The 71,815-nt window shown below is 36.9% G+C and overlaps 1 protein-coding gene and 1 long non-coding RNA gene across 2 annotated transcripts; both read left to right on the top strand.

Annotated features, from left to right (window-relative positions):
- Positions 1 to 30,310: 30,310 nt before the first annotated feature.
- Positions 30,311 to 48,035, top strand: LOC124170244. Its single transcript, XM_046548967.1, has 6 exons — positions 30,311 to 30,712; positions 30,828 to 30,965; positions 33,402 to 33,569; positions 43,690 to 43,809; positions 45,281 to 45,409; positions 47,132 to 48,035. Exons 1-6 carry the CDS (start codon positions 30,545 to 30,547, stop codon positions 47,372 to 47,374), a joined length of 966 nt encoding a protein of 321 aa, XP_046404923.1. The 5' UTR covers positions 30,311 to 30,544; the 3' UTR covers positions 47,375 to 48,035.
- Positions 48,036 to 49,518: 1,483 nt separating this feature from the next.
- Positions 49,519 to 55,928, top strand: LOC124170268. Its single transcript, XR_006867403.1, has 2 exons — positions 49,519 to 49,582; positions 55,772 to 55,928. It is a non-coding gene; the product is annotated as an uncharacterized LOC124170268 (long non-coding RNA).
- The last annotated feature ends 15,887 nt before the right edge of the window (positions 55,929 to 71,815 follow it).

The raw sequence follows: 71,815 nt of genomic DNA, 5'->3' as shown, positions 1-71,815 counted from the left end.
TAGCTTCCTTGACGAATCTACCTCTCCATCGTCATCACTCTGGTTTTCCATGGTGGCCTTGCGTCACTTTTCCTCTTCCTTTGTGGTCCTTCTAAGGACCAATTCTCTCCGATAGCCATTTTTCTGCAGTGCCGTAGTGAGGTGCTTTATCTCCGTGGAGAGGGAGTTATCATCGGAGATATTATACGCTCTGTTAATCAAAGTGAGGCCTTCTGACTGGGATGATGGTGAGATACTGCATTTAGATATCGGTCGGTGTGCGTGAGCTTTCTGTGGACAGCATGGCTGAGTCCCCCGTTGTCTTTTTTGGTCACGAGAACATCCATAAAATTTAATGACTGCTCCTTTTCCATGTCCATAGTAAATTGGATTCCATGATGTTGTGAGTCCAGGTGTAGAAGGAACAATTGTAATTCATGTACACCATGGGGCCAGATGACGAACGTGTCGTCCACATATCTCAGCCACAACTTCGGCTTCTTTTCGCAGGATTCGAGTGCCTCCTTTTCCAATTCCTCCATGAAGAGATTAGCCACTACTGGTGATAGTGGTTAACCAATCGTCGCGACCGCCACCTGTTCGTAGTAGTAACCGTTCCATAGAAAAATCGAGTTCCTTAGGCAGTGTTTGACGAGTTCCGGGATGTACTTTGGAATACCATCGGATGTGAGCGATCTTACAACTTCAACTGCATCTGGAATCGGAATGTTGGTGAAAAGCGAAACCACGTCAAAGCTCACTGAAATATCGCATTTTTTGATGGAGACATTTTTTATGATGTCTATGAAGTAAGCAGAGTTCTTTACATAAGATGAAGTTTTCCAACATGTGGCTGGAGGGATTGAGCCAGGTATTTCGCAAGATGGTACTTTGGTGCGTCGATTTGGCTGACTTTAGGTCTGAGCGGCACTCCTTGCTCGTGTATCTTGGGGAGTGCGCATAACCTCGGTGGCATAGTGGCACGCGGCAAAAGTCCTCGTTGTTCTTCAGTTGTAATTGAAGACTTCTTTATAATGGCCTTGGTGCTGTGTTCCGTTTTGGCCGTCGGATCGGTCTTCCGTTTTTTGTAGGTGGCATATTTGAGAATGTCACATATCTTCTGCTTGTACTTCTCCTTTGTAATCAGGACTCTAGCGTTGCCTTTGTCCGCCGGGAAAATGGGAATATTCTTATTTTCACGTAGCCTCTTTAAGACATTCCTCTCCTCGGCAGTAGTGTTCGGCTTTGGTGGCTTGGCGGCGCGAAGGACGCAAGCAACGTGTTCTCTGATCTCGTCTGCATCCGTTTTAGGAAGCCTCCGGACGACCGCGACGGTGAAAAGAACAAACAATTTCAGCTCTCTGCCATCGCCGAGCATGCATGGTCGGAACCTGGCCACGACATCAAATTTGAGGAAAAGAAACCTTTAGTTAAGGAGTGCCGATACTTCCCAAGACAAATCAGGGAAGCAATAGAAATTCAAAAAACACCATCGAATTTCAATAGGGAAGACGGATACTTCCTTCACAGCGCCTGGAAAAGAGTCATCAAAGAGGGAGCTAATCAGAGAGAAGCGCCCAGTCAGACAGCCAATCACAGTGCAGCTCTCATCCAGCCTACAGTATATAAGCGAGGCAGAAACCAACAGCTGACTCCTTCGACCTGAAGACGCTGCCTGAAGGATAGCCTGCGAAACTGTTGTCTACAAACAAACTGACGCGGAAGGAAACCCTGGTGAAATACAGAGATCAAACCATTGCCACGAAAACCTACGTTCTAACAAATATATCAGTTTCGAGTAGATCATGGTGTTATAATGTGGTGTTACGCTGTGTGGTAACACCAAATTGTAACACCACGCCTCGTTGTATATTGTGTTCAACAAACATGCCGAGTACTCGCAACAATTTGATAGATTCATTCTGCTACATATGTGGGGCATTGATTTTCAAGGGACAAAGTAGGCCATTGTCACCGTTCCTGAAGACAGCCTACCATCTGTACCTCAGGTGTAAAATCGGTGACCAGGAACACCTTTGGGTGAAACAAATATTTCAGTTTCCAGTTGATCTTGGTGTTGGAAGGTGGTGTTAACGAACGTGCCGAAAACTTGCAACAATTCGACAGGTTCATTCTGCTACATTTGGGGAAGTGATTTTTAAGGGAAAAAGTAGGCCATTGACACCGTTCCTGAAGACAGCCTACCATCTGTACTTCGGGTGTAGAATTAGCGACCAGAATCACGTTTGGGCTCCAAAACAAAGTTTTTGCGCTCGTGCGCGCGTTCTCTCACAGGATGGTTGAAAGGTACACATACATCGATGCCGTTCGTTGCACCTATGGTTTGGCGCGAGCCCCGTGATCATGATTCAGACTGTTACTTCTGCCTGACTAATATAAAAGGTTTCTCTGAAAACATGAATCATAAAATACTGTATCCTAACTTGGATTCCGCGAGGAGACCTATGAAACATGATTTTTGTCTCCCTGTACCCGTACCACCAGACTCATACACCCTGCGAAGTGTTTCATCCGAAGAAGAGCCAGCTGCCTGTGAGGATGTCGTACAATCTATGAGTGCACAGTCAGACCCCAATTACGCTCGAGCGCCGGGCATTAATGAACCACATGTGATAAGTCAGGAAGAGCTGAATGATCTGATCAGAGTCTTAGACCTTCCCAAGTTACTTCAACAATAGAATCTACTAAATAAAAATGTAAATATATCGACGTACAGGAAAAGGGAGGTGAGACTAGTTCCTAATTATACAAAGGATGGTGATTTGTTGTATTGCAGTGACATTCCATCGCTTATGGGACAACTGAATTTGAACTACAACACAGAAGATTGGAGGCTATTCGTAGATTCCTCTAGGATAAGTCTCAATGAAGTGTTACCACACAATGGCAATGAAAAGCCATCCATCCCTATCGCTCATGCCATACATATGAAAGAAACATACGAGAACATGAAAAACCTATTACCGGCAATAAAGTACGAACAGTTCCAGTGGTCTGTATGCGCTGACCTTAAGGTTATTGCCCTCTGCACCGATTTACAAGGAGGTTACACAAAGCAGTGCTGTTTCCTGTGTCACTGGGTTAGTCGAGCCAAAGATCAGTACACCATCACAAAATGGCCGCCAAGGAAGTAACTGATCCCCAGGGAGATTAACGAGGCTAATGAACGTCTTGTGGATCTGGAGAAAATATTCTTACCACCCCTTCATATCAAATTAGGGCTCACGAAGATCTTCGTTAAGGCCCTGAACTGGGATTGTGAAGCATTTAATCATCTCAGAAAACTATTTCCAAGACTCAGTGAGGCCAAGGTGAAAGAAGGTATTTTTACGGGACCTCAAATCAGAGACGTATTTAAGGGTACCACATTTGCTTCTAAGCTTCATGAAAAAGAAAGTGAGGCTTGGGAGGCCTTTCAAGAACTATGTAGTAACTTTAGGGAATCATAAGTCACCTGATAACAAAAACATTGGTGGACAGGTTAATTACTTCATTTCGTCAGATGGGATGTAATATGTCCCTGAAGTTACACTTACTGCATAGCCACCTGGACTTCTTCCCTGAAATGTACAGCTTGGAGATCTCTGACAAACACGAAGAAATGCTTCACCAGCAAAAAGCTACCTTGGAGAGGCGCTACAGTGGTAAATAAAGTGTGATATATGTTGGCAGACTTTAGTTGGAATATAACACATGAGACACCCTGTAGTAATTGACAGAGGAGTAGAAACACCAAGTGACACGTAAGTTTTAAACTTTAAATTTTTATGTAATTTAATTTGCATAATTTATATTGATTTCTAATGATAACGTGAAAATTATAGTGCATGGAGAATAGCATATTTGGGTGGATATTGAAACACCCCCCCCCCCCCTCCTCCATGCAAACTGGTATGTCATGTAGAAAAACAGGTTACGGATTCAAACTCAGGAGCTTGAAACCTATAGTTATCACCCATTTTGTTCGTGGGAGCGAAGAAAAGTTTCATTTTGTCAAACAGTGTAATCAATCATAGTGCTCGAAAAAGAACTCTTATTTATCAATAAAAAGTAGAATTAGTCACAATTAAAAGATCAATACTTCTATGTGAACAAATATTTGTCTAATGCCTCATTGTGACTGAGATTAAGATGTAATTTGAATTGCTTCAAGATATTGTTGCCCATTGTATTGTTTACTTTGACTAATATTCTACGACAGCAAAGAGTGTTTGTATTTGGTGAATTTTATCCACTAGATATTTTTACCACTCTCAAAATTCTTATTAGTCTTTAAAAATATAGATGTATGATTCAATTTTGGGAAAATCACACACAAGAGTACAGAAAAATAAAAGCATGCTTGCCTGAGACATGGATGAGATGTGGTTACTCAATTGACTATAGTGCATCATATTGTTAGTTCATCCTACTGCAATACCTAGACTTACTACCAACCTTGGATTTCCATAGTAGCCTTTTCAAAGTCTTCCGCCTTTTGCAGGTGATAATCATAGTCCCTGCTTTTTTGACCTTTACCCTACCATTCCTTCATCTACCAAGGTTCCTATGCAGATCCAAGGGGTTGTAATTCCATATGTTGGTACAGTAGTTTCTTATTCTGTAGTGATACAGGCAATAAATATCTAAGGAGTATAAAGAAGCATTCATTGCAGGCAAACAATAATTGCTAGTTTTACTTATACCACTGCCTATCTGACCTAAAGTACAGATGATATAGAACCCCTCCTAACGTACAAGAACTAAACCCTGAAACGATCGTGAACATACTATTATCAAAACATTCTCATTTTTGGTGCTTTTTTTAGTGGTGGATCGTGGGTAGTAACTGTATTAAATGTGTATTACTTTAAGCACACAAATACAACTTTTCAAGGCAATAATATTAATAATTTTACTAAGTTTTAAGGTTTACTAATGCATATGCCTCAAAATTGTATGCAACCAGCTCTACACTAACTGATCTCCATAAAAACTGATGTAATATCCACAAAATCAGTCCTCCTTATCTAGGTGTAAAAAATGATAATCAAGTCTCCTAGGAGCAGCAAATTCAGATGCTCCACAAAAAAATGACATCTTCTTGCTTTTTATTCTATCAGAGACACAGTAACTATTGATGCGTTATTGTCAATTTATAATAGTGAATTATACTTGAATGTGATGTCTAATATCCTTTACTGTAGCTCTAAAACCAATTACATAATAATCTTCAAAATTCATGGGAGGATTCTGTAGCTCATAGGTAAAATATCTACTTAAACAGCATGACTCTACTCTACTTCAAAAATTGACTATATTACCTCACACTTGTGTGTTTATGTATGCTGAAAATGTTTGCTCAAAAAAGAATATTTATAATTATGATGAATTTCTTCGTATAAATATTAATTCTTTCTTCATTTGTACTGTTTTTATATCTTACATACTCATTGACATGTCATATATTTGTCCACAAAAATCACTGGACCAATTTAAATATTATTATTATTATGATAATTACCTGAACAGAGGCATGGGGCACATGGTCATTTGTGGCCCCATCAGTGCAGTCATTATGCACATATCCTCCTCCATCATTACTGGTCTGATCTGCTTTTACACAAGGGGACCCACATGTTCCCATACCACTCTAATAGATAGAGAATTATCACTTCATTGATATGGGTTTACACCAATTGATACAAGAAGCAAAAGATCACAACCAAAATATCAAATGTATGCACAAATGAAAAATTCCCTGAATTGCTATTCTGACCTCAAAGAGGAAGGCAGGATAAATTTATTGACCAACAAAATATAGGCCACCAAGTTACTCTGCCTTTTCAATAAACCATAGGAAAATCTTCCAAAGAATGAACAAATTTATCAGCAATATTTTGAGACATGATGGTCTAGGACATCATTCATCAGTAAGCAAGAATTTTTGTCTACATTTCCAGACAAAAATGTTGATTTCATCCATTAAAGGTAACCATTACATTTTATTTCAATCAAAGTTGAATATACAACATGCTCCATCAAAATCAACTCATGGAAAATAATTGATGCCTCTCAACAACCAAGGTTGGCCAACAACCAATATCCTCTCCAAAGATGGTAACAGTTGCTCAGTGAGCAAAGGTGTGTGATCAGAGCAGCTGTATGCCCCCATTCTGTTAAGTGCAATGAACCATTCATTTTGAATGATTTCGTCAAGAACTACACATCTCATTGTTAGTCACAAAAACTTTTGGGCCTCTAGGCAAAAACTTTAGGAACTGTGTTTCCCTTGAAAAAGCGACCTGTGTTTCCTTGAAAAAGCGACCAAAATAGGTCAGGAAAAAAAGGAGCTAGCCAAAAATTTGCACGTCAACATAGCGGAGCTTTTCTTTAGCCAACATGATCAGTAACACTAACAGTTCTAATTAAGACTTAAAACACACCTCAAGTTTACTTATTCACATTTGATAAGGGAAGGGAGAAGGTATTGTTAATATGGTAAATGATATTGGATTATTCCATGGAGGACTAAATTTGTGTAGAAAAAAACTGTGCTTAACAACGCAAAACTTACCAAGCAGTCAGTTGCCAATGGGTCAAAAGCATTACTTGAAATTGCAGCTGGATCCGGTGTGTGCATGAAAGGATAATAACCTTCACTGAGAGGATCTTCTTTCTCATCTTTCACAGTTACCTAGAAGATAATGCTGGGTGCCAATCAATGGGGGCAAAATAAAAATGTAAATAATTATAAATAATAATAATAACACCTCCTGTTTCATCTGAGACCACTCAAACTGGCTGAAATCATGTTTGCACAAGATTTTAGTGACAACCTAAAATGAAATGGCTGACATGACCAGATTACTGACCACAACTTGGTGTGGAATGCTTCTCAATGTGCTAGCCAAAGAAGAAGTGGGTAAATTCGACACCTTCCAACTCAGAAGTTAAACGTTCGAATCCCAAATGGGTGGCCTTCAAGCATCCAGGCCTCGGAATATTTGCGTATCCTCAGCTTGAATGTAAAACAGGACTTCCAAGTCCTGAATTCTATCAATCAATAAAGATGAAGCTATTATCATCATTTGTTCATATTTATTTAGAATAAGGGCCATTTATTTCATCAAAATTGCAGGGCTATCTGACCCTTGGAACATCATCAGCCCCAGAATAAACTGTTGTTGCCCTGCATGTGCATAATCAAGCCTAAATATAGCCAAATTTTTAACTAAACAGCTCCTACGGCTTGCATGCCTTACACCCTAAAAAACACGGTGGCTAGTTGTCATCTACTTTTCTACGTTATTCTGCATATAGAGGGAGAAAATCTCACATAAATAGTTTTAAAATGTACAGGAACACAGCAGAATAGTAATAATACAACCACATCATATCCATCAAGTGAAATAAATAACAAATTGGTTGAAATAAAATAATAATACTAAGTGGCATGCATGCTCCTTGCTTATGCTAATATATAGCAATATTTATATGTTTAGCACTAGGTGTGCTTTTGAGAAACCAGCTGCTCCCTTACTTTAAATCATAGAAAACATATTTTCACAATACTAATAAACAATTAATTTATTGAACTACAGAAGGTAAAAGTAAAAAACCTTGAAAAATGACGAACCTTGTTTATGCAATGTAAGTTCTTACATCAATGATGATATTTGCCTTGTACCTATCACTAACATGTACAGACCAATTCTGAAGTTATTATAGACATTGTGGCTCTACTTTTGGCTGTATATAAAAGTATTTGTGGCGATTCATAATGAACCGACACAACTTGGCTGACAATAACAATTGTTTATTTAACTTGAGTCATTTCCCTGGCAATACACCTGAAAGTTATCAGACATCATTCCTTAGTTTTATAGTTAGGTCACATTATGCAACCAGAGCGGAAAATCGGCGCTGCTCCATCATTTAAGCCATTTCAGAAAACATGGCAAAGGAATCACCCCACCGATCTAGTAGGTAAAACTGAGGCCTTGTTATGAAATTACAGATGTGTATGGTCAACTTACTGCTTGGTCATGTGACCGAGGAAAGCAGGCCTAAAAGAGTTTTTTCATAATGCCACATGTTGGGCAAGAGCAAAGCGTTAATAGTTCTGTTTCTACTGTTAACCAAGCAATGTTCTGACATCTTTGTATACCTTAGTTGCAATGCAGTCACATCTAAGTCCACTTTTTTATTTGAAGGTAAATAGTTATAATGAAGATGATAACGAAAGTGGCCAATTACAATGGTGCATGCATGCAGCCGGCTTGAGTGGCCTCTGGTAAAAGAAAATTCTCTGAGGTACTTTCAGCAATTGCATCGGTCATAGGTGTTGAGTCGCTGCACTGTGGATGCTGTAGCAGGCTGTATGCATGTTACAAACATAATAATGGCTGCATGAATTCTCCAATGCAGTAGGAAGCATTCCTTTTTAAATACTGAGTCAGGTCACCTTTGAATTCATTCATTGATTCATATATCTGTATTAGTTTACTTATTACTTTATTATTTGTTCTTCTACTGCTCAGAATAACATCAACTGAGGGGCAAAGCAGACAGAAATTGAGTTGAGTCAACTACTTTTGGGATTCCCACCAGGTCATTTTATCCATGCTGGCCAACGTTTCAGGCTCCGAGTCGGGGCTTATCCTCAGGGCTGATGAATATTCTTAGTTCATAAACAAATAAAAAATATTTATCCCTGAGAATGAGCCCCAAGTTGTGGCTTGAAACATAGACTAATAGGGATAAATTATCCTGATTGGAGTGCTGAGAAGAGTTTGCCCACATTATCTGCTGGGAAAGCATGAAATAATATTTCCAAAAATGAAATTACTAACCTCAATTTAATCCGTGTAATAGACAATAATTTTGGAATACGTAATGAGAAAAAAATACACATTATGTGATCAACATGAATTTAAAGCAACACGATCTTCAACAGCAGTGAAAACTTCCAGTTCTAGACTAGATAGATCAACTGCAGTTAACCACTGAGGAGACCTGTCCATTCAGTCTACACCGTTCACTTCATTTACCCTGTGCAGCATGTCTCCTGTTAATTAAAATGAAAAAAACACACCCCAATTTTTATATTGATTTAGCCAAGTTCAGAACCTACTCTTTACAATGATAACAACAATGCCAAGCATTGGTGCATGAATCTCACGCTAAGTACCATCCGAAATTACTTAAAGCTTTATTTTTCAGTAAACTGGCTTTTTGTGGAGTTAGGTGATATTGAATGAGAGACAGAGATTAAAAACTAATCAGTGAACATAAGTACTAAAACAATAGTATGATGGAATGCATAAATAATAAGAATTTTTATAGAATGAAATAAGCAGCAAATTAAGTCATTTTACAGACTAAAAATTATGTTATTGCCTATTTATAGGGTTTTATTCTTGCCCTACACGAATTTCAAAACGTATTTCAGCTTTTTTTCAAATGATAGGTTTATTAAGGCTAAATATGTCTTTCTGGATGAAGGGGTGATGAGTGCTGAGCTATCAGTTTCTTCCCAAAATATGCAATAGGGTTTTTAAGATCACTAATTAGCATTTACATGGTTTCAATTGCATGGATTTTATCACCCTATATAAAATTTTAGATGAAATGTCTATTAATCGATCATTATCCCTTGAAACTTATATTTGTCTACCATCACTGGTCCCAGTAGCAAATTTAGTGAACCCATGTCACACCCTTTGCCTGAAGCGACAACATCTGTATTTTAACTAGGCATTCCTAAGTTTCTTGCTTTGTTAACCTGGACAGCTTTGTTTCCCAGAAACAAAACATCATCATTGCCATCAGAAAGTGATGATTGCAATGCAATAACTAAAAATTGTAACATCGACTTACCAAAGGCTACTGCCATGAGGGGAGTTGTAAGTACAAAGTAGGCATTGATAATGAGGACTTAGAGTAAATACCAGGGCAGGTAGCTAGCAAGGTCTTTCTTAGGCACACGTAACCATTACATGTATGTAGTTAGCTGAAAAATTTATACATCAGTGAGCCTAGGAAGAAAAGTTCACCATGCATTAAAATGACATAATATGTATCAAAATATTTTAAACTTTCTTCACCTATGAGAGGTCAAGGAAAGAGATACTCTTGAATGATTTATGGCATGCAAATATGTACACAGTAATTAAGTCTGATCACATGCCATTCACATCACAACTACCATGTTGTCATCGAGACACTAGACGTATGTTGGAATCAAGGCAGTGATGTCATATGCCTTGAACTTTAATTCTTACTCAAGTAATGAGAATGCATCTTGGATGCTACCAATGGAGAGTGTAAACTGCAAAATAGTCAAAGGGACAACATAAAGGAGACACTATTCCATCCTGTAGAAGCCTAATTTATATTTTCATTTGTAGTGCATTATTATTTGTTTCAAAAAATGACCAGAGAAAAACAATAGGTGCAGAGAGATTAGTGTTTTCCCATTATTTGCAATGGAGTTAAGTAAAATCCTCATTATCTGTGAATCCATTTTGAGATAGACAGAATTTCAAGAAGTCTTTCATGACATCATCTCCTTAAGACAGTTACGAAACAATTTCTAAACATAACTCTAGTAATTTTTTTCCTTCATAAGAGCAAATCAAGACATTCCATGGAGAAAAAATTCTTTTCATCAAATATTTGATTCTACTACTGGTATTCCTCGCCAAAAACTACAGATATGTTACAAAAAACGTCATGTTAAGGAAATTTAATGACAGGAGAGAAGCATATACCATTTCAGCAGTAAAAATTCCACATTCTGGATCATTGACTGATTTTTTTGTTGGTTGTTTTGTATCTATGGGTATCGATGTATCCAAGTGATTCAAGATTGCAAACTACAAAATCTTTGATAAGGCTGTTTTACACTCGGCATGGAATTGCTCAGAATGGCATTTATCTCTAAAAAGGAACTGAACAAATGTATGAATGGCATGAGAACAAGAGCTATTTTGCTATCTCACAGCCATGCATTCGCGCATGTATTCTAGCATTTCCATCCTATACAAGACACAATTTTGACTGCACCTTCCGTACACTCATCAGATTGTGCTACTGAAAAGGTAGTGCGAGCTCTACAGCTTCAATCCTGAAACATGAAAATAGTCTCTTATGGCCATAACCTAAGGATCAAGTTGCAGGTCAAAACAAATACTGTGTTGGTTTGCTGGAACGGAAGAATTCATAGTAGTGACCAACACGAGCCTCTAAACCGGAAACCCATTACATGCACTCAGCTCAGAGGAAGTGTTTGCGATGGATGAAGGTGCTTTGCTAGGGTTTCTTCGGTAGAGTCACATGCACTCACACAATGCAAAGGAAACTCTTTGTGAGAGTTGATGGGACGGTGCAACAGTTTCTTTGGTTGAGAGACACACACACTCACGCAACATAAAGGAAACGTGCTTCCTCATGTTTAAATTACTATTAAAGACTATTATTATACTTTATCTATCTATCTTTTATAGATTTAATTACTGAATGAATAAGTTGAATTTAGATCTTAATTATACTTCCCTTACTTATAACAAAGCTACACGAGTGTTCTAGCTTCTTCTTATGTTGAGGTCAAGCACGAAGATTGATTGAAGAAAAAGAGAGGAATCTTGAGATTCATCTATGCTATAGCAAAAACAACAGGCTAGAAATGAGAATTTAGATTGTCCACCATAACACTCCTCCATGGGATGTGTGACATTTCTCTCACAAGAATGGTGGTGTAGTAAAGCTGAGATTTACCTATACACTTTTGCTGAAACCAAATTAGGCAGGAAAATACTTGGTATAATCAGTTCACATAGTGGCCGTATTACAACATACATGAGGCATGGAAGAAAGAAAATACACAAATTTTTTCAACATATGTGTCTTTAAATGTGAATCTTTGATGTGGAATATGTTTTTGATTCATTTCTATTGTAATTGAACTCCTGTTTCTATGTACTCAAATACCACCCCAGGGAGAGAAGAGATATATCTCATATTTTGGCCACTATCTTAGGCAGAAGGGTATGAAATCATCAGCCTGATATTGGATGGGAGACTTAAGAAAAGCGGTAAAGAGGAGAAAAAATTGTTCTAGGACTCAAAACATTATAAGAGACAGAAGACAGCAATTAGAGATATATGGGACCAATTTCAACGGGCAAGAGAGCAATGCCTGAACAGCCAATGCACTGAATAGTGTACGGCATAGCGAAGAAGACAAATGAGAATCTAGGGAATTCTGACAAGTCCACTTCAATCATCTGGTGGACGAAACCTTACTAATTTAGGAGATTTTTATATTTTTAAATCTCATCGCTTAGTAAGGTAAAAAGTAAATACAGCTAACATGCTTTTTCAGCTCTAGATTTATGTGAAAAATTTCTTCGCCAAAGAAACCTCTATTGAGTTGAAATTTTATCAGAAAAAATTCTAAAACAACTAATTCATTAAACAAAATTTACTTACAAAGTGGAACACCAATCCATTCCCTGCACAGAGAATCACTAAAGAAGTTAAATTTCTAACAAAATTACTTATATGAATAAAATATTGCAGTTATAAAAAACAGACCTCAAAATTTATCATAATTATCAAAATACCCAGTGTAAATTTAGCACAAAAAATTTTTCCTCAACAACCCCAAAAATATGCAGAATATCAGATTCAGTGATCTTCTTAATTAGTATTCAAAGAAAAAACCTAGGGATTTAAAAAACCAAAATTTCAAACGCATAATGCAATTTTAACTAATATATTATTTAAAGCGACTTTATTTTTACGCAAAAACGAAATTATTTGTAATAGCTGAAGTGACATTGATTGTTCTAGCAAATATAATGTTCTCATATCAACATACATTTTTGCTAAAATAAAAATGTAAACATTACCCTGTAACAAAGTAACTGTCCAACAAACTAAACAAATTGCTACTCAAAAGATACATCACATCCATTTTCTCATTGTGTTTAATTTTATGTATATAGTTTAAAACGTTAGTAATGACATTTTTTGCAACTATCAAGTTCAAAGCTGAAACTTAATTTCAAATACTGGGCCACTTCTATATACATTGCACCTCTAATCTTTTCGCATAACAAGCCGTGAAAATCGAGAGAAGTTTTTGAACTGTCAGCTTGTATGTTTTATTAAAAATAAAAGAAACCTCAAGAATTCACATTTTGTGTGTGTGTAGTTGAGCCTATGATTGGACACTAATTTTCAGCTGAATTTAAGTTCACAATTACGATTAGCAGGAACCAGTAAGAGATTTTTTCGTTCGTTTTAACATGCTTCGGTTACCCAAGTGAGCACAAATATTTAAAGAGATGGTTTCATTGCGTTGCGGGTGCATAGCCTTTTATGAGTTGACGAATTTGATTGCCCCACTTTGTTAGCCATAATTATTTTACGAGCACATAGCTGAATCAGACAACAAAACGTCTTTACTTATCATCACCAAAAACACCAACTTCAAGGTAAAAATCACATTGCATGGAGATTGAGAAACAAAGCTTGCGGGACACTGGGCTAGTTTCACTACTCCGTCAACCATATACGACGGCCTTGAAAGTAGTCCAGTATGATCAATTAACAAAAATAATGATCTATTTATTTTTAATCTCCACTCAAAGCACTTTTTAAAATAAAGTTGGATTTACAACCTTCAAAAAGTCATATATCATTCTATTTCCTAAGTTGTGGCATCAAGTGAATAATAAATCACAATTTTGAGTTAATCCACAACTAATGATTCAACTTGATTTCTCACTGCTGTCGACACAAAACAAAGACTCTCACTTAACATTTTCCGAAACATGCCATGCACCAGTCTTCAAAACAGAATAAACGAAAGTACTCACCCTAAAGCAATTTCTCCCAGAAAGTTTTCTCAGCTTTGCGTCCGATTGTAAACAAGTCATTTTGAAAACACTGAATTCCGTGAGCTTTTTCAAACATAGTGGACACAGGGTGGTGGGCAGGCCATCTCCCACAGCAACCTAAGATAGAAATCAACACGCTATACATTGGAGAAGTGCGAAATGATGCTGATCACATGGAATAACTAAAGCAATATGACAAAGAAAAATAAATAACTTGTAGATATCGAACCACTTACTTCTAACCCGAGTAAACCATTTATAGCATTCTTCACAGTCATTCTGCAAGCTACGTTGGAAGTGAATATGTTGTAAAAATAACCATTATTCTTCATGCATAGTCTGCACAAGGTATGCTCAGAATTCCTTTCTGATGAAGTGCTGAAAATCCCGGCGGTACGATTCATGTTTCAACCTCAATCTCTCATTCAATCTTTAAATATGTTAAATCGTCGATGAAAGTATCAACACACGACAGAATGTGATCTTCAAATTCGTCACGGGAACTACGTACAATTCGATGATAAAGCCTATATTTAGAATGCTTACGGTGAAAGACAAGTTTAAATTTTAATATTTAAATAACTCAAAATCACCTGAACGAAAAAATACACAGCAAAATTGATATTATGGTGGGTACATTATCTTGACCCATGGAAGGTCATCCCACGCTCAGGGAAATAACGCCAATGTATTAGTTTGAATAAATGCTTTATATTAACGTTATCAATGCGATTTTGGTAATGAAACAAGGTAAAATGCCAGAATAACGTTTATTTTTTCATATAACCACATTAAATTATTCTTTTTTATTTATAATACAAGAAAATAAGACTTTATCATGTAAGTGTAGTCAAAGTTTTAGTAGGTCATTCATAAATACATTAAAGCCAGAATGCAAATGAAACGAGCTTAAAGGTGGAGATAAATGATCAATATTTATGAAACGTACCATTACAACCGCCATGCAGCAGAAATAAATTAACAATAACAAATTTAACACTAAGGCGCTATCCTAAAAGCAGTGCCATTGGGAAACGAAACTGAAGCAACTTAGGACATTGGGTTTTACAAAACAAAAACGCAAAGCACCAATGAAATTTTTCCTTAAAATAATACTCAATGTCATAATGTGAATAAAGAATCATTAAAAACATCGTAGTATAAACGCTAATCAAAAAGAAGCAATTATAAATACTTAGGCGCTATCGCAAAGTCTCCATGTGGAAAAAAGTGATTGCAGACCATATGTCAGTGGGTCATTCACTGTCAAACCAATGCCAATAATTAAGAAGAAGGCACTTAATAAGAAAGAAAAAAAATCAAAATTAACGAAACAGATATTCCCCATGGCTATAGAGTAAAAAAAGAAAAACCACAATTATTTAAAACATAGGGCGCTATCTCATAAAGGAACCGAAATAATCACATGTAGGGCTTAACATATGAACTGAAACATTCATAAAAATAAAAGCGAATTTTAATTCATTACTCATTCGAATTTCCACATACAAGGTGGAAATAAACTACAAACCGGAGCATTTTATATAATTGGATTTAACCCAAGAGGATAATAGATATAATAAAAATTGACCTCCCAACAAGTCGAAGTAAAATTTTCAATGGGTTATTTAAAAGAAATTTAAAGTCAATTCCCCGTCGTAGTACCTCTATATTACGAGGTAAAATATCAAATATTATGAAACGTCCATAGCCCACAAGGTTTGGCAATATATAGAGTAACTTGGTGCCATCAAATACTACGCCGCACACCAGAAATCACCCGCGCGAAGGTGGAATGACATGGACTTGGAATTCATTTTTTTCTTACCACTGTGATGAGCCCACACTTGAAATAACGCTTAAATCATTGAAAAACCATATTATACATCACGCTGGTAATTAAAAACACTCATTTAATTCATTGTCTTCTTTAAAAATTGGGCCTGGGCTGGCCCAACCCACACTCTCCGCAACCAAGTCGCGTCCAGAAGAAGTAAATATTTTATAACTTAGTAGTTTAACGAAAATATTAATAGAAATTTTCCATACGGGTAGGTACGATTAAATTACAAAGATAAACGGTTTTACTATTGGATTTCGTTCATATCCGACAGCATAGAAAATTAACTTACCAACAGAAAAATCGAGGTAAAGTTATCAATGGGTCATTTCAAACTAATTGAATGAAAATTTCTCATCAAAGCACTTACACATCACGAGATAAAACAACAAATATTATGAAACGTCTATGGCCCACACTGTTTTTTAGTATATAGGGTAACCTGGTGCCATCAAATACTACGCCGCACACCAGAAATCACCCGCACGAAGGTGGAATGACATGGACTTGGAATTCATTTTTTTCTTACCACTGTGATGAGCCCACACTTGAAATAACGCTTAGATCATTGGAAAAACATACAATATTTATCGCTGGAAATTAAAAAAACTCCAAAAATTCATTACCCTCTTTTAAAATTGGGCCTGGGCTGGCCCAACCCACACTCTCCGCAACCAACTCGCGTCCAGGAATAGAAAAACTTTATAACTTCGTTGTTTACCAAAGAAATTCAACGATTTTTTCTGCACACGTACGTGGAAATAAACTACAATGAAAACAGGTTTTACAATTGGATTTTGTCCATGTCCGACAGCGTAGAAAAATAACTAATCAACAGAAAAATCGAGGTAAAGTTATTAATAGGTCATTTAAAAATTACTTAAAGCAAATTTTTCATTCAAACTCCTATAAATCACGACATAAAACATGAAATATTATGAAACGTCCATAGCCCACAAGGTTTGGCAATATATAGAGTAAACTGGTGCCATCAAATACTACGCCGCACACCCGAAATCACCCGCACGAAGGTGGAATGACATGGACTTAATGACATGGTGGAATGACATGGACGAATGGTGCAATGACATGGACCAATATTAACAAAGTACTACACAAACATCCGTGCCCTGAATAGGAATCACCTACCCAGGCGGGATTCGAACCCACGACCTACGGTTTGGCAGGCGAGGCCCTTACCCCACCGCCACCGACCGATTGCTCCATCACTGTAACATCTATTGTGTGAAGGGTAACTCTACAGTGTGTTAGTGCAAGAGCTGCTAGTAGTGGTTCTTCTCTTTATTACTGACTGGAACATGAGTAATGTAGAATTCCACCTTGTAGGAACTTCTTGTTTCAGTGTTGCGTAGTTTCCTTGACCATGATTTTTTTTTTAATTTTATGTTGTCTGAAGAGCTCCTTTCAAAATATTCAACAACATTCTTCACTCTTGTTCGGAGGTCTCTAACCCCAGTAAGTGAATTCTGTACAATCAAATTGAATGTATGGGCCTATATTGAAAACACCGCTGAGTCAGAGGTGTTGCGTGGGTTACGCGGAATAATGTTATGACCACTGTGCTCCCGATAAATCTGTCTGTTTTTAGGGAAAGTTCCATTAGGGTGTAACGCTAATTTATAGAATCTAATTTAATAATGAATCACCAAGAAGGAAGGAAACATGTTCAGTCGTATTTATTAATTATTACCTTAAATTTTTTATATGAAGATATGCTTACTAGTAATTACATATATAATTATGTAAGTTCATGCGCACAGCCTTCAATGTTTTCAGTTAACTCTGGATTATTTCGCTTCATTGCAATCATTTGACTCACATTGTTCATTTAGTTCCCATTGTTCATTTAGTTCACGATGTTCATTTGGTTCTCAGCGCTCATTTGATTCGCAGTGTTCATTTGGTTCATGTGATTCTTTATGAACGACATGAAAGAACGATTCATTCACGTGAATAGAACCGAATGAATAGAATCACAGATATGAACCGAAAATCCCTTTGCAGTTGTTACGAAAAAATGTAGCTCTCGTACTAGTCTCTATTTCAAGATTTCATGTCTTGCGTGATGCTGTGAATTTAAATAATTTAAGTATTTATTTATTTAACGTGGTTGAGAAACAAACGAAGGAAATCATTAAGACTTTTCAAAAATTCGTCCGTTGGAACATTGTTCCCAGCGTCCCCTGCGTCACTGTCTGCCGTTCTCTTTATCGCTGGGTGGTTGGGGAGGACTCCTCCCCCAAATCCACCGGTTCCAAGCGTGGGAACCGCGCGTCACACAGATTCCCATGCAAGTTCTCTCTGCGTGAGCTCCTCCCCCCTTCCCTCCCGAATTCTTCCGACTGTGGTCCCTGCCTAAAAACATTTGACGAACGAAATAAAGAAGAGCGAGAAAGAATGTCTACCGTAAACATTTACGTTACGCTTTATTTTCACTGAAAGTATCCTCAACAGTTGCGTTTCCATTGAATCACAGGAAGGATTAATAAAAAAGAAAAAAACGTCAATAATTGTTGGTGCATAAATGCAGCAAGCATTTACAATTGTTGGCAGCATCGCCGCGCTCCGTTTCCCGTTGCTACGTAGAGTAATAATAGTCGTATGTTAGTGATACAGAAAGGAAGTATTTGCAATTTTTCTTTGACCAGAAAATACATGAATTTCTGTAGCATAAATTATATATGGACCTTAAGACAACACGCCGGAGTGTACAAATGCTGCGGAACCACGTTCCCGGGAAGTGGAAGCGGCCCGCTGCGGCCACATTTGGCAACATGGCATCAATAGAATTGATGAATATTCACAAATATCAGTATTTTTATAGATTACGGATCATAGAAAAATTACAAATGTAGAAAAAGTGCGTTTATTAGCTATATTTCTTATTTCAAGGAAAAATGGAGGACTACGTAATGTTTATGGGTTTTTACAGTCGGAAGAATTCCGGAGGGAAGGGGGGAGGAGCTCACGCAGAGAGAACTTGCATGGGAATCTGTGTGACGCGCGGTTCCCACGCTTGGAACAGGTGGTGGTGGGGGAAAAGTCCCCCCCAACCACCCAGCGATAAAGAGAACGGCAGCCAGTGACGCAGGGGACGCTGGGAACAATGTTCCAACGGACGAATTTTTGAAAAGTCTTAAGGGGGCGCCCTAGCGTTTGAATTTCCCAATTTAACGGCTCACGAAGGCCTCTAGCCGCAGCGCTGGAATATGGAGACCGAAGCCGAAGCGCCTCGAGGGAGAGAAAGGGGGGGGGGAAGGCAACTCCCCTCCCAACTTCACCCGGGACGACTCCGAGGAGAAATTTGATACTCAGGATAAAATTGATACGGGTCGTTGGAACAGGGTTCGCAGTCGGAGTTGATATGTGACACCTAAGTGGCGGCGAGCCAATTAAAAATATTAGAAGCCAATTTCTGGTTCCTCTCTCATGCGCTGAAAAAATAGGCCTGTGAATGCGAAGGTCCTTTTGAGGTAACACCTTTTCCGAAATTGTTGGCGATGATATCATCATTACGTAAACAGGCATGTCGTCAACATAACACCGGCGACCTCGGTGTCGGCTGGGTAATGTCCTCGCCTGCCAAACAAGAAATCGCGGGTTCGAGTCCCGCCTGGGTAGGATTCCCCTATCCAGGGCTTGGTTGTGTAAATAATTGTTAAACTTTTTGAATACTCAATACAAAATGGCTCGATTTGAGCTGTATTCGGTGGTTTTGGAATAAAACAAAATTGAAAAAATAAAATTTCAGCATTGAATTGCGGTTTATGATATTATTTTAACGGAATGTAGAGTCATTTTACGTAATGAAGACATCATCGCTCGCAGTATTCGAAACGGAAGGGAAAAACGGGTGGCAAACGAAAAATGGAGAGGTTTCTCATTTGATATATACTTACGTGAAATATATTCAACTAACATAATTAATTATTAATAAAATGTAACAATATATGTCTGCTAGCTTGCTTGAAAATCACACTTGGATGCGAAAAGCAATGGTTACTTAAGTTAGAGCAAGAAATATTTTTTTATTAACACCGATGAAAAGAAGCAATAAAACAGAAAAAACTCCGTGGGAGAGCCGAAACCTGCATTTCAAGACAAAAGTAGTACCTACTTAATTAATTGTTGAACTTTGTGTCATCATTTTTTCTGATATAGCACTCATCAGAAATCACCTCGCAAACATTTTATATTTTGAAAATGCAATGGAAAACATGAAATTGTATATGAACCATTATAAATTAACAAAAGTATTTAAATCATTAGAAAACATCGAGAATGAGTTCACCAGCTCCACAACTAGTTTTTGTTTGCATTCAAGGGAAAAGTTGACCCCGTGATCATCACTGAATTTCGGCATTGATGCGCGAGGCTGTGTGGTTCAGAAGCCCTTGAAGGTCCACTTTAAATTTTTTTCTTCCACTGATGTCCCCTCAGGGTATGAAGATTTTTTTCCTCTAGCCCTTTCATAACTAGGATAAAGCTGATACCCACGGATCTTGGCAGTCTTACGAATAATTTTGGATAGAAATTTTGTTAAATTGCCATCAATAATCAGCGAAATAGGCTTCTTCTGGCGTCAGTTCATTTTGAATTGTAGGTATTTTCCTCCATTTCTGTAATATCCGTTTCCCTCGAGTGGGGGTGGTCGTGATGATCATTTCCGTGATTATCTTCGCTGCCGCATCATTCCCTTGCGAGCGCAGTGTCACAGATGTGGCTAGCGATAGCTCAGCTGCTGTTGCTTTCTCAAACCAGTCACTTTTCTGCTCTTATTGTTAGACCTATCACTAGACCTCTTAAAGTCTTTCTTAGGCCTTTCTTTGCTGCTTTACCCAGAAAAACCAGGAATTAGATAGCAATAGTGACAAAATCGCCTAGGAGGAAAGTAAAGCCAATACGAATACGTTAAACAATAAAAGGTTACAAACTGTGCCAGGAGTTTCAAGGAGATTATTATGCATGTCAGGTGGGTATACCTTTCTCTAACCAACATCGACGCTTTATTTCAAACCTGTCGCTGGGTTCTCTTGCATTCGTCCCATTTCTGGAAATACGTATTGAAAAAGTATTTGTTCATGACATTCTGCATTACTTCCTTCGTCTTCACTTCCTGCTCCCAGTTAAACTTATTGAGAAGATATTGAACGGCAAATTTACGTTTTGAGGTCAACGCATTTTCCACTTCCATTAACAATAACGTCATGTATTTCTTTTCGTGTTACTTTCATTCGCTCAATTTTTCTTATCCGAAATATCAACAATCTGAATCATCAAAGATGAAAATCGGAATTAGAATATAATACCCTGCATGATACATCACACGAAATCAGTGAGATATTTATCTTGGAAAACATAGGAAACTTTTTATCGTTGCGAGATATCCTCCAGTAGTGGTAGTTCGTCCTCAATGCTGAAATCTCACGCTCTAGGGAAAATAGACCTTGGTTCCTCGCTCCCGTAGCACAAGCACTGAGATCCTTGGACACTTACTAGTAAAAGTTGACTAATTTACTCGGTAAAATCGTGAAAGGAATGTTTTTCAATCAATTGGGAAGAAGCATTTGTGGAAAACTCCGTGCGAGCCACCTCGTAGAAATCACCTGTATCGAAGATAAGCGATCCTCAAAATGGCAAAAACCCTTCATATAACGAGGCAATAAAGCAGTTAGCGGCATTTCTACAAACGGACAGCTACGCTTTTAGTAGAAAACTTTTTAAACGCTAGATAAAAATCGTAAGACTGAGGTTGGGTTTACGGTCACATTAGGGGTTACCGCGGTGGGCCCGCCGCCACTCTTGAGCCCTTTCCAATGTTTGAGCTGATGGGAGCTATGAAAGACCTAGGAGAATGAGGTTAGCAAAATACGGGTGCATTGCGGTAAGATATGGATTCTCCAAGAATAAGAAACAATTTCCTTGCAGCCGCGCCCTTTCCGAGACAAGCTTCTGACTTGCCAACGCAATCGTCTAGTCCGTAACATATATCTCATGATAAAATCGTAATTTGTACATTAAAAAATCAAAATATAACACATATGGAATTTATAATGTATGCAAGAGTAGAAAACTGTAATGTCGTCTCATCTTTAGCGAAATATCCTCAATTATAACTAATGCTGAACAAATTGCCGCATCTAATCACAGCGTCGGGTGGTTGGACACTCAGGCACATAACTTGATGGGAGAGGTGGGGTGGCAGGTTGATGCAAGATTTCTCTTTTGAGAATCAAAGTTGATAATTTTTTTTGTTATGCGGTATAAAATCTTATGCGTAGCAATGTGAAAAAAACATGTTATCAAGACGTGAAAAATAAAACATTTTCATCGTTTCACAAAAAGTAATAGAAACTAGCAATAGAAAAGAAATTTACACTTCTACGGAATCTAAACATATTCATTCTTCCTATGGCATCCTTAAAAATTACTCATTTTAAAACAAAACGCAACTGTAGACATATACTTCTGACAATTTTATCAAAAGATAAGAAAACATTATAGAGATCATTTTATGTTAATTTGACAGAAGTCTCTGTTTGTTGCACGTCTTCCTTTTCCAAGACTTCTATTCTTTTCGACGGCGTCGTTTCCCTTGCGGGTTGCTAGACACTTCCATCGCACCACAAAAAGAAATACGCAAAACGAAAGAACGACGATGCGACCTCAAAATCAAGCTGCTACGAAAACTTACGAATGATCAGCTGCAGGTGTTGCTGTTGAGGGGAGGGCCTGCGCGCCTCGGAAGGGAGGGCCAGGAGGGGAGGCAAAGAAGTGAAGGATGACTCGCGGAAGGAGGAAAGGTGTTTAGGATGACTCGAAACGACTGCGCGTTATCGAAAAACTGGCTGCAAGGTCTCACAATTTCCCAAATTGTAGCTTTGATTTACGACGTGTGGCATACGTCCAGCCTTTGCTTGTAGTTGAAGGATTATATTATGCTTTAGCTGGTTGGATTTTCTTTACGTGATTTTGCGCCGTGGTGATAGTCATTGAAAAAAATCGAAATTCGTGAAATTAAGCGTCAAGTATCTCCTGTAGGAAACCTGGTAAAAGACCCGTCTTTGTCTCAAGGCACAGATTTAAGCTTTAAAATATTCTGAGTCGAGAAACCGCTATGTACCTATAATGAGCGAAGTACAAACTGGTTAATAGAAAGGGTCTGCATCGTCTTCCGCAACCGTGCTAGGGCGCCCCCTTAATGATTTCCTTCGTTTGTTTCTCAACCACGTTAAGGGGGCGCCCTAGCGTTTGAATTTCCCAATTTAATGGCTCACGAAGGCCTCTAGCTGCAGCGCCGGGATATGGTGACGGAAGCCGAAGAGCCTCGAGAGAGAGAAAGGGGGGGAAAGGCAACTCCCCTCCCAACTTCACCCGCGACGACTCCGAGGAGAAATTTGATTCTAAGGATAAACTTGATACGGGTCGTTGGAACAGGGTTAGCAGTCGGAGTTGATATGTGACACCTAAGTGGGGGCGAGCCAATTAAAAATATTAGACGCCAACTTCTGGTTCCTCTCTCATGCGCTGAAAAATAGGCCTGTGAATGCAAAGGTCCTTTTGAGTTAACACCTTTTCCGAAATTGTTGGCGATGATATCTTCATTACGTAAACAAGCATGTCGTCAACATAACACCGCCGACCTCGGTGTCGGCTGAGTAATGTCCTCGCCTGCCAAACAAGAACTCGCGGGTTCGAGTCCCGGCTGGGTAGGTTTCCCCTATCCAGGGCTTGGTTGTTCGTGTAAATAATTGTTAAACTTTTTGAATAATCTATACAAAATGGCCCAATTTGAGCTGTATTACTTGGTTTTGGAATAAAACAAAATTAAAAAATAAAATTTCAGCAATTTTAACCAGTAACCAGCCAAATTTTAAAATTTGGCTGTTTGTATATTCTTTACGTGATTTTGCGCCGTGGTATTAGTAATTGAAAACAATCGAAATTCGTGAAATTAAACGTCAAGTATCTCCTGTAGGAAACCTGGTAAAAGACCCGTCTTTGTATCAAGGCACAGATTTAAGCTTTATAAATATTCTGAGTCAAGAAACCGCTATGTATCTATAATGAGCGAAGCACAAACTGGTTAATAAATAAAAAGGGTCTGCATCGTTTTCCGCGACCGTGCTAGGGCGCCCCCTGAAATAAATAAATGCTTAAATTATTTAAATTCGCAGTATCACGCAACACGTGAAATCTTGAAATAGAGACAAGTACGAGAGATAAATTTTGTCGTAACAACTGCATATAGTTACACATTATCTCAAAGGTGTAATTAAAATATCTAGTGTGCATGAAAGCTGAAAAAATAAAAAATAATAAAAAAATTATAAATGTTGCATATGACAGCAAATGTGAATACAAACTATATTGTAATGAACAAAGAATTTCTTCTCTAATGTAACTGACGTTATTAATATAAAAAAGTAAAACGAAGAAAAACTCATGGTCTTCCAGCAATAGAACATTGAATATTTATTCGTTTATTTTAACTTTTACCCCGAGAAAGATAGGCTAAATGTTACATTTCTTCGACGGCCGACAGGGGCTTCGGTAATATTTTTACAACATCTTCCCTAAGTATTTCGCTGGAATCCTCATTCCGTGGACAGGTGAAACTTATTTCAGTCCCAAAAAATGTCCTCAAAAAGCAAACCACGGCATCACCTTATTCATTAATCTCCAGAATTTTCCCTACATAGTGAGCAACTGACTTTTTGCTGCTGAATCTAGCCAGAACCCTATCTCAGCTTTGAATGTTAGTAACCGATTTTGTTAAGCTTTTTCCACTCATGCTATCTTGTTTCAGGCATTAATACCATGTCGTCTACATCCTCCTCGTCGAAGACATGATATCCAATGGCCTATCATAATCAATCAACAAACTGAAGTAAGCTATCTTTATCAGATAAACCTTCAAAATAAAAGTTGATGAGAGGACTAATTAAAAGACCTAGTTTTATAAACTTCGGTGTTTTGCAACATTTAAAAAGTTTAACGCAAGAACTGCTAGGCAGAAACGAAAAGTTTACCGCAAGAACTGTTAGACAGAAACTAAAAATTCAATCCATACTTCAACCTCGAAGCCTGGGGTAAGTGCGACCCCCTGTCAGGCTGGGCCTGTTGCCTGGGGTAAGTGCGACAGGGGGTCGCACTTACCCCAGGCAACGGGTTCGCACTTGCCCCGGAAAGTAGGAATGAATGGTTACGACGGGGAAAGTGCGACCCCCCATCTAAACTAAATATAATGACCCGAGTTCCTAAATTTAAAGTAAAGCAAGGAAAACCAATCCATGAAGAAGAGAAAACTAATATATATACTAAAATAATATAGTTCTTACCTAACACCTCCGATGCGTTGATTCAGAGGGAACTGCGTTATAGCCTCTCCTCACAACCAACTAAGACTACGAGATGAACGGACGCGTATATTTCCTAAGCATGTGGAACGAGAAATTAAGGGATAAGTATTACAAAGTCGTTGGACTCTGGTTTCACTGCTATGTGTAGAATATGTTGCACGATCGCCACCTGCTCCGAAAACGGAAATAAGATTTTCCTGAAGGGGGGTCGATCTTACCCCGCAGTCGCACTTACCCCACCTCACCTTACTTCTATTTATAAGTGCGAAAAACAAATGTCGAAATAAATAAATCAATTGCCTGCGATGGAACTTAAATGTGCGAACGATGAGATTACATTTTCACTGCTTCAATGAGGATCATCACTTGAACGCTTTCCTGTTTCCGTCAACATAATACATTTCATTTTCGCATTTAAATCATTTTCTTCTTTTCCAATTTTCGAGAAACTCATTACTGTTCTTAATTTCCAGCGTGTGGCAAAATATGTCTTTCCAATGGTCTAAGCGTTATTTCAAGGGTGGGCTCATCACAGTGGTAAGAAAAAAATGAAATCCAAGTCCATGTCATTCCACCTTCGTGCGGGTGATTTCGGGTGTGCGGCGTAGTATTTGATGGCACCAGGTTACTCTCTATACTAAAAAACAGTGTGCGCTATAAACGTTTCATAATAAATAATGTTCTATCTTGTCAATTATAGGAATTTGAATGAAAAATTCGCTTCTAGTAATTTTAAAATGACCTATTAATAACTTTACCTCGATTTTTCTATTGATTAGTTATTTTTCTACGCTGTCGGACATGGATAAAATCCAATTGTAAAACCTGTTTTCAATGTAGTTTATTTATTCCTACGTGTGCAGAAAAAATCGTTGAATTTCTTTGGTAAACAACGAAGTTATAAAGTTTTTCTATTCCTGGACGCGAGTTGGTTGCGTAAGGCGTGGGTAGAGCCAGCCCATGCCTAATTTTAAAAGAGGGAAATGAATTTTTTGAGTTTATTTAATTACCAGCGATATATATTATATGTTTTTCCAATGATCTAAGCGTTATTTCAAGTGTGGGCTCATCACAGTGGTAAGAAAAAAATGAATTCCAAGTCCATGTCATTCCACCTTCGTGCGGGTGATTTCGGGTGTGCGGCGTAGTATTTGATGGCACCAGTTTACTCTATATATTGCCAAACCTTATGGTCTATAGACGTTTCATAATATTTGATGTTTTATCTCGTGAATTATAGGAGTTTGAATGCAAAATTTGCTTGTACTAATTTTTAAATGACCTATTAATAACTTTACCTCGATTTTTCTGTTGATTAGTTATTTTTCTACGCTGTCGGACATGGATAAAATCCAATTGTAAAACCTGTTTTCAATGTAGTTTATTTATACCTACGTGTGCAGAAAAAATCGTTGAATTTCTTTGGTAAACAACGAAGTTATAAAGTTTTTCTATTCCTGGACGCGAGTTGGTTGCGTAAGGCGTGGGTAGGGCCAGCCCATGCCTAATTTTAAAAGAGGGAAATGAATTTTTTGAGTTTATTTAATTACCAGCGATAAATATTATATGTTTTTCCAATGATCTAAGCGTTATTTCAAGTGTGGGCTCATCACAGTGGTAAGAAAAAAATGAATTCCAAGTCCATGTCATTCCACCTTCGTGCGGGTGATTTCGGGTGTGCGGCGTAGTATTTGATGGCACCAGTTTACTCTATATATTGCCAAACCTTGTAGTCTATAGACGTTTCATAATATTTGATGTTTTATCTCGTGAATTATAGGAGTTTGAATGCAAAATTTGCTTGTACTAATTTTTAAATGACCTATTAATAACTTTACCTCGATTTTTCTGTTGATTAGTTATTTTTCTACGCTGTCGGACAGGGATAAAATCCAATTGTAAAACCTGTTTTCAATGTAGTTTATTTATACCTACGTGTGCAGAAAAAATCGTTGAATTTCTTTGGTAAACAACGAAGTTATAAAGTTTTTCTATTCCTGGACGCGAGTTGGTTGCGTAAGGCGTGGGTAGGGCCAGCCCATGCCTAATTTTAAAAGAGGGAAATGAATTTTTTGATTTAATTTAATTACCAGCGATAAATATGTATGTTTTTCCAATGATCTAAGCGTTATTTCAAGTGTGGGCTCATCACAGTGGTAAGAAAAAAATGAATTCCAAGTCCATGTCATTCCACCTTCGTGCGGGTGATTTCGGGTGTGCGGCGTAGTATTTGATGGCACCAGTTTACTCTATATATTGCCAAACCTTGTAGTCTATAGACGTTTCATAATATTTGATGTTTTATCTCGTGATTTATAGGAGTTTGAATGCAAAATTTGCTTGTACTAATTTTTAAATGACCTATTAATAACTTTACCTCGATTTTTCTGTTGATTAGTTATTTTTCTACGCTGTCGGACATGGATAAAATCCAATTGTAAAACCTGTTTTCAATGTAGTTTATTTCTACCTACGTGTGCAGAAAAAATCGTTGAATTTCTTTGGTAAACAACGAAGTTATAAAGTTTTTCTATTCCTGGACGCGAGTTGGTTGCGTAAGGCGTGGGTAGGGCCAGCCCATGCCTAATTTTAAAAGAGGGAAATGAATTTTTTGAGTTTTTTTAATTTCCAGCGATAAATATTGTATGTTTTTCCAATGATCTAAGCGTTATTTCAAGTGTGGGCTCATCACAGTGGTAAGAAAAAAATGAATTCCAAGTACATGTCATTCCACCTTCGTGCGGGTGATTTCGGGTGTGCGGCGTAGTATTTGATGGCACCAGTTTACTCTATATATTGCCAAACCTTGTGGGCTATGGACGTTTCATAATATTTGATGTTTTATCTCGTGAATTATAGGATTTGTATTGCAAAATTTGCTTGTAGTTATTTTTTAAATGACCTATTAATAACTTTACCTCGATTTTTCTGTTGATTAGTTATTTTTCTACGCTGTCGGACATGGATAAAATCCAATTGTAAAACCTGTTTTCAATGTAGTTTATTTATACCTACGTGTGCAGAAAAAATCGTTGAATTTCTTTGGTAAACAACGAAGTTATAAAGTTTTTCTATTCCTGGACGCGAGTTGGTTGCGTAAGGTGTGGGTAGGGCCAGCCCATGCCTAATTTTAAAAGAGGGTAATGAATTTTTTGAGTTTATTTAATTTCCAGCGATAAATATTGTATGTTTTTCCAATGATCTAAGCGTTATTTCAAGTGTGGGCTCATCCAAGTGGTAAGAAAAAAAAGAATTCCAAGTCCATGTCATTCCAACTTCGTGCGGGTGATTTCGGGTGTGCGGCGTAGAATTGATGGCACCATGTTGCTCTATATATTAAAAAACGGTGTGGGCAATGGACGTTTCATTATAAATGTTGTTTCATCTCGTGATATATAGGTTTGTGGATGAAAAATTCGCTGTCTTTTATTTTTAAATGACCTATTAAATACTTTACTCCGACTTGTTGTTACGTCAATTGTTATTATTTATATTGTCCTATTAGGTTAAATCCAATTTTATTAAATGCTCCGGTTTCACTTTATTTCCTTAAAGTATGTCGAAATTTGAATGCGTTTTGAAGAAAAATTCATTCTTTTATTTATGAATAGTTCAGTGCAAATCCCTTGCCTTGCATGTGATTAATTCGCTTTCGAAATGAGATAGCGCCCTATTTTTTAAATAACTATGGTTTTTCTATTCGTACTCTATGTGTATGGGGAATATCTGTTTCATTAATTTTCATTATTTTTCTTTCATATAAAATGCGTTGTTTTAGATTTTTCATATTGGTTTGACAGTGAATGACCCAGTAAAATATGGTCTGCAATGGCGTTTTCCCCGTCGCGAGATTCCGATAGCGCCCATGTATTTATAATGGCCTCTGTACATTTACATTGAATACTACAATGTTTTTAATGATTCATTTTGTAGATTAATTTATTGTTTATTATATTAATAAGAAACTTCATTGGTGTTTGGCGTTTATGTTTTGTAAAATCCAATGTCATATGTTGCATCAGTTATTCGTTTCCCAACGGCACTGCTTTTAGGATAGCGTCCTAGTAATAAATAATTAATTGTTAATTTATTTATGCTGCATGATAGTTGTAAATGGACGTTTCATAAATATTGATCATTTTTCTCTACCTTTAAGCTCGTTTCATTTGCATTCTGGCTTTAATGTATTTATGAATGACCCACTAAAACTTTTGCCTACACTTATATGATAAAGTCTTATTTTCGCGTATTATAAATAAAAAAGAATAATTTTTTTGTGGTTATATGAAAAAATAAACGTTATTTTGGCATTATACCTTGTTTCAAAAAAAAAATGTTATTAACAACGTTAATATAAAGAAATACTACTTGGCATACACATTGGCGTTATTTCCTCGAGCGTGGGATGACCTTACATGGGTTAAAATAATGTACGTTATTATGGTCGACCTTCTACTTCACTGCAATTATCTATGTCAATATAAGATCATGCAATAAAGATTAGTTTGCTTTCGCTGAATGTTAGTATTCATTTCTACCGCTAGAGACAGATATACATAGCAGGCCTCTAATCAAGGAGCGTTCCGGCAGAAGTGAATATTAAGTATGAGACTGAGTATGCCAATAAATAGAATATTGTTTGTATTTTTATATTCTTGGAACTTAAAGTGTTATTCTTCCTTTCCTCTTTATAAAATATTCCACTCAAAAACGTCACTTATAAAATTCAAATGAAAAAGTTGTTTTCTAAGGCTTTCTTTCAAAGTTAATTATGTGTCATTAACGTATTATTCTGAATAAATATCAATTGAAATATAATGTATCATTTACGGAGATAGTTTTCACCTTATCTACTCTTTGAAGACTTGTTTTAATGTTGCTTCATGGAAGACTTCTTTCGTGGTTGCTTTACCCATATGCCTCTAAAAATTCTACCATTGTATAGTCGTTTAATGTGTCTCATCAAAACTGTGAAACAATGCTCGGTCCCGATAGCATTAATATTGCTTGAATAGTCTTAAATGAAAAGTATCCTCCTTCTTCCATACTAATGCCGGTTAATTTCGGAACGCGCCTTGATTAGAGTCCTGCTATGTATATGTGCCTCTAGCGGCTAAAATGTAAACTAAAAATCTGTGAAAGCAAACAAATCTTTGCTTGCATGATCTTATAAATTCATTGTTACAGAGAAATGCAAGGTCAACCGTCTTATCCATTTTGCTGTGGTGTATTTTTCCGTTGAGGTGCTTATGAGTTATTTAAATTTTAAAATTCAAACTTGTCTTTTACCGTGAGCATTCTAAATATAGGTTATATCATCGAATTGTATGTAGTTCCCGTGACGAATCTGAAGATCTCATTCGGTCGTGTGTTGATACTTTCATCGACGATTTAACATATTTAAAGATTGAATGAGAGATTGAGGTTGAAACATGAATCGTACCGCCGGGATTTTCAGCACTTCATCAGAAAGGAATTCTGAGGATACCTTGTGCAGACTATGCATGAAGAATAATGATTATTTTTACAACATTTTCACTTCCAACGTAGCTTGCAGAATGACTGCGAAGAATGCTATAAATGGTTTACTCGGGTTAGAAGTAAGTGGTTCGATATCTACAACTTATTAATTTTTCTTTGTCATCTTGCTTCAGTTATTCACTTTCAGTAGTTTCAGCACTTCTTCAATGTATAGCGTGTTGATTTCTATCTTAGGTTGCTGTGGGAGATGGCCTGCCCACCACCCTGTGTGCACTATGTTTGCAAAACCTCACGGAATTCAGTATTTTCAAAATGACTTGTTTACAATCGGACGCAAAGCTGAGAAAACTTTCCGGGGTGAATTGCTTTAGGGTGAGTTCTTTCGTTTATTCTCATTTGAAGACTGGTGCATGGTATGTTTTGGTAAATGTCAAGCGAGAGTCTTTCGTTTGTGTCGACAGCTGTGAGAAATCCAGTTGAATCATTATTTGTGGATTAAACTTGTTTTAGCAGTTGTTTGATTGGATTTACTCAAAATTGTGATTGATTATTCACTTGATGCCATAACTTAGGAAAAAGAATGTTGTATGACTTCTTGAAGGTGGTAAAACCAACTTTATTTTAAAAAGTGCTATGAGTAGAGAGTAAATATAAATAGAGCATTATTTTTGTTAATTGATAATATTGGATAACTTTAAAGGCAGTCGTACATGGTTGACGGAATAGTGAAACTAGCCCAGTTTCCCGCAAGCTGTGTTTCTCAATCTCCGTGTCAAGTGCTTGTTACCTTGCAGTTGATGTTTCAATGGTGATACGCAAAGAGGTTTTGTTGTCTCATTCGAATATGTGTTTGTAAAACAATCATAGCTAACAAAGTGGGGCATTCAAGTTCGCCAACTCATAAAAGGCAATGAACCCACTACGCTATGAAACAATACCTTTTAATATATTTACTCACTTGGGTAGCCGAAGCATTTTAAAATTAACAAAAAATCTCTTACCATTTCCTGCTATTTGTAAGGGTGAACTGAAATGGATCTGTAAGTTGGTGTCCAATCACAGGCTCAACTGCACACGCACAAAATGTGAATTCTTGATGTTTTCTCTATTTTATAACAATATATACCTGCTGATGGTCAAAAACTTTTATCAATTTTCACGGCTTATAATGCGGAAAGAGGAGAGGTACAATGAATGCATAAGTGTTTAAAATTACGTTTGAGCTTTGGAGATGATTGTTGCGAGAATATCATTACAAACGTTGTAAACAATCGACGTAAAATAAAAAAACGATCAGAAGATAGATGTGACGTATCTTTTAAGTATCAATATGTTTAGTATGTTTATTAGTTACTTTGATACAATATTGTATGTACATTTTTATTTTTGCATAAATATTTTATTAATATGAGTATGTTGAGCTAGAACAATGTGTGCAATTTCAGCTATTACAACTAATATTCTTTATGAATAAAAATAAAGGTTGTTTGGATAGTCCATTAGTTAAAATTGTATTCTCTGTTTCAAATTTTCGTGTTATCAAATTCTTAAGTTCTATTTCTATGAATACCAACTACGACATGCACTGAATGTGATGTGCTCTATTTATTTGATTTTAAAGATGGCTTATTTGGTGAAATACCATATTTTATTAATTGATGTGGTTAACCTTTGTAACAGTCTTCCTAATCGTGGCTTGCAATATCATATCCTTCAATTTTAGGGGTTGTTCAGGAAAGTTTTTTTGTGTAAAATTGGCACTGAGTATTTTGATAATTATGATAAATTTTGCAGACAGTTTTTTTAACCCAAATATTTTTATAGATAGGTAATTTTGTTAGATTTTTACCTTTCCAGGAAAATGTTTTTGTAAGTGTTTCTTTGAACAGGGAATGGATTGTTATTCCACTTTGTAAGTAAATTTTGTTTAATGAATTATTATTATATTGTCAAAAATTAAGTCTTGAGCACAGAATGGAATGAATTTGATGTTATGTATTTTTTTTTCTTTTTTACTTTCAAATTTATGCAGATTACTTTGGCCAAGAACTTTTCACATATATCTAGAACTCAAATAGCATGTTAACTGTACATACTTTTATAAGGGATGTGATTTGAAAATTAAAAATCTCCTAAAGTATTAAACGTTTCATCCACCAGACTATTCATGTGGAGCTGTCAGAATTTCTTAGATTCCTCTTTATGTTCTTTGATGTGCCCTACACTATTCAGTACATTGGCTGTTCAGGCATTGCTCTCTTGCCCATTGAAATTGGTCCCAAGTATCTCTAGCTGCTGTCCCATCTTTGATGTTTTGTGACTTTGAACATTTTCTCCTCACCTTTAGCACTTTCCTATAACACTCCCATCCAGGATCACACAGATGATTTCATGCTTTTCCGCCTCAGAAAGGAGACAATATATGAGATGTATTTTTTCTTTCCTAGGGTTGGTATTTGAGTACATAGAAACAGGTGTTCAATTACATTTAAAATTAATCAAAAACATATACTACATGATAGATTCACGTTTTAGAACACTATCGTTGAAAACATTTTTTTTTCCTCTTCCCTTGCCCCAAGGATGTTGTAATACAGCCACTATGTGAACCGAGTATACCAAGTATCTTCCTGCCTAATTTGGTTTCAGTAGCTGTTTAGCTTTTGAGTTTAGGACTAAGAGAAACATGTCAATCTTTACCCAAATGCTTGGATATCACATTGATAATCCTATTTCATCAATATTATGAGTGTGCTTCATTTTTTGACATTGAAGGAGGTGAGTTTATCACAGTTACTTTCTCCACAGAGTATCCAAGGGGATGAGGCAACTGATGACAAACTGGGGACTCCTGCTGACACAAAAGACTTCATTCAAAATGAGATACAAGGCACCTCACATCTCACTCATTCAGTCCAAAGGACTGAAATATACATTCCCCTGCCAGACTCCCGTCAATTCAGAGATAATATGTTGGTAAGTTTTATTCTCATCCAAAGTGAAACACTTGTTACACGACCTTAATTTATTGATATTTACTATGTTGCTAGACAAAATTGCTTTAGCCCAGTGTAATTGAATGCATTTCTACGGGAAGTCACCCTTGCTTGTGTGACTAGGAAGACCAGATGCCACGAGGTGAAAAAAGGAGGACAGCACCCTTTTAGAAAGGGATGAGAGGAAAAGTAGGCTGCTTGGAAAATAACGTCAATTTTATAAGTTGGATCAATAAAATTAATTTGCTCTGTGAATTTATATATTTTTCTGTGGATCTAATTTTCTTTAGTATTTTATTTATTTGTATCATCTCGTTAGCTATTAACATGTTGCTCATTCGATGTGGATGTGATTTTCATGAAAGTCATTAGAATTGGTCAATTAAATAAGAAAGAAAATCAGAGGGAGTTTTCCATAACATACCTTCCGTTCAAACACTGCTTTTTACAAATGGTGCACACGGTTTATAAGAGGGATTCTTGTTGAAGGTCATACACATGGTGGAAGGACTTGGATTGGATATTAATGACGTATCAAGGCGGAGAGTGGACTCCTGGCCTGACTGGCAGAGCCTGTCAATTGATGTGCTCTGCACTGAATGCTTTTAAAATAAGATAAGAAGAAATATAGCGTCAATTTCATAATTTATATAAGTAAAAATTGATTAGATCTATGATGATATATATTTCGTGGACCTAATTTTCTCAAGCAATTTTTACATTTTTTACACCTAGAATGGTAGCTGTTAACAGATTTTCAATACACGCAATCAATATTTTCAATGCAAAGTACAATTTCTTCTCAAAAATGCACATGGATATTGGACAAACATCTGCACTGTACCCGCTGGCAGGTGTTCTATGAGTAAAAATATCTGCTGCCTCCTCCCGACATCAAGGTGCGAAAGGGTTAAAAAGAAAGGATGAATGGAGGTAAAGCAGGACACTTGACACATAGTTGCAGATTCACAATATAGAATAAAGAAATTATCAGCATTGTGATTTTGTGTTTTGTTTGTGTACATTACTTTTTCAAGCAATTTTTGTATTTTTAAATGTGTTTTGTTTTTAAATTTTTACTGAGGAAATGTTTATTTTGTTTCTCTCGGTGGTCCACATGGATGAAATCTGGGAAAATACCCTTTCTGCAGTTGTATTTTTCCATGGTAGGCTGAAGAAATATTTAGAAATTTTGAAAAGTTCTAAGTTTCTATTAGCAGATTAATATACTTAATATAACATAATTTTGGAGAAGGAGGACAAGTCCCCATTCTTAAAAGATCTGCCCAGGCACTGAACGTAATCTACAAAGGATGAAATGGCTAGACCAACCCGGATGTCTGGTCACCCTATATGAAGTCGTCATCAATACATTATTTCATTTCATTTATTTACAGAATAACTCATTAACGATATTCTTATGTATAACATCAGAGATGGTAGACCATTGAAAAGAGTAAACACACATTTAATGAAACCATTTAATTAAAAATATCTATAAAGAATTGTTCATTTATGACCAAAATATATAGGAAGATACAATATTATAAATGTTTAGTTATAAAAGTATTCTCGTGGTAGAATTTTTAACATTTAGGACACATCCAAATTAACATTGGGTCATTCCATTTTATTATTGTTTTATTGCAATATTGTTTAAACATTAGTATTAGCTCATATCTCCTCTAAATTGTGTTATTTCTATGTGCCTTGAAAAAGAGCCATTTTTTCCCGTGACCAACGATGAGTATTTTTTTTGCCAAAATTAACGTCGAACTCATGATTTTTTCATCAGGATCTTTATTCATACATTAATGATTACTTAAATGAACCATGAGTCTGTATTTGCATGGCCCTTTCCTGTGGATACTGACAAAAAAAAATGGTACAAGCGAGATTTTTTTGTAAACTTTATTGTTTTGCAGCTGACCCAGTCAGCACACGAGGTATTATATACATATTTTTTAAGTCAATCTTGGTAAACTATGTAAAGTATATTGAAATATGTAAAATTTACATATCATATACTCGGAAATATTTACATAGAAAATGTTGTTAACTTTTATTTTAGGTCAACATAAAATGCTGTCTTATTTAATATGTGATTGATTTAAACCTATTTTCTGGCCCATTTATCGATACATTTAATGTAAACTGAATGTAAATTATTTACATTCCATATACTTTTAGAATTGACGTAAAATATACATATATTTACGTCCAATATACATAAACCATTTTCATGGATTCATGCCAGATAGGTCATTTACTGGACTACCCACACAGCAGAGGATATTCCAGGAATATCCCATTTTGATCCCCAATATTCCTATTTCGTCCCAGGGTTATTGCGAACCATTACGGGATATTCCTGGAATATCCTATTTTGATCCCCTATATTCCTATTTCGCCCCACGGACATTGGAAGCCATTGTGGGATATTCACAGACTATTTTTTGACAATAGGCTTTTGTGTATGTAATAACTGAGTCATAGGTGTTACTAAATGATATTGTAACAAAATAAGAATAACTACTTGACCCTTTCGAGACGGGGGAGTTTTCGTCTTACAATTAGTATGACTGCTGTACTGAGCCCCAAGAGAGACTTCTTTCTAGTGGTACGGAGCAGGGGGTTCCTCTTTTTTTGCACGTTCGCAAACGCTATTCCAGAAATGCACTATAGGAACACAGTAGAACACCTACCTATGGTGTTTGCGCCTTTCTGTTCTGGAACACTCATGAGCGCTATCCCACTGGGCTGTGTTGGAACGCAGGTGAACGCCCGAGAAAATGCCTACCACGTTTGTTTTATCATTTCTGTTCGGAACATCCAAGAACGCTGTCCGCCTGGGTTGCTATGAAATGCAATTTATTCAAAAATCAATCAATTCCCTTAAGATGTAAAAAAATCCTGCCATGAAAAGTTCTCCTCGTTTCATAAAGAAGAATGCTTTTCAAAATGTGATTTCACTCGTGCTTTTTAATCTGCTGAGGTGATGACACAAAAAAAGATATATTTCTCAGTGGGATTTATTCCTCAAGTCATAAGGCGAAACTTAATTTTTTGAATGCAAAGATTGACTCCCGCCCGCGAATTCGACCTATCGATTTTGGATACCATCGATGGTCGATTCCACCAACAGTCGATTTCCATCGATACACACATGGCGCACATGCGTCCCATCACTACTTTCTCGTCCACCTGCTGCAACGATTGATGTTACGTTAACTGTGTTGTGTTCGTCGTAAGCGAAATTGATCCTGCCGAAGTTTATCAGCCTCTAAAGCTCTTCTTTTACCTGTTTCACCAGCACCTACGTAATCATCTACCGTTACAACGAAATTTGTAATGTTGTTTTTTTTTAACTTCTCCAACAAAAGTTTATCAACCGCGGAAGTTCTCCTTTTTCTTCCTTCATCAGAATCTGGGTAAGTAGAAGTGTTGCTCATTGCAACAATTTTTATTTTAAGTGAAGCGTATTCTTAATATTTTCAACCTTCTTACACTTCCTGAGACAGCTCAGTCAATCATCATCTTTTCAATCCATCTTCTGTGGATTGAAAAACGTTGCATATGCTTAAACTTAATTTTATTTTTATGCTTGACGCATTTTATCACTGTATGGTGGGAGGATTATGAAGAAAAACTTCCCGGCTTAACTATTTATTTAGTGATTTAAAGTTATTTCCATTTTTTTAAATTCGCTGTCGAGTCATAAAGTTTAGCTTCCTTCAAAATGGAATCATATTTGTTGAAGATCAGAGGGTATTTTAGTCTTTAGGTTTGTACACATTGGTATTAAGTTATTGGGAATTAAATTCTCAAATCAAATTAGTACTTCGAATTTTCAATGTGAATAACTTGTCAATTTTTACACTTAGAACTGATTTTTTCGAAATTTCATTTGTTGACTGTTGGGGGATTTCATCTCAAATCAGGCAGAGGGGTGTCAGGTGACCATAACCGATTTCTCTGAAACTTATATATGTGAAAGCAGTATCCTTATGATGAATAATGATGCCTTTATCTTAGCTCAGAACCGAACCGTCATAAAGTTACCTTCCTTTGAACATTGCAGTGTCAGGCCTCAGAGTAAAAAATGAAAAATCACATAAATGCTGATTACTAACGAACCATGGCCTGTAATGCAGTGGTTATTGTTTCATTTTGAAGAGAATTCATTTATGCACATTATGGCATAACTTGAAAGTCATTTAAAGCAATAATAAACAAATAGGACTTGTTTAAACAATAAAAATTAGTCATTATGTAACAATTTATTACTAAAAAAAGGCCACCTTTTATTTTCTTTAAAATTTCTCAGGGGGTAGTTTAAATGTTCCGCTTTCAATTAAAAAAATAAAAAAAGGTAGTATTTTTATACTTTTTGTTTTAAGGCATGTCAAAGTTAGGCATGTTTTCGACTCTTTTACACCAAGATTGCATACCTTCATGGGGATAAAAAATAAGTTCCATTCTACTTAGCATTCATAACAGTGAAAAGTTCATATCTGAATGATTGGTTACATCTATTGAGTGAAAGCAAGTTCAATCTTGTTTACTTCCACGGCATCCAATGTGTGCAAACACCCACTGCTACTGGCTGGAAACTGTGAATGAGTCGCAATTTGCACAGAGTATTTTTCAATGGCACTTCACATAAGTCTTCTACTTTGGGCCATGTGAAACAATTCGATGGACCTTGTGGATGTATAAACGAGACACTAATGTCATTCTCTTCTAAACACACTGCAGTGATTTTAGAAATTCACCAGGTTTTTCGGAAGCACATGATAAAGTCATTCATGGTGGTATTTTGAGTACTGTATGTCTTTATATCTGATTTTGTTAGTGTCACAGCCTGTTTGATTGTGTGGATTACAGAGAGAGCTATAGTTGTCCCATGTCTGTTAACTACCAAGACATGAAACTGTTGATGCCATGTATAGGTGCTCCTTTCACCCAATCATTTTTTTGTCTACATAGGGTGGTTTCCTATTACTGTTTATTGCCTAAATCGAACGATTATTACTCCTGGAGTGCATATTTCATGTTTTTAGATTTTTAAATGATGATATCTGTTTTTGCAATTAAATGAAAAGTGAAAATATTCAAGCCTACGAAAACGCGACGCCTGAGTATGAATGCTGCAAAAAGCCCGTGTTACCTCTGGCTGCTTGCTGCCGAGCATGGCGGTAGCGTAGAGTTCCCTTCTAGCAGGTAGTGCTTGGTTTAAATAAGGATTATTAATACCCTATCAAACAAAGGAAACTCTCTGACTAAAGACATTTTTAATAGGTGATTGTTAAGGGATGTTTCCCGGAGCTCTGTGCCTCATGTATACATTGGTAATCTCAGATGATATAAAACTCCTATATACTCGTATAGCATCTAGGTCCCTGTGACGTCACATGGAGTGGCATCGCATCGCCGCCAATCTGACCTTTTTCAAATGAGGTTAAAATTGACCATTGACATTTGTCTGAACAGGGATTTCGAAAAATCAAATAAATTGTAAACATATTATGAATGCACTAAAGGTGGGTAACGAATCGCAATCAATGTCTTTCGTTTTCTTTGATGCAGTAAATTACCCTATTTGGCTAGGTTAACATGCGTTAAATGCAAAAGTTTGATATTAGTCAAGGAAATACTCACATGTTCTACAAGGGACTTTTCTGAATTTACTTGCCACAGTTGAAATATCTCTGGTTTTAGTTTGTGGCATAATTTTTGACCAATTCTTACAACTCCATCAGATGGCCCCTACTCATGACCAGTTGCACTGAACAACCATCTATGACTTGCTTCCCGTTTAAGACCTTTCCTCAAGTCAAATATCTGAAATGTTTTTTTTAATTAGCAGCTGACTTTTATAAAATATATATGATTTATTTCTCCATATGATATCTTTTTACACTATTGTTCTTCTATATGATTCATCTTAAGAAAAGCATGTGCAGTGTCATGTGAGAAATCATCTGAAGTGCCTGCATACCTTAGTTATTATATTCCATACAGGTAAATATTGATATCTGTACTTTTTGCCAGCAATAGGGTTGTACTTAATCTGGAAGAATCACACTCTAATTCTCCTACAAGTCAAAATGAAGCATCAATGCCACACCAATTAGTGTTACCAACTTATCTTTTTGAATAGCTTCCCTTTCTATTTTACGGATATAGTGGTGATACACACCTTTCTTGGTTCAATCCTAAACTTCAGCCATGAATTTGTCTGAATGATTCTCAATAGCAGTGAACACATCTTGCTGATAAGGAGTTACACAAGAACAATCTTTATCATCATCCAAGTAAAATGAGAGCACAATGTTGATTGAGCACTATGAGGAAGAGGATGCCAACAGTATACATCAGCATTGGCCCTTAGTCCTAGTTTTTTTTTTTAGCTCTGCATTATATGTCAATTGTATGTTTGGTTGAAACTGGAAAATCAGCCATATTATGTTGTTTAGATTAACTTGTGTAAAGAATGATAAAATTTGAATTTGAGGCCTGACACTGCAATGTTCAAAGGACGGTAACTTTATGACAGTTCGGTTCTGAGCTGAGATAAAGGCATCATTATTCATCATAAGAATACTGCTTTCACATATATAAATTTCAGAGAAATCGGTGATGGTCACCTGACATGATTTTGCGCAATCTGCCTGATTTGAGATGAAATGGCCCTGTTGGCATTTATATAGCTTTAGGGAAAATCCCATTAATAGAGATTACTTTTTAACAAAATGACTAACTTTAATTAGACAAATTAGATGTATCACTAATAGATTTTAATAAGGTGTTTATCTAATATTGTTCACAGGTGTAGTAAGGAAGAATTTTCCAAATGCCAATTGTGAAGATATACGTGGAAAAGTGAGCTGGTTCTTCATGGATTCTTTTGACCTTAAGGAGGGATGATCAGGCAAAAACATTGATATTGATCCAATTGGCCTTTATTTTTCGTATATATTGAACAAGGGCATTTCTTACGGTATCTGTTATTTATCAACACTTATCAAAATATTCAGAAAATATTTGGCTGGTTTTATTTGTAATCGAAATTCTGACTACTTCTTGAACTGACTTTTAACTTACTATGCTTATTGAATTTACTCATGCAATATGATCGTTTTTTTACATTTGATGGATAGACTGATTAAATAATTCCGTGAGAGGATCCGCTAAAACCTCTTGACAATAATTAAGCACCAGAGGTGGAATACCATCTGGGCCTGGCCCCTTTGTTGTGTCTAATGAATTCAATTTCTTATATATTTCTGAGATTGTGTGGTATATTTGTAAAAATATGTGTAATATTTAGTTAAATAAAATTTTTTGTCAAAGCAGCACTCTATGTGTTTTCTATTTTCTCCGTAGACCATGTTAAACCAGAATCTCACTGATTTTATTCTTTATTCAATTATTTGTCAGGTAGAAGTCTAAAACAAACTGGTAAGTGTTCCCACAGTGTTCCAGAACAATGCAAAACACATTAGCATGTTACATTATGTTGATGAAGGCTCTCTACTTCCTAGACAGGATGTTCTCAAATGCATGTAAACGCCTCAAAATGCTGAAGCTGTCCCTCACACTAAATGACACAATGGATGCACTAGTACTTCCATGATTGCACTAAATACATACTGCCACCAGAACAGAGTTTTTAGTTTTAGTTTTGCTAATTTCGATACTTTTTGGATATTCATGCAATATTATTGGATGAAAATTGGATATTAGGTAATATACAAAAGGATATTACATAGATGGCAATTGGCGGCAACTTCGGATATTATGTGGAGATCTAGGCAATGCCGTTGGATGAAAATTTACATTCCAGATACATATATCATTGACGTATTATTTATGTATATCATTTACGTAAATTGACGTATTAGTAATACGTATTATTTACAAAATAAAGTGGGACATATAGACGTATTATTGATGTATTCAATATCAAAGCAATACGTATCATTTACTTAAGATTTACTTTGGCTCAAAGTAAATAATACATATTATATACTTCTGTGTGCTGACTGGGGAATTACTTCATGTAGTGAATATTTAAGATAGTCGGGGGATCAATATGGAACACTTAGCTTTAGAAATAAATCATGGCTTTTCATCTCACAGGAATGGAGTTATGGATGAAAATAAAAATCACCATGTGTTTTACGTTGCTGCACTTTAGGGGTCATGCCCAAAGTTCAATTGCTCATATATCATTAACAATTGACAATTGGAGGATAATTGTACATAATCTTTAGTTTTACCAGGATGTATTACCATGGCAAGTTTCATGAAAATCCGAGTCGGTGAGTGTCATTTGGACAAAATATTGGTTGATTTTATATGGAATGATCGCATATCCAGATTAATCCAAACGTCTGTTCACTATATGTGTGACTGTCAGTTGCACAACATGAGGCAAAAAGTCTGATCACCCTCATCTACTTAGGTAGGTAGGTCAATATTAGCGTAATTTCACCACCATTCTTGTGAGAGAAATGTCACACATCCCATGGAGGAGTCCCATGGTGTACTGTCTCATTTCTCCTTTCTAGCCTCTTGTCTTTGCTACAGCATAGATGAATCTCAAGATTGCTCTCTTTTTCTTCAATCAATCTTCCTGCTTTATCTCAACATAGGAATTAGCCAGAACCTCATATAACATTTTTATGAGCAAGGGAGGTACAATAAAGAAACAAATCCAACTTATTCATTTAGTAATTGAAACTACAAAAGATAACAATACAAATAATGTAAACATGAAGGAAACGTGTTACCTTTATGTAGAATGAATGTCTCTCTCTCTCAACCAAAGGAAATTATTCAAGGTCCCTTCCATTCTCTCAGTTTCCTTTGCGCTGTGCTAGTGCCGAAGAAACACTAGGAAAGCACCTTCATCCATTGCAAAGGATTCGTCTGAGCTGAGAGCTTGTAATGGGTATCCGTTTGAGTTTCACTACTATGAGACCAACACAGTATTTGTTTTGTCCTGCCTCTTGATCCTTACGTTATGGCCATAGGAGACTATTTTCATGTTTCAGGATTGAAGGTGTAAGGCTCGCTTTACCGTTCTGTGGAAGAATCTGACGTGTGTGCGAAGGTGGAGTCATAAAATGCATCGTGTATAGCAGTGAAATGCTAGAACACATACAACAATCGGTGGGTGTGAGATGCCAAAATAGCCCCTGTTCTAATTTCGTTCAAGCATTTGTGCAATTCCAAGCCATTTTAGAAATAAATACTGTTCTAATCTGAGCAATTCCGTGACCCGTGTAAAATGGCTATCAAAGATTTTGGATGTTTGCAATCTTGAATCACTTGCATTTTTCTGTCTCTTTGTCATGTCAACTACATAGGTGTAAAACAGCCCCAAAGAAATCAGTCAATGATTCAGAATGTGGAAATTGTACTGCTGGAGTGTGATATGCTTCTTTCCTGTCACTAAATTTCCTTTACATGACGTTTTTTGTAACATATCTGTAGTTTTTGGTGAGGGATACCTGTGGTGGAATTAAATATTTGTGAAAATAATTTTTTCTTCCATGGAATGTCCTGATTTGTTCGTATGACGGAAAAATTACTAGAGTTATTGTTTAGAAGTTGTGTAATAACTGACTTAAGGAGACAATATTATCATAGACTGCTTGAAAATCGGTCTATCTCAAAATGGATTCACAGATAATGAGGGTTTTACTTCTCTCCTTTGCTAATAATGAGAAAACACTAATCCCTCTGCCCCCGTGTTGTGCCCAGGACCATATCAATACCTCATATAATGCGTTATAAATGGCAATATAAATCAAGGTTCTACAGGATAGAATAATGTCTGAGTTGGAAGGGGAAGAATTTTCCCACTTATACTGTGGATAGCATATTGAGAAGCATTCCACACTAAGGTGTGCAAAGTAATCTGGTCATGTCAGCCATTTCATTTTTGGTTGCCACTAAAATCTTGTGCAAACATGATTTCAGCCAGCTTGAATGGTCTCAGGGGAAAGAGGAGGTTTTATTGTTATCATTTATAGTTATTTACATTTTTATTTTGACCCCATTGATTGGCACCCAGCATTATCTTCTAGGAAACTGTGAAGGAAGAGAACGAAGACCCTCTCAGTGAATGTAATTATCCTGAGATGAACACACCGGATCCAGATGGAATTTCAAGTAAAGCTTTGGACCCATTGGCAACTGAGAACTTGGTAAGTTCATGTTTGCTTTGTTAAGCACATTTTTGCTACTACACAAATTCAGTCCTCCATGGAATAATGCAATATCATTTACCATAATAACTATACCTTTTCCCTTCCTTTGTCAAATATAGAATAGGAATATGATCACAGGAATATTTCCTCCACGGAATATTCCTGTACTAGTTGACAGAAAAGCCAAACCTTTACCCTAACTTTGTCTAATGTGAATGAGTAAACTTGAGTTGTGTCATAAGTCTTCATTAGAACTTTCACAGTTAGTCATGTTAGTTTAAGATACGCTTCTGGGCTATGTTACCTTGCAATCTTTTGGGTCGCCCCAACTTTCTCTGGCCGTTTCTGGTTTCTTTTTTAGGGAGATTAAGGGAATCAAAATTCCCAAAAGTTTTGGCCCATTGGCCCAAAAGTTTTTTCGACTAACACTGACATGTGTCATTCTTGAAGAAATCATTCAAAATGAATGGTTTATTCTTTTGAATACAGATGCTCTAATCACACACCATTGCTCACTGAGCATTTAAGGACTCTGACGTCATGGCATTTCCCATTTTTCTCAGCATAGAAACACCACACTCACTTCCAATCACCATATAACAGAAGGACGGATCAACTTCATAAGTCCTAAGATATCTTTGAGGCAACTCTACTGTCCGCTAACTATTTCATTGGGATGTATTTCTTCTCTTTTATATCTTTTATAACTTTTACTATTCTTCCAGCAGTCCGTCTACAGCTGTTTTTATCAGGCTGTCATGCCTCATTATGTGGTCAACTACTGGTGAAGTCGTTTCAAATGTGAGAAACCTTTCATGGTGAATGATAAATCCTGTTGTGTTAGTTCTGGCTGGCTGTATTGCCACATAATCAGGTGATGCAGTTTCTAGACAATCCTACCAAACATGAATTGCTCCCAAAAAACAATTTATATAAGGCATATTGTGACTGTTGCAGATGTGGATGTGGTGAGAACTATATGGAGTAAATGATAAGGGGGACTCAGCATTTGTCCTTCACCATCTTTGGAGAGGGTATTAGATGTTTGCAAACCAGGGTGGTTGTTAAGAGGCATCAATTTCTTTCCATGAGGTGATTTTAATTGAACTTGTTATGTGTTCATCTTTGATTGAAATAAAATATAATGATCACCTTTAATGGATGAAATCGGTTGCCAATGAATATGTCATGAGACCATGATTTCACAAATTATTGCTGATAAATTTTTTGTTCCTTTTTAGGAAGGGTTTCCTATGGCTAATTGAATAGGCAGAGTAACTTAATGGGCCATATTTTGTTAGTCGATGAATTTCTCCCGTCTTCCTATCTGAGGTCAGAATAGCTTTTCAGGGAAATTTTCAATTATGTATACACTCTATATTTGTTGTTTTGGTTGTGATCTTTTTGCTTCTAATACCAATTGGTGCAAACATGTATCAATGAAGTGTTAATTCTAATTTTTTCTCAGAGTGGCATGGCAACATGTGGGTCCCCTTGTGTAAAAGCAGATCATTTCAGTGATGATGGAGGTGGATATGCGCACAGTAATAGCACTGATGGGGCCACAAATGACCTTGTTTCCCAAGCCTCTGATCAGGTAATCATAATAATATTAATAACAATAATAGTAATAACAATACTTTAATTGGTCCAGTGATTTGTTTGGACAAACATAAGACATGTCAAGGAGTATATAAGATACAAAAACAGTACTAATGAAGAAAGAAAAAATTTTTATATGCATAAATCGTCATAATTATGAATATAGTTTTTTCCGCAAACAGTCGCAGTATACATGAACACAAAGGGGTGATGTAGAAAAGTTAATTTTTTAAGTGGAGGGTGGCATGCTGTGTAAGGAGACATTTTACCTAAGAGCTGCAGTATCCTTTTTTGAATTTTGCACGTTATTTTAGAATTGGGTCTAGGGCCCCAGATGAGGATACTAAACATCACATTCAGGTAGAATTCACCATAGTAAATTGACAATAATACTAATACATCAATGTCTATACAGTTTATCTGATAGAATCAGAACACAAGTAGAGATCATATTTCTGCAGAGCTTTTGAATATGTTCCTCCAAGGAGACTTGATTATCAAGTTTTACACCCAGGTATGGAGAACTAAAACTTTGTGGAATACACATAAATTTTTACAGAGATCAGTTAGTGTAGAGCTGGTTGCATACACTTTTGAGTCACATGCATTGGTAAAGCTTAATATTTTTAAATTACATAATAATATAAGTACCTTAAAAAGTTATATTCGATTGCTAAAAGTAATGCACATTTAATACAGTTACTACCTGTGAAGCACCCTTAAAAAACACCAAATATCAAAATGTTATGAATATAGCATGTTTATGATCGTTTTAGGCTTACTTTTTGTATGTTAAGAGGGAGGTATGATACCCACTGTACTTAAGGTTAGAAAGGCAGTGGTATGAGTAAAACTAGCAGTTATTGTTTGCAAGCTATGAATTGCTCCTTTATGCTCCGAAGCTATTTATTGCCTGGCTCACGACAGAATAAAATAACTGTGCTGGACCAACATATGGAATTGTTGTTAGATTAAAGAATGGTACATGAAATGTCAAAAAAGCAGGGGCTATTTTCATCCGCAAAACGCAGAAGAATTTTAAAAGGCTACCATGGGAATTCAAGGTTGGTAATAAGTCCAGGTATTGCAGTAGTATCAGCTAATAGTATGATGGACTCTTTGCATGTGAGTGAACACATCTCATCCTGCTCTCAGCATAGCATGCTTTCTATTTTTTTCTGTACTCTTTTGAGCGATTTGCCCATAGTTGAATTTTATGTGATTCTATATTTAATAAGACTATTAAGAATTTTCATCATGATGTAAAACATCTAGCAGATACAATCCACAGAATACAAATGCATTTTGCATGTGTATAAGGTAACTCAAAGTGAAGATGAATGAGGGCAACAATATTTTGAAGCATTTAAAATTAAACCAAAGTCTTAGTCACACATTCTAGCCTTAGAAAAATTGTTATTCACACATGAGTTGCATTTTTTTACGGGATACTAATCCTGCATTTTCTTGAGAAGATGAGTTATTTCCTTTTTTGAGCATTGTGGTACATTATAATTATAGTACAATTTAGTGCACATATATGTAACATACAAGGTGTACATGTGAATATTAACAGGTGAATTTTTTGAGGTGGTGTGTAGATTGTTATCAATGCTATATATAGGAATCATTATTTTTTGATGAACTAATGATGCTATTTCTAGATGTATATCTGTATCTCTGTCGTTAATGATGCTGATTTTGGACTCATTTGCAGGCACAGGCCTCAATGTCTTCCCAAGGCGAGGAGGTGGATGCTGAAGGCACTGGAGCCATCGAGATAGACCTTGACTCTGTGCTGGTTTTGGCCAAAGACGAACTATCTCCCAAGGAGACTGATGCCACTGAGGTATGCATGAAATTCACATTCAATTCAGCCATTGTTCCCCAGACTGCATGTAGGGATTTTAACTTGGGTTATTGTGTATTTTACGGTTTATTTTATCCTAATCAAGATTAATTTTCAGTAAAAATGATTATATTCATCATAATATATGATTTGCATTATGTTGCGTTTACACAATGTTGGAAAAACTCCGGAAAATAAAAACAAAAAAGAACTTTTCAAAATTTAGGTTGTATATTTTAATTTTCACAGTCTTTTCTGATTAAATATTCAATAACATCCTCCTAGAAGGTTACTAGAGGCTCCACCTTCCATCACAATCCTGCTTTGACTAATACGGTGCTCACCCTCTCATTCTACCGTCTCTGAAACTGAATGCATCTGAAGCTGAATTTAACATTTACAAAGAAATACTTCGACTTAATGACATTGCCCTGTATCGGTTCCATGTGTGCGCCAAACAGTTTGACTCTATGAAGTACCTGACGGTTTGATGTAAAGTTGGTACAGATGGCCATCTTGGAATAGGAAATGCTATTCTCGCTTTACGTTATAAACTTACAACCTGTGAGTGCTTAAAATGCAGCTTAACTGCCTCCGAGAGACTACATTGTTGATTAAAAGCCATACTGATAAGTTTTGTTATGCTTTGAGAACAGCCCTCTGATCTACCAGAGAATTCCCATTGTTGTGTAATCGCAACACTTTACAACAACCATATTTATACCAGGAATGGCGAATGTTCGTGACAAAAATAAACATGATGAGTAAAGAAACAGAACTTAGAGAAAAAATTACCTCTAGTAGGATTACTCGATAAATATTAGTAAAATATCATTTACAATTTGTAGTATTTCAAAGCTTCGAAATGGGCAAATTTTGAAGTAAGATGAAAATTGTTATTTGAGTGAAAATGTTTACAAAAATAGCTAAAAGATATATCAGAAATTCAGAAAACCTGAGAAAAAATTATCCTGCATAAATGATTTTTCTAATAATTACCATTCAATAATGTTTTGTTTATGCAATGCTTGGGATTAATGGGTTAAATTAATGGATTAAAGTGATGTTTGGGGAAATCCTGAATTCATAGTACTGTAAACACAGGCACTTGAGCCCAAATTGTGAGAACTTCATCATTATTTTCAAAATTGGTCAAAATGTATTGTAACCGTTACCACTTGGCATTTTTCATGAGTAACTTTAAATCCACATTCACAAGATTAGGAGAACTGCTTCAATATCGTGTGTGATTATGTGGTTGTGGGTATACAGCAAAGATTGAATGGAATGCTGAGTGTTTCCCCCTCCCCCCACGATTCCCCGCTTTCCCAATTTGGTGGTTTTTCCATGATGTGCACGCGACCAGTGAAAGGTCTACAATTTTCCCAATCCCCTTCCTCCAAGCAACACCCGTGTGCAGCAAATGGAGGGTGACAGAACCTGCACTCCTTCCTTCTACAAAATAAGAACATGCTTTGGCAATCCTCCTGCCCCGTGGTGAGTATTCTATGAAAACCCACTTCTTCCTAAGTTTCCTCCAGGTGCCCCAACCTCAGGAAACTAACACTCTCTGTTTAGTAAAATACGGACGAATTTCAGCTGGAAGAGACACATCAAACACGGCTACATGTTGCAGCCGAAGGCTATTCCCGACAGCTGATGGTGTGTTGCCTGTCAGGTGGAGGAGAGGTAGAAAGAGAAGAGAATCGTGGAGGTTAGACTGTGAGTTGAAGAGTGGTGAAGAAGAGAAAATAGGAGAACTGAACAGTAGATTTGCCATGCCAAGAGAAATAAGGTCAACCCACGACGCCTTGAATGAAATATTCTCTCAGCCCATGGTAAATTCCCCCTGCAGGAGACAGTTGAAAAGGTCATCCCCATGCATGACGGAGAGCTGATAAGTAAAACTGTTATCCCATATGACTTCTCACTCCTCTAGTTCAGAAGACTCATTTAGAAATCCCGTATATAATAAAGAATAGAAGAACTAACTCTGAAGAAGACCGTTGCCCCACAGTATTTTTACCTTGCATTTTGCTTATTCTTTTGGCCTACACCTTTTCCCCAGAAAGGAGTTTATATTTTAGTATTTAGGACAGCATATTGTTGGAGAGTGTTTAGGGTTAGTGTTGGTGTTGTCACTTTATTTGTTTTTGTATTTAGCATGAGATTCACAAGAAATGAAGATTCTTATTTCATTTTTTTTAGAAATTTATTTTGTAAATCTGATATTTGCTTACTTTCAGCCTACTCTTATGGAGAATGGGGAGCTGATTCAAAATCGTACAATGGCCATGGAGTCTATGATAGAGGCAGAGGGTGAGTGCTCTGAAAGTGACTCTTCAGAGAAATGATATTTAACTAATTCTGACTAGGCGATGTCCAAAAACTAGATCTCTTGTTCAAAAATATTTTGATTTTGATTTCTTTCGTACTTTCTTTCTACACTCTTATTTTACAAGAGCTAGTTTTTTGTCATCTTTCCATGAAGTTCATGGAAAATTTTAATATTGCATGTGGCTCGACCCCAGGTCCTCGGCATGACAACTGGGCACTTAAACCACTGGACTAATGCTCACCATTTGCAGAGTGGCTCTTATACATATATATATTTCACCTGTAAATGTTTAAATGCATTTCAGTTTAAACTATTTGGTTATACAGTTATTTGGTTATATATATTTGTATAACCCCATATGGGGGCTGTTTCAGGGACAGCTCCCAATGGACTATGTATAACACAAGAAAATTTCATGGAAATCTGAGACCCGGTTTTTGGACACTCCCAATGTGAAGGATGTAGCACTTGTATTTTTTGAGTGTACATCCTTTAGTTTATCCATCAGTACATTCTTTAGTTTATGATTTATAGTTCTGCTTGACAATGTAATCAGATTGGAAAGTGTCTAGTAAAATTTTCATCATGCATCAGTGACATTCAGCAATATATGCAGTCATGTGTATTCATATGGGAATTCCAGTGTACTTCACCTAACAATTTTGTCATTAAGACTGGGTAATAGAAAAAAATCCCAATAAATCACTTGAGAAGAATAATGGGCACAAGAATCCATTTATGTGCCATGTCAGTTGTGCAGTCCATAGATAAAATGAACATTGAACTTGTTGAAATGACATCAAGTGGTTTTTAATCGGTTTTGAAATGATGGTAAAATTTTGCTTTGTTACAACCCCAACCAATTCACTGTTTTGTGCTCTAGACAACTGTGCTTTAATAGGCTTAAAAGTTATTCATGGAAAAAGTGAGATAAGGAAAAAAACTGATTTGGCCGAAAATAGGCTATACTTAATTTCAATGCCTTGTGTGCAGCAGATGTAGTTCTGCAGAGTAATGACCAGGCCCTGCTTATTTAATCTCGTTAGCTAAGATTTCAAGATTATAGCGCCATCCAAATTGTTAAAGGTTGTACAGCAAAGTACAAGGTATCATCCTCTTTGAGGATGAATATGAGAAGTTTGAATAATTGGATGTTGCTTATAACTTTTAACTGCTAAGTTTATTTTTTATTAGGATGATCTAGTGGTATTTTGTACATCACTTCATATTTTAAGTACTTTGAGTTTTATGAAAATTCAATCTGGATGCATTCAAAATTAAAATATTATTGCGATGATTGCTTCTGAAAATAGATAAATTATAAGGGAAGAGTTAGGGAATTAGAAAATGGATGCATGTGGACAACCTGGAAATCAGGTATCTTTTGCCAATTTTCAGCTTTTCATATTGTGACGTTACACGCCCACCTACCGTGCATCGTCGAACGGAGATTACGATCTAAGTTCTGAAGTTTTCGTGGGTTCTGCAGCTCGCGGTCAAGATGGGAACTCAGAGCTTTGAAGGCAATGGCGCAGCAAGGAGATGAATGACCTCGTACACAGCGTTTGAATATCATACGCAATTTATTAAACGAAAAGAAAACGAACACTTTTATCCTTAAACACTAATGAGGGATGGGGGGTGATGCTGACTTAGGCGAGACATAAATGATACACTTGCGAAAAACGAAACAAATATGCCAGAAAAAAGAAAGAAATCTTACATTAATAGATGAGGGATGAGATGACTACTGGGATAAATGCACAGAAATGGACAAAAATAACACTGAATATCTCAAGAATTGACATTACACGGGCACTCGTTATCTTGCTCAAGTTGCGACAAAAACCACTGCACTTCATTTTAAGACAATTATGGGTAATGTTCGTTGCTTTACTTGAAAATATTACAGGCTCCACGTTCTGTTATATCAAAATGAAGCTGTCGTCAATCCAAATGGAATGACGTGAACGGGAGAAACGTGATACAATTAAGACGGTCTTTAGACCGAGAAAGACTGACGTGAGTTTATTTATGAGACCACTTGGTTATTAGGATGACACCCGTGCACACTGGGGACTTTCTTCGAGGGCGTATGGGCTGGCTGGAGCGGGGGGAGGATCGGGATATTTCCCCGTCCCGGGAGAGGGTTTTAGAGTACTTAAGTGTCAAACGGCGGGTCGCCAAATCACGATGCGTCAACCGCGGGGATCCACATCCCGCAGATCCTCGGACGTTGTCGTGATGTCTTGACGAAGGCGAGGATACTTTTCTCGTTCCTCGACTGCACTCCACGCTCTTCTCTCCGGCACGCCTTCCCCTTTGTCGCGTTTTCCGAACTCCAAGACGCCCTAGCCCGCGTCTGCAGCGGCCTCGTCTTACTGCCCCACCTCGGCACGGTCACCTCTGGTCTCCCTCCTCTTTAGCGGATTCATCCACCGCTTTCTCCGGAATCGAACCTACCAACCCCAGTTCACATAATACCGGGCCTCATATACCCAATTGAACAACAAAAGACATGCTAAAATGATAGCAGACGACAAAAAGAAAAAAAGAAAGGTCGCTCATCGCTTGCTACGGCCGCGCGCCAACTTGAATGGGGAAAAGGGCAGGACGCGAACGCAGAATGAGCCGTGACGAGGCTTTTCGTCACAATATGAAGTATATAAATCATCAAAGTGAGGAAATGAAATAGATATTCTTACAGACTTACTCATGAATCAAGCTACGTGATGACTCTTTGCTAGACTTAATCTATGGTGAATTCCACCTTGAATACAGAGTCAGCCACTGAAATCAGACGATTGTAGATGGCCCTGCGACGGAGTTGGGAAGTAGTGTGGGGGTAGGCTACTGATACGTTTCAAAATTTACTTTATGCCGTTTCAGTCCATCTTTGCATGCAAATCCTTTTATCAAAATGTTGGATCCATTGTGCAAATATGACAAGCTCTTTTTCATTTCAACATTCTGCGTAACTGGTCTGTTATCATGGTTTTTTATACCAATCCATCCTGAACAATCCAGGCTCTCAAACTAAGACTGGCAGAAAGAGATATCAACGGACCTGTGAGGGCACATTCAAAGAGAGGGTTAGAACCCTTTCCTTTCTTCTCATTTGGGGTGTGTATAAACTGAATCCATAATATAAAACTTCGGATCCTAATGCGATGCTTTCCCCACTTTGGATCCGATTTATCCAATGAAGGGCAATGACCGCGGATATATGGACATGAGGCACCCCATCTGACCATCCTTTTATAATATATAATGACATAAGGTATGTGATCATTAATACCCCATGCCTTTATACTTGAAATAATTGTATAAATAATGCAGGGTGTAGTGGTTACGAAAGTCTCTTTAGAATAGAGGAGTGCCCCTCAGACAATATGATATTCTATTACTGCTGTTAGTCTTCTTGTTTATGCAAGATTTCTGAAGATTTTTCTGTAAGATTTCTTGAGGAATCTTACTGTCGCTAATGTTTTAAATTAGTTTTAAGTTTCATTATTCATCATGTTTATCGTTGCCATTCACTTTCATTGTTACCGGAATAAATCTGGTTGTTGTAAATAATGTTGCGTTTACGCAACGATGGGAATTCTCTGGTAGACCGCGAGGCTCTTCTATAAGCAAAAGCAGCTCGTCAATATGGCTTTTGAATTGGACAACGTAGTCTTGTGATGGCATTTTAGCGGCATTTTGTTGCTCTCAGGTTGTGGGTGAACAATGTTATGAGTTAATTGCTTATGGATTCCAATGATGGTCATCTTTACGAGTTGTTACTTCGTAGATTCGAACCGTTGCGCGCCCATGTGGAATAGATACAGGGCCAGGCCAGTCATTCCCAAGCCGTTGAATGGCAGTCTTACTTTGTAGAAATTACATTCAGCTTACGATGCATTAAATGTTGATGACGATAGAATGAGTGTTTGAGAAAAGCATTGGTCGAAACAGGTTTATTGCAGAAGGTGGAGTGTTCCTCTAATCGCTCCTTGGAGTTCCCCCTGAGCAATCGTACTAAGTACATGCTATCTTTTGTTTTAGCGCTTAGGTGGTGTAAAGCTAGGAAATTAGCTTAAAATGGGTTGATATCAGTGAAATAGTCCCACAAAATTCCTTTTTTATCTCACTTTTAGTAATTATATTAATAATACTGCAATATTATTTTCTCGGCTTGTAAGAAACGTCATCCAGGGATTTCATCCAACTGAAAAAGTGAGGAAAATTTTATGCCTTATTTCTACGCCTCAGAAGTTTACTTTGGCAGAAGGGAAGTGAATAATAATTTACAGGAGAGGTCGTTTATAATGTTTTCTAGATTTGGGAAATGCAATGAAAATTACATTATCTCAGTATTTCAGATATGTGTGTTTTCAGGAGGGGCACCACGGGCGATAAAGTACTGGATGCAGTGGAATAACTTAGCGAAGAAAGCGATGAGGTCGATGCGTTGATACTCTCCGGGGAATATAGAAGTTAGTGACCTCACCGTCAAAGAAACACCGATGATGGGGAGATAGTTATAAATGACGGCAGTATTCCGCTACCTTCAGGCATTTCTAGGACTTGCTTGAAATACAGTCAAACGCGCTGAGATTGAGATCTTTCGCTTATTTCTTAGTAAAGGATTACTTGAATTATTTTCGAACTATTCAAATAAGTACGCTGGGGAGGAAAATAAACATGTTTACTCCAAGTATGGCAGATCTAATAAATCTCATTGGGATCCTAATATTATCGGGGTACAATGCATTACCACGCACTAATATGTTCTGGAAAAACAAAGAGGATATGTCTGTTCCAGTTCTGAGACTTTTTATGACGTAGAATAGTTTTGATAAAATTATAAAATTTGTACGCCTCTCCGATGTTTGACAACATTTTCAAAATTCAGGCCTTTTCTCAAGTCTAAATTAAAACTTCATTCACTTTGGGTTTATTTTAAGTAAATTGTGCGTTGATGATTAAATGGTTCTATATTTCGGGCGACACAGCTAAAATATTCATCCTTGGTTATAAATTGTAGTGTCTAGCCTCATCTACGGACTATCACTATCAGTTTTTGCCATATGTAGGCGCTGAGCCAGGAAGAGATAGTTCATTACCACTTGGAGAAAGGATTGCTCTATATCTGTTGAATTTTTATAAATGTCCGAAACGCGATTCTGTGTGTTGGAACCGGACACTCCACACTCAAGTCTCCGAGGGATTTGACAAAAAACCTAGAGGATTTTGACTATTTCTTTGACAAGTCAAAAAATATTCTATTAGCGCGATGGTATGATAATTCTGTAGACACCTCTGCTTCAACACACGAGAATATTGAACCCATAGTAAGGACGAATGGGCACAAACGGAGGCTGAATAAGAGTGATCTGATTCCGCAATCAAATGTCTTAAACGATTACATTTAGGGAATGGTAGGGGTACACAATAACTCTGTAGCATGTTATCTTATCCAGATTAGGGGCAATGGCTGTGGATTCTATTCATGAATGCCAGCATGTTCGTCAAGGCAGAAAAAAGCATTTTACCAAAGGAATACTGATTATTCGGGGCGAAGGTGTTGAGTATGCAAATCACGATAAAAAATAAAAGGTGAAACTTAAGTTATAAAAACTTGTATTTTAATTTTTTGCCGGAGTTTTCCCAGCGTTACGGAAACGCAACATTTTGAACATCATATATTAAGTTGAAAATAATTTTTTTAATGAAAATATATCTTAATCAGGTCAAAATAAACTGGAATATACGAAAAAACCAAATTTAAAACCATTACATACAGTCTGAGGAATAATGGGTTAATAATGATGAAAAATTTTTCAGTTCAACATTATGTGTGTACATGGCATTTGTAAATTCAGTGTATGATTACTTCTGTGCACGAAAAAGTGCATTGATATGTATTCTGGAGTAGATACTTGAGGTAAGTATGCAATATTTTGCTCAATTTCCCTTAGGAGCAGTGCCATTAAATTTGTAAATAAATATATGGTAACAACCGTAAAAAATTAACTGACACCTTGTTATGTGGATAGCGTCTAACCGAAGAATCGGTTTACGTAGCTACCTTGATATCTGTCAATTTGCTGTTATAAATAAGTTCACCGAGTCGTAGATTTCATGCCTGTCTTCACTTATTTTTAATGGTATATTTTTTCTAGAGTCCCCAGCTTCTAAACGAGCCTCAGCCTTGTTTGCAGTCCTTGAACCAAAGACTAGAGCATCACATTCAAGGAAAGGCAGGAAGGTGTTTGATAAAGACTTTAAAAAATATGATATATTGATTGCTGATAAAATAACGTTGTGCTCAAATCCTAATGATGGACGGTTTCATTCGAAATCTAGCTATGCAAGTAGCCTTGTCCATCACACTCGGACTCATACGAAGATAAAACTATATTCTTGCAATGAATGTGATAAGTCTTTCCCTTGTAAGAGTCATCTTGTCTATCACATGCGGACTCATACCAAGGAGAAACCTTATTCTTGCAATGAATGTGAAAAGTCTTTCTCTCGAAACAGTCACCTTGTCCGTCACTATCGGACTCATACGAAGGAGAAACCTTATTCTTGCAATGTATGTGATAAGTCTTTCTCTGATAAGACTACCCTTCTCCGTCACATTCGGACTCATACGAAGGAGAAACCTTATACCTGCGATGAATGTGAAAAGTCTTTCTCTCGAAAGAGTAACCTCATCTGTCACATTCGGACTCATACGAAGGAGAAACCTTATTCTTGCAATGAATGTGATAAGTCTTTCTCTGAAAACAGCCACCTTAACCGTCATATTCGGACTCATACAAAGGAGAAACCTTATTCGTGCTATGAATGTGATAAGTCTTTCTCTGAAAAGTGTAACCTTGTCCGTCACATTCGGACTCATACGAAGGATAAACCTTATTCTTGCAATCAATGTGATAAGTCTTTCTCTCAAAAGAGTCACCTTGTCTGTCACATGCGGACTCATATGAAGGAGAAACCTTATTCTTGCAATGAATACGATAAGTTTTTTTCTCAAGAGATCACCCTTGTCAATCACATGCGGACTCATACGAAGGAGAAACCTTATTCGTGCAATGAATGTGATAAGTCTTTCTCTGAAAACAGCCACCTTGTCCGTCACATTCGGACTCATACGAAGGATAAACCTTATTCTTGCAATCAATGTGATAAGTCTTTCTCTCAAAAGAGTCACCTTGTCTGTCACATGCGGACTCATCTGAAGGAGAAACCTTATTCTTGCCATGAATGCGATAAGTTTTTCTCTGAAAAGATCGACCTTGTCAATCACATGCGGACTCATACGAAGGAGAAACCTTATACCTGCGATGAATGTGAAAAGTCTTTCTCTCAAAAGAGTCACCTTGTCCGTCACATGCGGACTCATACGAAGGAGAAACCTTATTCTTGCAATCAATGTGATAAGTCTTTCTCTCAAAAGAGTCACCTTGTCTGTCACATGCGGACTCATCTGAAGGAGAAACCTTATTCTTGCCATGAATGCGATAAGTTTTTCTCTGAAAAGATCGACCTTGTCAATCACATGCGGACTCATACGAAGGAGAAACCTTATTCCTGCGATGAATGTGAAAAGTCTTTCTCTCTAAATAGTAACCTTGTCCGTCACATTCGGACTCATACGAAGGATAAACCTTATTCTTGCAATCAATGTGATAAGTCTTTCTCTCAAAAGAGTCACCTTGTCTGTCACATGCGGACTCATATGAAGGAGAAACCTTATTCTTGCAATGAATGCGATAAGTTTTTTTCTCAAGAGATCACCCTTGTCAATCACATGCGGACTCATACGAAGGAGAGACCTTATTCCTGCAATATATGTGATAAGTCTTTCTCACGAAGAAGCCACCTTGTCTGTCACATTTCTATTCATATGAAGAAGAAATCATATTCGTGTAGTGAATGTGAAAAGTCTTACACTACCAAAGAAAACCTTGTCCTACTCAATGAATGCAATGAATGTGGAAAGACTTTCTCTTAATAGATGCAACTTTTCTTTCATTTGCAAACACACAGGGTTAAGTTTTTAGTTGACTAGTTATTGGTAATTGTTAGCAATCAAGGTCAACAATTCTTATTATTACAAGAACTGCTTGTATAATATAAAAAATGTCCCATTATGTTGAAAATGATATAATAATATTTATTTAGATCTGTGACCTTATTAAATAAATTTTCAAGTAATGTTACTGGGCTATATTTTCGTAGACTAATTAATTTATTCGTTTATGTGTAACTGCTATTTTTTAATGGTAGAAAATTATTTACATTTGAAAGTAAGGCATGCATTGCAACACTTTCGATAAGAACTGCAGGCACTTTGCCTCAAGAAAATTTTTCAATGTTATGTCAATGTCAATTGTGTGATTGATCAATGTTTTATTGTCTGATCTATGTTAGTTGATGTTGTGCTTCTATGTAATTTATATGCAAATATCAAGTTAATAATAATATACGATTGATGGAGAGAGTACTCAGCTTAGTGACTAGTCTGTTTATATTGTTGATTTACTCGCATGTCTTTCGATGATTACATCAGTATTGTGTTGTAGTTTGAGTGCCTGCACCACAATCACTGTGCAATTCTTTATACAAATGACAATAATATTTCCTCTTGAAAACATTGCTAGCTATGGTTAAGCCTTAAACGATCAATCAAGGAATTTCTTGCCCAGGTGAATGGCCGTATATTTCCTGGTAACTGTGTCCTGTTGATTGGCACGAAACAACTTCCCTTCTGTGTATAAATAGTTTAAAAAAATGAAATTGGTCGTATTAGACACGTGGTTTTGCGTGTGGAGATATATCCATTGAGATTATTTTATCATGGAAAAATTATTTCACGTAAAAATAGTGGTGAATACGCATATTTTTACTGCAGGGAATGAAAAGCCCCGGTTTTTGTAAGTCCGCAAAGGCATTGCTATCACAGATATTTTGGGAGCGAAGTAATAAAATTTAATCATACAACATGTCTGACTGACATTCTGGTGATACCCTTTCAAAAATTTATGTCAACGTCATCAGTAAAAAGATTGAAGTTGAAGGAATTTCTTCGGCAATTTAAAAATCTAGAGCTCTCTTCACATTACTAATTTTAGTAACTGCAGTTAATATCTCATATTTTCCATCATACGCAAGTTTTTTAGTATTTATAAATTTTTTGAGTGAATTATTTAGATAAATTTTTAATGCATAATTCTATGCACTTAAAGGGCATTTAGTATATGTCCATTAGGGTTATAACTTTTTTGTAACCCCATGTTCCTGTGCTATAAATTGATGACCTTTTGCACAAAACTAAAGAAGAAGACATTATATATATTTTCTTTTTAAAAAAGCTCACCCCCAACCCAAAAAACTTATTTTACCATATTAACTTATAAGGTGAAAAACACATTTTGTAGAAGTTTTTTATTTAGACTACAAATTAATTTATTATGATGCAATTTTATAGCACTTATGTATTAACACACACCTGTGCAATGGTGTAGCGAGGTGGGACGTCCGGGGGGGGGGGACGGGACTAACCCACACCACCGAAATATAAAACACAACTACTTATCTTCATAAAAGGTAGAAATTGAGGCAGTTAGTAACAAAATATTGATAAATCCTGAATTTACAAAAGAGTTCTTTGAAAAATGAAATTATTTTGGTTATAAAAAGTGCTAAAAGTAGTTTAAAACCCTCTGCTTAGAACCCCGTTTTTCGCAAATTTTTCTTCTTTTCTTCTGGTAAAAGAATAAATGACAAAAGAGCTCGGAAATTCCACCTGACATTACTTAAATTAGGTATTTTCTGAAAACTTACCTTTGGAAATCTTCCGTTTTCTTAAAAAAACTGGAAACCTTGAGTAAAATGAAATAGAAATTTCGCATCATCACGTCATTCTGCTGATTTTGTAATCTCTTTTTTACTATTGTTGGATTTCATTTTATGCTGTTCATAATTTTTATACAAGTTCCAGAATAGATGGAGATTCAATGATGAGAATGTCTCTTTTTCTTAAATTTCATTCTCCATTAGTAAGCGAAGATCTCCATCAAGAACTTGGTACTGACAGACAATGAATTGTGGCTTTTCTAGTTTCTTTCCATCAAACTCTCAATGACTTTCCTGGTGAAAATGGCCACAGACGGCCGCAGGAAAATTTTGTGGCCATCTTGTGGCCGTCTGTGGCCATCTTGTGGTCGTCTGTGACCATTGTGAGACTGTCTGTGGCCATCCTGTGGGCTCTGTGTCCAGACTATTATCTCTGTGGCCATGGACATGAGTAACCTGTAACCATAGGAAGAACCAGTGGCCATGGCCGCAGAACTTTTAGCCACTTAAGATTAATACTACTAGGCAAAATTATCTCTAACTGATGCATTCACCTCATTTTTAATGGTACATAATGTAGGATTTTCGTAATTTTGGGAAGATATTTTTCCTGTTTTCGAATGATAACTTAAATCCAAAATCAAATTATGTTCTACTTATTTAAAACTCATAATTTCTTAATGAAACGTTACAAATAGCAATGAAAAACGAAGGCTACGGCACTTAAACCCTTGAGGTTGGTTTGATTATTGAGAATAGAGTTTGACATACATCCCTCATAACGTGTTAATTAGGATTGGGGCAGCTCTTCTATTCCCTGTGACACCCATGTGCCAGAAAGATTTAGGGCCAAGAATGTCATTCACTCAAGCTTTAATTTCGGAAAATCAAGCCTTCAGGTCTTAGCAACAGTATACGTATGGAGCAACCACAATTTCCAATTATTGATATGATAAATTTATGACAGCACTGCTGATTACCTAGAACAGGGTCATTAATGAAATCTCAGGAAGGAAAAGTCAAGGTTTAACAGGAGTTCTTTTTATTTTCAAGAAATAAGGATCATTACAAAATTCTTGTTTGAGGATGAAAGCTTCTCGGGTTTCCAACCGGGTCAGGGTCTGCGTGGTGTAGGCCGACGTTTCGTTGGGAGACTTTCCCAACATCCTCAGGGCTGATGATGCCGATGTCGCGGTGTTTCGATATATATACCCTCCTCCTTTACCTAGGTGGTCTCTGATTGGTCCGGGATTTTTCCTCCTTCCTCGTCCTATTTAATGCCAGGTTCCAAGCGCTACTTAGCTGCAGTCCTCGATCTCTATTGATATTGTTGGGGTGAAGACGGATCTCGGCGACTTCTTTAGTTATCCGGTCCCAATAGCCTTTTGTTCTTCCAAGTTGGGCAGTCTCTTCCCAGTGGATATTGTGATTTTCCTGGACACAGTGTTCAGCAATGTCCGATTTTTCCAATTGTCCGAGTCGGAGGTGGCGTCGATGCTCCTTCACCCTCGTCTCAATGACCCTCTCCGTCTCTCCAATATACACTTTACCACATTCGCATGGAATGCGGTAAATGCCGGCTGTCTTGAGACCAATAGGGTGCTTGGCTCGGACCAACTGATCCCGGAGTTTGCCAGGAGGAAGGCGAATGCTACGAATGTTGTGTTTAGCAAGAATCCTTGTTATCTTCCCCGAGACCGTGGAGACGTAAGGCGGGATGGCTTTTGATGCTGGAGGCCGTTCTTCGTTTTATTTGTCTCCTTTGTCATGTCTAAAGGCCCTTTTAAGGGCCCTATGGACTTGCAATTGGCTGTTGCAAAGATGTTATGGCAGCAGATGATGAAGTAGGAGTGAAAGTTACCTTTATCATTGAACAACTGAAGATTATGATGATGAACAAGTTTACCTATCGTTATAGAAGTGAGACTTTAGTTTATTCTTGTATATTGTTTACAATTTCTCCTCATGCCTATAAATTTGCTAGGAATTCAGGCATGTACTCCCTTCCACATCCCACAACCATTCGTCTAGTGTGTTCTAATCATAATTTAACCCCAGTAATAGATTTATGTAACTCACTTACATATGCCAAAATTGTCTTTCCCAAACTTAAATGCCATGAAAGAAATGTCATCCTCATGATGAATGAAATTCATTTGAAGACATATGTTGATTAAAAAGGGGGTAACTGAGTTGGCTTTAGTCATAACTTCCTCAGTTGCAAAAATTGCACATGTTTTCACGATTTCAAGTTTAATGTTACCATTCAAAGAGGTGGTTCACATACTTCCAGTGTGTAATTTTTCTACTAGGGAATTGCATGATGTAATAAAAAAATAATCATCACATTGGAGGGTATTGGATACAGAGTGGTGAGCATTGTCTCAGATGCTATTAATAGGAAAGCAGTTTCAATGTTCACAGAACCAGAGAAACAAAGCATTGTGTATCCACATCCTTGCGATGCAACACGGCCCCTCTTTTTTTTATTTGACTCCGTTCACTTAATCAAATGGTAGGAACAATTTGTTAAATCAGAGTAATGGGCAGTCATTCTTATTCCCTGATTTGAATGATGACAGTGCACCAAAATTGACTGCGCCCTTTCAGACTATCAGGGAACTTTATTTTATTGAGTGTGGTGAGATAGTTAGGTTTGGGCATCCACTCACCTTGAAAGCACTCTAACTTTCAAACATAGAGAGACAGAATGTGAAGCTGGTCTTACAAGTGTTTAATGACTAAGTGGTCACTGCCCTTAAGACTTTGGGAAAGATAAACATTTAAAGCATCACAATGAAACTGCTGAATTTGTTCAAATAATTTCAGATTGGTGGAAGGTGGTTAATGTGAAGACAACGAGGAAAGGGATTAGATTAAAAGACCCCTTGCAAACACCTATGACTTTGGATTCTGAAGGGAGAAAGGTATTAGAGAAAGTGTTCGATTGGGTGAAGAGGTGGGATGGTACCGTGGGTGGGTTGTCAAAAGAAACCCATTCCGCCTTCATGCATACCACACATTCCCTCTGTGAAATGGCATCCTATTGTATGGTGGAGTTAGGGATGGAGTAAATGTTGCCTGGCAAAGTTCAGACCGACTGCTTTGAATAGCGATTTGGTCTCTACAGGCAGCTTGCTGGCTCTAACTATCACATTTTTATCAGGCAGTTGTACGAGTCAGAGACCAAATTAAGGCTTCAAAACTCCTGACCTCTGAAGCTTTAGTCTCAATCATACAAAGATATATGAGTGGATAGTGTAAATGATGATGATGTTGATGATGTGCTTGAGCAAAAACAATCAGTTGATTCATTTTTACACCACAATATATCTGTGGAGTCTGACGATATAAAAAAATGTAAGCAATGCTCTACCTGTGTTGACATACATAGCTGGGTATTGTGTGAGATCATATTTAAAATGATGAATTGCTCATTTTGTAAAAAAAGGTAAGTGAAGGAAAGAATGTTAGAAGAGGTAGACAGCGATAATTTGGTGAAGTGCCTTAGTCGAGGTGGACTTTTTGTTTCTCAGGAAGTTGCTGTGAATGCTATTGTTCATGTATATGTTGTGATGAATAAAATCATGGGCAGTTATTTAGAAGAAGAATTTCTAAAAGAAGTCAGTCAGAGGAATGCATTACACAGTGTCAGCATAAATGCGTTGAGTTTAAATTACCATTTAAATGACAACATCTGTGACAATGGGCACCAAATGAATAATGCTATCAAAAAAATTGTGTATGTTTGTCCCAACATCTTTTAAAAAAATACTGTTGTAGAAATAATGACGAATGCTCTCATGTTAAGGCCTGTTTACACGATAAATTAACACGTACGGGTTAATGTCTAAATGTATGATCGCGAGAATGAACGCAAATATGCACCGTGTAACCACCCAACTTGTGCGAATGCATGCACAGAAAATAGAACCTGTTCTAATTTGGTTCATGGATTCTTACATGTTCCGTTCCGGTTCACCAAAATCATTCCCGCAAACGTACATTAACTCTTATGTGTTAATGTATTGTGTAAACAGGCCTTTAATAATGCAAGAAAGATAATGAAATTTGTGAAGTGATTCAGCATCAATAAATATAGAGATATAATAAATTAGCTTTCTTTATTATTTATTACAGTATTTTTTTATTTGATCCTGGTGTCTTATTTAATCGCACGTTCGCATTGTTTTTCTTTGAGAACCTCGAATCAACGCAAGATTCATATATGGTAAGTGAAATTTGACTAGTTCCTGTTAAAATTCTTCGAAGATTATTTAGTATTTTTATAAAAGCTTTCCGATGGTGAAAAAAGTTTGATTAAGTCGCTACTATCTCACGAATCCGACTAATGAGTTCTGATATTTAGTAAAAAGTGCGGCTTTCTACGGTTTGTTTAAAAGTAAAAAATATGCATTAACGGTAAAATTTCATTGAGTGGTTCATGGTTTGCATAGATGCGAATTTAATGGCTATGATAAATACGCGGTTGTACTAGTTATATTCATCCTCTAATTTTCGGAGTTGTATGAAATAGATAATTCCCGTACATATGCAAGAGACGAGCTTTCAGTACGATGAATGGTTCACAATCGGCCGGACGGCCTTCGGGTTGTGACGTCACGCTCGAGCCCTCAGGCCTTCTCTCTAGGTGGTGTTGGTTTGGCACGGGGTGACCAATCACCAGCATTTAAATCCGGAACATTTCAAGCACAGCACTCTGTCCGTCAGATGGGACGTTAAGGCGTGGTCCCCTTGGTGCCTTTCGTTGAGAGCAGGCGAATGCCGACGCCGGGTTACTCTCCGTCTTTCTTTACCTTGCCTCAGGGCGTAAGTGATCTCAGCTGTCTGTCACCTCCTCCAAATACCATACCAGATAATACGGCCCTTGAGCCCGAATGACATTTCCAAATTTATTGGCCAATCTATTGGATATTGGATTGTGGTCCTACTGACACACTAATTTCTATTACAATATCCTTTCCACAATATTAGACACAATTTCTCACCTAATTTTGGTTTTAGAATAGGTTCTATTTTATCGCGGCCAATCTCCAATCAGAAGTCAGTTTTGTTGACTCCTAATGGCCTAAACAAGAGCTTTTTCTTTTGATTCTCTTTGCAAAACATCAGGTTTGATGCAGAACATTGTTTTTTCCTAAAATTCAATTGAAGTGTATAAAATGTGAACGAAAGAAGTTGTTTCACTCTTGATTGAAGCATACAAATCACATGAATGCCCACGCAACTAAAAATCATCGAAGAACAATGGTGCTCTCTAGCGGGGCATCAGAACACTATTTTGGGCAATATTGGTGTAAATATTGATACGTGTCATATGAAACGCAGCACCCAATATTTTAGCAATATTGCGTGCCGATTTATTGGCCAATAAATTGGAAAGTGTCACACGGGCTTTAGGGACATATTCCAGAACGACACTCGCTCCAAATGATCACTCGCACTCATTCGAAAGACCACTCATTCTCAAAATGAGTGATTGTTGATCGGTATTCCAGGAACATACTCCACTCCACTCATTTGAGGGTCAATGGGTGCTTTCTATTCAGGCAACTCTCGTGTCACCTTGTGTTAACTCTAGTCAACTTCTAGCCAGCCACGAATGGAAAGCGCCGTATGCGCAGTAGTTGATGCGCGTAGAACTTGGTAGAACACGAGTTTAGAACACAGGAAAATTTATCCAAAGAGAACGATGTTAGTGATTCAGAATGAAGATTTGGAATGTTTTTTGTTTATATTATTGACCAATGTTGTATTCTGATCATTGGTCATTTGGATTGTTCTCTGCAAGAACCAGTGTTTGTTTTGACGACTTTGGACGATATACATTTTTTTATAAAATTAAGAATGTCAGATTGCACTAATAGTAAGACGTTTCACAGTAGTATGTTAAGTATTATACACCAAAATATCCGTAGTCTCAGAGCAAATTTTGATTTATTTGAAACGCATATACATAGCCTTTCTTATTTACCGACTATAATCATATTAAGTGAAATATGGTTTTGTGAACATGGACTTAACTATTACAAATTAAAAGGTTATAAATACTTTGCCCAATTTAGTAATAGTAGTCGAGCGAGAGGTATTATTGTTTATGTGCAAATGAAAATAGATTGCTACTCTACTGTTGTTCAAGCAGTCACCGCTGATTTTGTTCAAGTGGCCCTCAAACTTTAAGTTACAGTTAATTCCTCTTTATAGAGATAAAAATTTTCCGGTATCAAAATTTTTAACTGAATTTGAACCGCTAATGTATAGTTTAAAAGGTAATGTTAGTGTTATTGGTGACGTGAACATAAATAATATGGTACCTTCTTATGATTCTGATCATTATTTAAACTTAACTTAGTCAGAAAAGACACTGCTCTTGAATTTATTTAAAAGGTTTAGTCTATTTTTCAATCTACGATCCGACAGAGATTCCCATCCGAGTTTATATAAGAGGTCAGTTACACTAAAAAGACTATCGTAACGACCTTTCACATACCTGGCAGCTCTTCTTTGCACGCGATCTAACTCTGTTATCAAACCTTTTTCATGAGGGTCCCAAACACTGACAGCGTATTCCAAATGTGGTCTAACGAGGGAAAAGTAGCTAATTTCTCTCACTTTGTCGTCGCACTTTCCTAATATTCTTTTAACAAAACCCATTTTACGATTAGCTTGACCGTTTATTTCTCGAATATGTTTATTCAACGATAGATCATTATTGAGTCTAACCCCTAGATATTTCACGGATTCAACTGCCTTTAATTCAGTGCCCCGAATTATATAGTTACGCTGTAGGGAGTTATTCTTCTTCCAGAAATTCATTACGACGCATTTTTCCAAATTTAGTTCTAACTGCCAAGCATCGCACCAAGCTTGGATAGCAGCAAGGTCATTCGTTAGTTCATCTATATCTTTGCTGGAACGGATTTCTCTGTAAACTACAGAGTCGTCTGCAAATAATCGTAACTTACTCTGCACTACTTCGCCAATGTCTTATATATAAAGAAGGAATAGGAGTGGGCCAATGACACTACCCTGGAATCAAGATGCATGCTTTTCGTTCCTCTCCTAGAGGTGTCACACCATTTGTCTGCCTATCAATGGATGATATGTCGTTGACAGAGACTGAGGGGTTTGATGGAGTGAAGGCTGAGGCCTATGTAGACGGGGGGACAGAAGTAGACAATGACTTCCTTCCCAAGGCCAAGATGGCATGTGTCATCATGTGCACAGCCATTGGAAGATCCCATGTGGATATTTCTTTGCTGAATCGCTCTCTGGTCTTGAGAGGGCCAATTTAATTGTTGTGGCTCTCGAGAAGCTACATGCCATAGGGGTGCATGTTGCTTCTTTAACGTTTGATGGTTCAGCCAGCAACATCACCATGGCATCAGCTGTAGGTGCCAATATAGCTGAAAATTCCAATTTAAAGGTGTCCTTTCAACACCCCTTTGAAGAGGACTCAGCAATGAACATTTTCTTGGATCCCTGCCACATGCTAAAATTGATCCAAAACACTCTAACAGATGCAAGGGTCATTTAATATGAAGGGAGGGCAATTAGATGGTCATACATAGAAGCTCTGTATAAACTGCCAAGCAGTGAGGGTTTGCGACTTGCAAACAGCCTGAACTCTTGCCACATTAATTGGAAGAGCAACAAAATGAGGGTTACGCCAGCGGCTCAAGTTTTCAGTGATTCAGTGGCAAATGCATTGGAATATTGTGCAAACCATATACACTTGGACAATTTTCAGGGATCTGAACAAACTGTTATCTTCATTAGGTATATAAATTACATATTTGATCTTCTCAATTCCTTGAGTCCCTTCGGAATATCATTCAAGGCACCTCTGAGGCGCTCCAATGAAGGCTCGAGGAGAGCATTCATAGCCATTTGGTACTTGGGGAAACTTTCCCTAGATGAAAATCCCCTATGAAAAAATTGCATAAAACCTGTATAAAATTGCATACAAATTTTGGTTACATTCTGTATAGAATAATATACAAGTTGTATACAGTCTCTATACAGATTGTATAAAATCTCTTTACAGTTTTTATACAGTCTGTATACGTTATATACAAAAATGAGTGTATACAATTTGTATAAAAATATACATTTTTATACAAATTATATACATGCTGTATAAGAATTGTACATGGGCTGTATAAGAATTGAACATGGGCTGTATAAGATTTGTGGATGGGCTGTATAAAATTGTATACAGTCTGTATACAAGTTATATACAAAAATGAGTATGTAGAAATTTACGTTGTTATATAAAACTGTATAGTCTGTATAAAAGTTATATACAAAAATGAGTGCATAAAAATTTATATTGTTATACAAATTATATACAGGCTGTATAAGAATTGAACATGGGCTGCATAAAATTGTATACGGGCTGAATAAGAATTGTATAGGGACTGCATAAAAGAAGACCTAGGAATACCTCATCCAAAATAGGTGGAGTAATACTACCCATTTTCTTCCTCATTTCATCTCAGGTCATAAGGAAACACTCATAAAAATTATTCCAACAGACCATTTCCCTTACCACACTTCCTCTAGGAACCCACATGCATACAAAGGCATAAATAAAAATGGAGTGAATGCTGTCCAAAATATAACATTATAATCCTTTAAACATTGTTAAACTGAAAACTAACCAACCATTCAATACCAGATGTGTTTAAATGATAAATAGGGGATTCTCAGGTTAAACAGTGGAAATTAAGAATAGCATGTAATTAATTGAAAGTAAAACATTTATTCATAAACAAATTAATGATGCATTAAAAAACGCCTACAAAGTACAGGTAGCCCTTATTTCATTATCAATTGAAAGTAAAACGTTTATTCATAAACAAATTAATTATGCATTAAAAACGCCTACAAAGTACAGGTAGCCCTTATTTCATTCAATTTCTTCCCCATCGCAGACACCAAATCCGACACATTGCAGGCCTTCCAGCTACATGACCCTGCATGGCTCAACACAAAATCTGGAAAATATGGAAAATCAAATACTTTAGTAACATGGGAAGTCATATTAGGGGTAAATAAGCACTCATTTCTTAATTTCAATATTCCTAATTTCTAAAATCTATAATAGTTTATTTTTTAGCATTCTCATGGTGACAAAAGCCATGCACTTTTCCAGCATTTAACCCGAGGTTTCAGACCGTGGCTTAGGCATTTCCAGCACAAGCATCGCTGATGTGCAGTCTCCTTGACAGTAAGAAGGTTACATTATTTTTTGCAGCCATAGCCAGCCTGTCACATTGTATTTATAAAACCACTTACTCTGCTATTTTGTAGTGCGTAACTTTATGTTAATTTGGGCATGACTACATTGTGAAAGCATTCAATAGAAAACATGAATCAATGTACCCATTCACTATACTTCTGTTTACCTCAAAACTCTTGTTTCTACCTACATCCATTTCATGGTTCCAATCCATAATTCCATTGAATAAAAACGAACAAACTTTGTATTTATCCACAAATTTATTTACGCGGTACGACTATTTTCGATGCAGCGGCGTCATCCTTAGTGTTATTAAAAATTCTTTTCATGTTGTTGTAGTTATAAAAAGGAATCTTGTAAAGGTATTCAGGGAAAAGGTGGCTCACTTTCTGTGATAAAACACCATAGAAAGGTAACTTCCTCCACTTAAATGTTTCCTCCTTTGAAGGAGAGGAGTGAGCCATTGGACAATAGTGGCATTTATTTATTGGAATGCAATAAATGCTCTGCAGCATACATCAGACAAACGGGCCGCACTTTCCGGCAGAGAGAGGAGGAACACGAGGGGAGTTTTAGGACTTGTAACCTCTCCCAATCCCACTTTGCTAAGCACTTGTGGGAGGAGAACCACAACAGTGATTTCATTCCAAAAATTCTACACAGGAAGGAAAAAGGCAGAAGAATGAACAAGATTGAAGAGTTGGAGAATAGAAGACTCATCAAGAAACGTCCCCTTCTTAATGATATCCTTTTTGAAAACCTTTCCCCCCTCCTAATAGCCTCCCTGAACCTCATGCAAATACCAACAACCCATAATCCTTCCCCTTCCCCCACTCCCAAGGACACCTCCATCATTACCTTAGTCACCAACAACCTTCCGTTTCTTTGTATTAATCCCTCCCCTCTCCAACTCTCACCACCCGCCCAATCACCTACTTCAGATTTCCCAGCCACCCCTTCCACTTACCTTCTTCCTCCCCCACAGAGACCATATTATATATAAGGATGTTTGATTGCTGGTAACATTTGTACCTGAGGGTGACGCCACTGCGTCGAAACTACTCGTATCGCGTAAACAAATTGGTGGATTAATACAAAGTTTGTTCGTTTTTATTCATTGAAATGAACTTCCACAAAGTTGAGCCTGTGACTATAGAGATTATCATAATTCTATTATATACCAATTTCAACTCTACTGTAACAATCCCATTAGCACATTCCAAAGGAAAACTCATAATGTAATCCACAGCAGCAACGGACTGTTAACCTCCAAGAAAATAGTTGGTTCTTGCAGAAGAACCCAGTCCCACCCTGGTTGTATTATATGATCAAATAACAAAAGGTTAAATTCCCAATGAAGTTAGTGATTTTAGCCTCTCATTTCCTCAGCCACTTAGCCCACCCCCTCTCTCCCCTGAATTATCCATCAATGCCGGGAAATCCCTCCATCCAAGCTAGGGCCACTCCTTTCCCCCCATCTCTTCCCAACCCTATCCAACAATTAGATACCTTTACTGTTGACTTGTTATATAAAGAGAAACATGCATGATCAGTCACCTGACAATGTAACCATGCTATGAAACACAGGTCATACCAATTAAATATATCCAGTGAGCCCAATATAGCTTATTCTTTCATTTTCCATAACCCAATAGTTTGAATATGTCAGTAATTTTTTGGGACAGAAAACTATTCGAGGATCGTAAATAAATTTCCATTATATGATGAAATGAAGTACACCTTTGCTAATTGCATTGCATGTGAAATTAACTTGACAAAGGTCTGCTATTACCTGTAATAGCATTAACCCCTGGCTGGAACAAGGCCTCCCGCTTCTCATTGTTGCTCCCACGGCCGTTGGAACTACGCCCCCTGATGGAGCAATTCTGGAGAGCATCTTTCGTGAATGTTAGCTCCAGTAAGCCTCTTGCCAACATGGTGGCAGAGGTGGAGGAATTGGACGTCATCCTCAAATTTGCTGCATTTACAAAAATTTCGGACTGTCCCAAAGGTATAGCCTGTAAAGAAACAAACCTTTAGCTTCACCACATTCACAAGCATCACTTTAAATGGCTTTATCAAGCATGAAATTAAACAAGAATGTTTAGCTAATTTCATGCTTGCTAATTTCAGGCACTTGTACACTTGATTTGACTAAGATGAAAAATTAAAGTAAAATTTTTATTCGACAATCACTTTTCTCCTCAACTTTTGTGTTGTACTTGACTATTTAAAGACAAATATTAACTCAACAGTTTATTCTAACAAAGAGCACTTCAGCAGCAAAGACTAAGTAACCACGTGCTTTGTTCAAGAGGATCAAGTTATGATAAAAAATTCATTGCTGAGTTGAATAATTTTGCGACTATAAGAGCACTGGATTCAAGTAATAGTTCAATAAACTCGTCCTGATTTATTATTTAAAAACTCAAACACCTAAAAAGGTGACTGACTTCTCGAAGCGCATAACATTTTGATGCACTAGATTGTTGAGGCCTTCACATTGTACAATTCCTTTGTAACTATAAGTAAAGGCATGATAAAGCTTTGCTTTTCTACAGCTCAAATTTATTGGCTAACTAGTTTTGATACACTATCATTTTCAAGGATTAATAATACAAGAATTATTCGTTATTGGTTGTACACCATGTCTTCCCCAATCTTCCTTTACGCTAGTTGTATGGAACACAAAGAAACAAAGTACAGTAGCATTGTCTTCTACTGAGGCTGAGTATGTTGCTTTAGCGGCAGCTGCGACTGAAGTGTTATGGTTTAAAGTGTTGATGTCTGAAATGAATGTTAATATGAAGGATCCAATAACAATTTTCCAAGATAATCAATCATGTATTCAGACTGTAGAAAATTGGAAGAGAAAACACATGAAACACATTGATATAAAATATCAGTTTGTAAAAGACTTGTATAGCTCTAAGGTTATCTACATTGAATATGTGCCTTCCTCTGAACAGGAGGCGGATGTACTGACAAAAGGGTTATCAGCAAAAGTGTTTTGCCGTAGCCTACGTAATATACAAGGCCGTCCAACGTAGGGAAAAAGCTGGGACAGGGCACGTAGTTGAGTCTTCGGCCGGTA

Source organism: Ischnura elegans, chromosome 13 (assembly GCF_921293095.1).
Source record: "Ischnura elegans chromosome 13, ioIscEleg1.1, whole genome shotgun sequence".
In the NCBI taxonomy this organism is placed as follows: Eukaryota; Metazoa; Arthropoda; class Insecta; order Odonata; family Coenagrionidae; genus Ischnura; species Ischnura elegans.
This window is presented reverse-complemented; position numbering and strand designations above follow the sequence as displayed.

Bases quoted from the DNA above. Each gene is read 5' to 3' on its own strand.
- LOC124170244 (XM_046548967.1), top strand. From the start codon at position 30,545: ATGAATCGTACCGCCGGGATTTTCAGCACTTCATCAGAAAGGAATTCT. The intron at 30,713-30,827 runs GTAAGTGGTTCG...TTTCTATCTTAG, and splicing joins ATGGTTTACTCGGGTTAGAA to GTTGCTGTGGGAGATGGCCT. The intron at 30,966-33,401 runs GTGAGTTCTTTC...CTTTCTCCACAG, and splicing joins CCGGGGTGAATTGCTTTAGG to AGTATCCAAGGGGATGAGGC.